Source organism: Lotus japonicus, chromosome 6, assembly GCF_012489685.1.
Source record: "Lotus japonicus ecotype B-129 chromosome 6, LjGifu_v1.2".
In the NCBI taxonomy this organism is placed as follows: Eukaryota; Viridiplantae; Streptophyta; class Magnoliopsida; order Fabales; family Fabaceae; genus Lotus; species Lotus japonicus.
The window spans coordinates 54,281,534-54,353,622 of record NC_080046.1 but is presented as its reverse complement, the minus strand read 5'-3'; the positions used below and the strand labels follow the sequence as shown (position 1 = coordinate 54,353,622).

The window sequence follows — 72,089 nt, the reverse complement described above, 5'->3', positions numbered from 1 at the left end:
AGCATACTGGGTCTGACTCATGACAAGTTTGACCATGCGGTCAAAGTAAAGAACACTTTGATCTTCAACGCATTTGTTCTCTGTCAAGTAAGTTGTTGTCTTCACCGGTTAATGGGAAACAGATGTCCCAGCTTAGTGATAGGACTGATTCATTCATAGTTTATCTGAAGAAAATGAGCTCTGAAGTAATAGGATCCTTACAAGTTATAACTACTGTTTTCTTTTCCCGATTCTCTAGTAATTGATGACAAATAAATAAATCATGCGTTCAAAACTGCAGATCTTTAACGAATTTAATGCTCGAAAGCCAGATGAGTTCAACATTTTCAAAGGAGTCACGAAAAACTACCTCTTTATGGGGATAGTGGGATTAACTGTTGTGCTTCAGGTTAGTCTTGTTAGGTCCTCTGGCTGTTTAGCTGTTTATTGGTTTTTTTTAGTGTCGTCATAAAATTGCTACTGTTTTCAGATTGTCATCGTCGAATTTCTTGGGAAATTCACTTCAACAGTCAGGCTAAATTGGAAGCAGTGGCTTATATGTGTCATCATTGGATTTATTGGGTCAGTTAATCATAAACTCATTCGTCTATTATGACTCTGGGGATTTTACATGATGAAAACTAGAAATGTCGTAATAGAGATTATAGGGCTTTCCTCTCATGCACAAGTGCTAACTGGGTTTCCTAAATTCTAACCCTCGTCTTTGCTCATACTTTCAGTTGGCCTCTTGCTGTTGTCGGGAAATTCATACCAGTTCCAGAAACTCCTGTGAATAACTATTTCTCAAGAACTTTTCAGCGAGTTAAAAGAATTTTTTGGCGAACTTCAGGAAAGAAGGAGGAACCTGAGACTGAGGCTTCACATTAGTCATATGTAGACGTTGGCTGATTCATACTCTGCTGGTTCGTTGTCTGACTGATGGCCTACAGCTGAAAATATTATATTTCAGCGGAACACTTACAGTTTTACGAGCTAACATTACTTGAACTAGTTAATGGCGAGATCTTGGACTTGTTACATACTTAGGTTCTAACAAATACGGAAGTGTTTTGGTTTTTTTGTTTTCATTGTACTTGATAGTTTGACATTGAGTACTTGAAAATATATGGTTGATAACTTCAATTTGGCTGCTTGTTCTTGATTTGTGTATGGATTTTTAATTCTCCTTTTTTAAGTAATAGTATTTTGAAACATTCCCTTGCATGGTAATTTCAAGTCTAACCAGAAACCCTTCAGTCTAGACAAATAAGAGCTTTTACTACGGTGTATATTGTATCATTTTGTTACGAAGGCTATTAATATTTAAACTTATTTAAAACTCTTCTCGTCTTAAGATCAATTATAGTGGTAATTATTTGAGTGAAGAATTTGGGGTTCATATGCCATGCACAAGGATTTCTTTGTGTTTGGTTGCTCAAACCTAATTTTATATGATATTGTAGGTTCAAGTCATTCTCTTTTTATACGTTTGGCCCATATTTGTTAAAAATTCTACTTTAATCCATATCTATTATAATTTCTATAATGCCCCATAATCATATTTCAACCAGAAATTCATCCTTTCCTCAGAAATTTATCCCCTCCCCAGAGAGATATTCATCCCTTCCCCAAAATTTTCCTGACAGAATCATTCAAAACCTTAGAATCATATTTTAACTAGAAATTATCCCTTCTACCCCTCACCCCTTCCCCTAGAAATTCATCCCAACCCAAACAATATACCCAGCAACTCCAACCCCTCTCTACCCTTCTCTGCCTCTCATAAGAAAGTGGAAGCTGTCATAGATTCGTCTCACTTTTGAAGCCAAATTAGAAACCAAACCCAACAATCATAAAAAAGAAATCCCCATCATGATCAAATACATGCGAAAATCGAAACAAAACAAAATATGCAAACTAAAAATGTGTCACCATTGTTGGAACCTCAACAAATCGCGGGCACCATTCTTTGGCCGCACCAAAACCTATAGTGAGCAGGAAAAGACAGCTATCGGCAAGCAAGCAAATATGGTGAGCAACGAGATTGATGATTTAGAAGGCGACCGAAAGAATGACAACACAGCGAGCTTGCGAGCGAGGCAAATGATCAAATCCTCAAACTCAGAGAACACCAGATTTAGTCGATTGTTGCTTGTGGTGCGAGGTGGCGTCTGATCCTGGGGATGAAGATGCAACACTTGTCCTTGCGGTTCAGGAAATTGGAGAAGCGACGAGCTCTGAGGGATCCTCAGGCTTGGGAGAAGCAGAGGGAGGATCTGAGCTTACTCTTGAGAGGGTGTGGGGATCTGAGATTGGGATTTTCTTCCAGCATGAACGCAAATGCAAGAAGGTTTTGGAGAGGGAGAGGGAGAGAGATAGTGAGGTAAATAGATGAATGTTAGAGGTAAGTAGATGAATGTGAGAGGTAATTAGATGAAGAGCCCAAATGATGTTTTAGAAAGTGAGTGTGTAAGAAGAGGGTCATATAAAAATTCAAAACTTCAGGATCAACTTCGACTTATTTGAAATATTGCTCAGGAAAAAAGTAACCTGCTGAAAACCTACACTAGCAGGTAAAATTAGATTTATGCAACCTTGCACAAGAAAGTCCTTGTGTACGGTAAATGAACCCAACAATTCACACAATATTTCCTTCATTTAGAATTATGCGTTTTAGATGGAAACATGTTTATACATACATATTATAGTCATCATTGCCATATTGAGCAGAAAGCTCTAGTTGGTTGACTGATACATACTTTCTTAGAGTTGGGATAGTTTAACAAAAGCATGCATAAGCAAAATGACTCTTCTGGGACACATAGGGAGATACATAGTCAAAGGCTGAAGCTGATGTTATTTCACCAGGAACAAGTGTCTGGTTTCTCCCTGACGCAATTCTCATCCCAACAACATTAGCATAGAAGAGGCCTGGAGTAGAAGGCACAAAGATATCACTCTTAGAACATATGTAGTAATCAATGGCCTTCTCAAATTCAGAGCTTTCTGAGCTGAGAAACTTTCCCTTCTTAGCTTCTGCCATTACATTTTCCTGTTGTAACATAAGACTTCATTCAGCAATATGTCATTGAAAAGGTGAAACTTTGAAGTGGCATTAGAATTCAGGTCATAGAAAAGTTACCTTAGTGTATGTTTTTGGGAACATAGCTTTGAGCGCATCAAGTTCAGTACTCCATTTGGTCTGTGTCACATAAACAACACTCTCTTGATTAAACCCAATCTTGTTGAGAAATTCACCTATCTCATGTCCTTGGTAACAAAGTTTCTTTCCTGTCTCATCTTTTCTCTGGCACTCCTTTTCCACCCCCTCAGTTCTCAAATCCACTGCAATGAAGGGGCCATTTGAGTCCTGGCTCCAATTTTCGAGCTTTTGGACCATGAACTCAGCTACTTCTTGTATCTCTGATTGCAACTGTAGAGTTCCAAACATTGCCTGGCATGCAACTGGGTCCCGGTTCTTCTTGTTTCCTGCCATTAATGTTGCATTAGCTGAGGGAAAGTATGATTCAATCTTGACAATCCCCTTTGATTTGTATATGGGCTTAACTTTCTTCACAATGTAATCTTCTGAAACCCTGTTAGGCACCTTCACTATTGGTGGGTTTCCATTGGATGCTTGAGGAGGCTGTGCACTTGTTACTCTTACCAACCCACCCAGCCTATTCAAAACATTCTGAACATCATAGATATCTCCAAGGCTCCTGAAATGAAATCAAATATGTAAGAACTAGATATAACACTAATTATCTATGCTGAAGAATTCTAAAAACAGTGGTCGTTTGTTGAGAGTTCTATGAAATGCTTTTACATAGTTCTATGCATAAATCGCTTCTCTTGGTTATTAAACTAACAAAAGTGGAACTGATATCTGTTATATAGAGAACACACATGGTATATCCTGATTTGCTACTCTTGATGTCAGGAAGCACAAGAGTGGCTCCCAGGTATCTGGCCACAACCACAGCATCAGCAATCTGTTCAAGTCATTCCAATAAATGGTAAAATCAGACCCCAGAAAAAGGCAAAAAAGAAAAAGAACTGAAATCTCATCAGGAATAAAGTTTCATCAGAAATTTTTGAAACATTAACCATCTGAAAATGAAAGTGATGTCAAAAATAAAACCTGTGAGATATGATACTCAGGGCCATTTGTTAAGGAGAACATGATGAAACCATTAGATTGCTCTGCCTCTTCTGCGGATCAATTATAAACATGATAAATATCAAATTGAGCCAGGAATTATAGCAAGCATTTCCTCTACTTGATCATGAAAGATGGAAGCTTACTCAGTGGAGAGGTGTTCCAGCATGGTTTTAGTTCTTCACCATTTTGCTGCCAAGGCCTTTTGCTTAAGTGCGAAACTGTGGCTAGGCTTTGGTCAATAGCTGCAGCAGAGTCTTGCTGGGAATCTGGTGTAGCTGGATGAATGTCAATCTTCACATGGTTCAATGCAAAAAGAACTTCATTAGTTTGTTCGTTCCAATTCAGGAGTTTAACTCCTTCACTACAAATGATCCAAATCCTCATTTTATAACCATACTCCAAATTCTTGTTTTTATTATTTCACTATGATACAAAACCAACCTTCTTTTAATCAACACAACCTGTATAATGTATTCACTGCAAAACCAATGCATGGACAATTTTTTTTTGGTTACAAGAGGAAAATGCATGGACATTTCAAAAGCCAAAATTGGTGTCAATTCAAATAAATAATGCTAAATTATAATTTAGCAATCTAAATTTTGAGTCTTCAACCTTCAAACCATGATAAACTTTGCAAATAAGTTGAACTTGATTTATTTTGTCCATAAATAAAATTAGACTTGTAAATAAGTTTGTTTTCCCTTTATGCTTTCAAGTAAATACGTTTCTATCCTAGCATAATTGATATTTTTTATTTATAAGAGGGACATCTAACAATATTTCAATTTTATAAAATTAATATTTTTTAATATCTGATTTGGTGGGATGACCCAACCAAATCTGCCATGGGCTCAAGTGGGTTATTCGATTGGTCCTCAAACCATCCAAAAAAAAGTGGTTCAAGCGGGCAGGTCTAGCGAGCTAAGTCCATTTTGTCACCCCTATTCCTTCGTAACAAAAGAGAAAGGTAATATTTTGACTAAATTACACTTTTAATCCTCATAGTTTTAGGAATATGTTATTTTAGTCTTTAAAGTTTCACGTGCTCAAATTAAGGGTGCCTTTGTTTCGATTTTATTAAAGAAAATCACTTTCTTAAAAAGTTAAGGTGTTTATTTCAGCTTTTTTAAAAAATGATTATTTAAAAAAAGTTGAAAATAAGTTATTTGGAAAAACTACTTTGATTAGCTTATTAGAAAAATCTATTATAATAGATGAGGAAGAAGATAAAAAAAAGTGATTTTTTTTAGTGTAACCAACACAAATCAGATTATGATTTTCTTAAAATCTCTTTAAAATAATTTCTTCTTTTTAGACAGTTAAACGTCATTATTTTTTAATCTGAAATAAACCCACCCCAAGTCCTTCTTCTACTTTCAAAGTTGAACAAATCTATTCCAAATATTAACTTTTCATCCAATTTATTTAAGTGAATGAAAATTTAAGACGATTTGTTCCACTTTCAACCTTAAAAAACTTTGATATATGTCATTTTTTCTATTAGTTATTAGATGACAACATTTGCATGGGGTAAAATCTCTTACATTTACTCTGATAATCAACACAAAAATGGAAGATAATATTTCAAGTATCACATCACAGATCAAATGGACAAGGAAGTGATGACAACTCAAAAAATATTGTGAAAGGCATATATGAGTGATGATGTGAATGACGACTTACATCATTAATTGAATCAAAATGGTCCTTCTTGATCATGTTTCCCAGCATGATGAACATTGAGAGAGTGAGAAGGCCACCTAAGGCTTGCCTCAAGTCCATTGGAGACATTTTTAATTCTTTTACTCACGAAATCTTTCTTTCAACAATCTTCTCTCTAGAAATTAAATGAGCATATTAATGATATGGGATCACAAACTGGTCTCTATATAAAGCCCCGGTGTTGCCGACTCGAGGAAGAAAACAGCAGAAAAGGCTTGGTGATGATGACAAAGCGACAAAGCTGATCGAATCACGCATAAGGAAGCGATGGAAGAGGAAAAAGCCATAGCTTTTGCATCAAGAATCTCTTAAATTCATTCATTTTTGTAGAAAAAAGTAGTGTATATTGCTCTATATACAGCTAGCTCATTGTTGCTTGCTTGAGCTCCATTTAGAAGCCGGTTTGTTTGCACTTTCGTAGAAGTGACACGTCGAAACAAGGTGCTAGCTCTCGCGTTTTCCATGAAAGAGAAGCATTTCAGTTTCATGTACTACAAGATGAGCTTCATCATCTTTTGTTCACACATGCATGTTTAATTGGTTTCATTTGCATCCTTACTCTAACCTATTAAGATGCAAATGAAATCTTATTAAGGGAAAATTATAAGAACTTTACTCGGAATCATTGAGCTAATTTGGATGCTGAATAAATAGTACTTATAGGTAGTTTTATTGGAGCTTATCAAATATTTTTACTGGTTGGTAAATTTAAATAAGTGTTTTTGTAGTTCATATTATGTCAAAAATTCCTTTTACAGCGGTTCGAGTAGACCTTTTACAGTGGTTCATAATCATACAGGATAATCCGTGTAATTAGATGACAGTAACAGCGGTGGCCAAGGAAACCGCTGAAACAGGTCTGTTATCCGCTCCGTGTTTTACAGTGCTTGGGACTTAAACCGCTGTAATAGGGGCGATGTACCCTTTTCTGGTGTAGTGACAATTTTGAGAAAATAACCATATTATTCTGTAGTCACAATTGCTACAATCAATTTTCTCTGCTAAGCTGTCTATAAATATTACTCAGAGTATCATAACCAAATTTGTTGCATATAATGATTTATCAATGAGATAACTTTTCCTCTTTAAAAGTATTCATTACTCTAAATTAAATATATAACAAATATTTATGTACCAAAAAATATTTTTACAAATTGATTAATAATGCTCTTTTGTCCCATATTATACAGTTTTTTTTGTCGTATTCTTATACGTGTTCGGTCCAATGAAAATGCGACAAATTTTATTTTTTATTATATTCACATTTATTAAAATAATTTTGTGTTCATAGTTAAAATCACTAAGATTTTGCTTGATGGGAGCTTTTGGGGGGGGGGGGACAAGGGACTCTTCCCTTAAAGTCATAGTTATAAAACTCGGCTCGAACCGGCCGGTTCGACCGGTTGAACCGGGAACCGGACCCTAGACCGGTTCGAACCGAGCATTGGATCGACCATGCAAGCCGCCCGGTGTGAACCGGTCAACTCGGCCGGTTATATGATTAAACCGGAGACTCGGCCGGTCTCGGTTGAACCGACCTTTTTTTTTTAACAGAGCACCTTTTTTTTTCTTAGAACGGGCCTTTTTTTTCCCTGTATTAACGGGCCTTTTTTTTCCCCTGTATTTTTTTTTGAACAGAGCCCTTTTTTTTCTTAGCATTTATTAGTTGCGAAAAAAATTTGAAAAAGAGTCTAGCTTGGATTCGAACCCATTCCCTCAAGATTCAATGCTGTGAACCTTACCACTAGGCTAGACAAGTGTTTTGATATAATGGTTACAATTAATTATATTTATATAAATAAAAATAATACTATACAAATCTTTGACAAGTAAACATTAGTTTTTTTTTTGAACGAAATTAGTGTTACACAAAATAACTAAAACACAACCCAACCATTATAATAATTACTTATATATATATATATTTAAGTAATTTAACAATAACTATTTCTTAACGTTATTTAACAATTGTTTCAAAAACGTTATTTAACAATAAGTTAAAATAATTATTTGTGTGTTTTTATTATGAAGTTATTAATTAATGTTAGTTAGTATTATTAATTCTTTTAATTTTTTAATATAGAATGAGTCAAGTTGTTCTATATAATTTCTTTGCAAAGTCTTCTTGTCGTTTCTTTGAGGACAAATTAAAGAATATGAATAACAAGCTTTGGTGTTGTAAAAAATTGAAAAATTGATAATCCTTTTAGCTAGCATGAATCAGAAACTGGATTATATACAAGTTGTTTCATGTGTATATATCATTTGTTAGCTTATGATGTACAAGATCTTAGTTGTTGATTCTGTTTTAAACTTGTTTATACGCTTTTTGTTGTGATTAAAGCATAAAATCGATGTTGTTTGATGATGTTTAAAACTTATTTTAGTTATTTGTGAGTTGTGACATTTTGTTGTGGTAAAAAATTCCTTATTGCTTTTGTGTGTATGGTATTTTGTGACATTTTATTATGGTATTATGAATTTTTTTTAATTTTTTTTAGTATCGACCGAGTTAAACGGTTCAACCAGTGACCCAGTGGTTGAACCATTGACTCATTGACCCAGTACCTCGACCGAGTCGATCACCGGTCCGAGTCTGATAACACTGCTTAAAGTAACTTTAAATAAATGGGAGTTTTGGAGTAGTTTTAGAAGGTTTCTAAAATTGTCCAAATCACCCCCTCTAATTAAAATCTCTCAAAATGGCTCCTCCTTCTCTTCTCTACCTTGCAAAACCTTAGTACTTTATTTAATACTTTTCTAGTAGGTAAACTCAAATAAGACTTTTTAGTTCATATCAAAACATGATCTTAATATGAAATTATACAAATTTCCTATCACAACTTAAGAAAATAACCATTTTTTTTTATATCGGAAAGATAAATTGCACCTAGAGATTGATCTCTGGACCTCCCCCACCCAACCTACATGTCTCCTAGCTCTTATCACTTGAACTATCATTCGGGGACAAAAAAATAAGAACCATTGTTCATGTATTCACATTGCTACACTCAATTTTCTTTAGTAAGCTGTCTATAAGCATTACTCAAAGTATCATAAGCAAATTTATAGCATATAATGATTTGAAAATGAGATAACTTTTCATCTTTAAAAGTATATTCATTACTCTAAATGAAATATATAACAAATTGATTAATGATGCTCTTTTATCCCATATTATACAAAAATCCAGTTTCTTTTATTTTTGTCGTTTTCTTATTCGCGTTCGGTCCAATAAAAGAATAGTAGATTTTTTTTATATAGCATTACTTTTAATGATACTGGACGGTTAGGGTTTTATTGGCTAGCCGGGTTTCACGTTGTTACATGCATCTCACGCAATTGATCTAAACAAGAAAGCGTCGGTCCAACTAGGTACGCCCACGTCAGCCGGGATGTCTGGGAAGATATTCCAATTCTTTGACCTTGCAAATTTAATTAATGAAACTCCTTATCTGCCTCTCTCCCCTGTTAATTTATTTAACGAGATTGTGTCATTTCTGCCCCTCCTTATATGTAGGTGTAATGCAATTAGGCACTTGATACCCTTCTTGAAACTTATTGTAATTACAAGGGCCTCGATTAGAATAGGATTCACGCATGTGAAAGTTCTCTCATGTTTCCTCTCCCGTTGAAATTTTGTGTTTCTCTCTAGTCTCTATCTTCACATCTATGCATTAAATATGTATATATGATATACCCTTTAAATGTTTATAAAAAGAAAGATAAACACAACATTTCAACATGAGGAAACATGACAAAAACTTCAAATGAGCGGATCGCAACCCGACCTAACCTAATATATAAGGAACACCTTGCTACTTCTGAAAGACATTTTCATTCTAGAATTCTTGAGGCAAAGCATATTGAGTCCCCGAGGGTTAGCTCAAGTGGAAAGAGCTAGGGGACATAAGGGTTGGGGAGGGGAAGGTCCAGGGTTCGAATTTTGAAGAGGTTTTCTAGCTTACTAACAACTAACCACTAATATTTGCCTATCAAAAAAAAATATTGAGTCTTTTTTTTTTCTTCTTTTTGTGATGTGTTTTTATTATTATCATGATATATGTAAAAGCCAATAAGCCATGGTTGGTTCGGACCATCATTGGTGGGCCAAGGATATATAGGTGAACCCAAAATACAAAACCGGTTGCAATGGAGAAAGGTTAATGTGAAAGGATATATAGGTGAGCCCAAAATACAAAACCGGTTGCAATGGAGAAAGGTTAATTTTCATACAAATGTGTACAGTTAAATATTGGATGAAAAAAAAAACCATAAAATTGTTAATCAGAAAATATAAAACAGTACTTTAAGTCTTATTTTTAATTAATTTTTTAATTAAAACAGTTAGATATTGGATGAAAGTTGACGAAAAACCAAAACTGCAACAGCTAGTAAACGTGAGGGATGTTATAGGCTAATAAATTTCTTGAGGGACCAAAATGGTCAAATCATGATAAGTGAGGGACCAAAAATACTATTAAGCCAAATTTAAATTGAGAGATAATTTTCATAAAGGTTATAAAAAAATCCTTAACAGTTTTTTTTTTGTACATTGGAAATATAAATTACACCCGCCAGAAATGATACCTAGATCTTTCCTACTCAACTCATATGTCCCCGCTTCTACCACTTGAGTTATCCTAACCGTTTGAATAAAACTGAGATACTCATTTGATATTTTAGATTAAAACAAACAATTACTGAAGAAGGTAAGTACAACTTGGCCTTCGTTTCTATTACTAGTGACTATAGTCACAATCTTATAGCCACAATTACTATAGGGTGCCAATATTAATGGTCAAAGTGTATATACATCATCATCATCCTGGTAAGTGGTAACAATTTCCAACTTGTTTCTTGTTTCGACTTTTTCTTATTGAGGGTTGGAAACGGCGTTTCGTTTCATTAAATAATGGTCAACCACCGCGCCCACAGGATTAATTTGGTGGTGACAGGATGATGCTTCAAATTTAAGAGGTAAAGATGCTGCGCTAGGACATGATACTACTACTATTCTATCCATGGTTATATAGGTAGCGTTTGGTGACGGAACGGAACGGGACAGAATAGAACGGAACATGACAATAATGTTCTGTGTATTGTGTTTGGTAACTCCAAGTCAATAGAACAGAGTTATGATTTTAATTAGGCTAAAAAGCACTTTTGGCCCCTGATGTTTCAAGTTTGTGCAAATTCTGCCCCTACTCTATTTTTGTCGATGTTTCTACCCCTCATGTTTTCAAACAGTGCATCGTCTACCCCTCATGTTTTCAAACAGTGCACCATCTACCCCTCACGGAGGGGTAGACGGTGCACTGTTTGAAAACATGAGGGGTAGAAACATCGACAAAATAGATAGGGGCAGAATTTGCACAAACTTAAAACATCAGGGGCCAAAAATGCTTTTTAGCCTTTTAATTACATATATAACCCTGCATGTCTAATATTTGATTGAGGAAAACAAATTGAACTCAATTGAACATTTTGCTACAAACCGTTTGTTATTGCTTACTTCATGAAATAATCACTTATTTCTTTAAAATAATCACTTATATATAGTTTAAGTTATTTCAGTATGCTATTGAAAAAAGCAGAAACTTAATTATCTATTTAAGCAATTTTAAGTGCGTTTGTTTAGATTAAAAAATATTTATTTTTAACTATAATTTTTTTAAAGAGATTTTGAGAAAAGCATAAATTGATTCGTGTTTGACTACTCTAATTAAAATCAATTTTTTTTTTATCTCCTCTCATCTATCATCATAGATTTTCATTATAAGTTAAAGTAACTGTTTCAAATAATCTGCTTCAACTGAAACAAACACAAATTGTGATTTTTTGATTTAAAAGTGATTTTTTTGATTAAAAAGTTATTTTCCAAAATAAGTTGAATCAAACGCACTTTAATTGGCTCGTTTAACATTGCTTACAAAAACATATATTTGACTTTTGAAAAAATAATTGATTTTATTTTAATTAAGTTGATTCGTATTTTACTACTCTAATTAAAATCACTTTTTTATCTCCTCTCATCTATCATCGTAGATTTTCATGATAAGCTAAAGTAACTGTTTCAAATAATCTGTTTTCAACTTCACCACAAAAAGTGATTTTTTGATTAAAAAGTGATTTTTTCGAATTAAGTTGAATCAAACGCACTCTAATTGGATCTTTTATCATTGCTTACAAAAAGTGATTTTACTTTTGAAAAAATAATTGATTTTATTTTAAGTGATTTTTTTTAAAAAAATAGATTTTCATTTAACTTTGTTTACAAATATAATAAGTGCTTTTAATTTTAGAAGTGAGGTTTTAAACTGTTTAGATACATAAAATTTCAAATATAAATTAGGGATATTTTTGAATTTACCAAAGTTTTAAGAGAGTGTTCCGTTCCGTTCCACCATTTTTCAGGGAACCAAAGTGTCCCGTTCCTAGAGTCTTTTGTCCCGTTCCGTTCCATCTTAAAAACATGACAAACACAGAACGGAACCCATGTGTCTTGTTTCGTTCCCTTCCCACCTGTCTACCAAACGCTACCATAGGGTTCTCCCTAATATGCACCACTTTTAAAGTGGTGTAATTTTACACCACTTACTTTGACCGGTTATAACATGTCAACAAATTATTATTTTTTAAAAAAATATCATTAAAAATTTATTATATATTAATTTTCTTTAAAAAAAGATGTGTTGACCTGTTATAGCATGTTAGAAAAAATGGTGTAAAATTGCACCACTCTAAAAGTTGTGCACGTTAGGGTATCTAGTACTAATTGTTTTTAAGTGTTTGCTTATTTTAGTACTAGTGAAATTTTATATTTATAAATCTTGTTTTTATATGTAGAGACAGTTACCCAGTGGCATGGATTCTTTCTTTTAGTCAATGCACATTAATAGTAATGTCTATTCGCGGTTATATTAATTATTTGGCTTAATTCCAGTTTGGGCCCCTGATGTTTCAAGAATGGGCGATCCGCACCCCCCGTGTATAAAAGTTGCGGTCAAGCTCCCCTTTGTTACAAAACTGTGCTAACGAAGCCCTTCCGTTAGCTTCCGTCTGTTGACCAAACGGAAGTGGCTTACATGTATTTTTAATTTCTTTAAACCTTTATTTTTTTTCAAAAACATTCCCTCTAAATTGACCAAACCCGATTCCCCCCAAATTTTTCCCAAATTGAACCCTAAATTCACCATTAGAACAAAGAGAAAGTGTGCGCCTTCAATCCCTCAAGTTCCTGGGTTTCTATCTCTGAATCGAACGGTTGCAGACCAAGATTCGTGCATGGCAAGGAGAGGGAGAGGTCGTGGACGGCGTGGATCGGCTGGAGCAAGGAATCCGAGGCAAACCCCTTCGCTGTCGAACAGTGAAGCTCCGCATGTGGTCCACACTGCTGGCCATTCGAGGTACCTTTTCCCTTCCTCTCTGTCGTTTCCTGTATATTTTATGGTTCAGGGTGTTTAATTTATTGCAATTTACTGTGGTTGTTGGAATCTAGATTGGCAACTGTACATATTTGGCATGGGGGAAAGTTTGTGACTCACCCTACGTATGACTATATTGATGGGGTCTGTGAAAGTGTTGAGAAGTGTGATGTTGATACCATAAACTCAATTGAGTTGGTAAAATTAGCCAGAGGTCTAGGTTACAGGTCCTTCAAAGTGTGGTACCTTCAACCTGGGTTTTCCCTTCAACATGGGTGCAGGAACTTTTCAAATAATAGTGATGTGGTGAGGTTCTTGGATGAGCACATTGGGGCTGATGAAATTACATTCTACATTGAGACATTGACAGATGTTCCTGGATCTCTATCAGGCTTGGTAATTGATGATGATGATGAGGTTCAGATAGTCCCTGGACCTGAGGTTACTCAACCTGAGCTTCTCACTGGAACTGAAACTGAGGTTGTCACTCCACCAGAGGTCACTGAAGTTGAGCTTCTCACTGGACCTGAACTTGAGGTTGTCACTCCACCTGAGGTTACTCAAGAGGAGTTTGTCACTCCACCTGAAAGTGTTGCTGCTAAGGTTACTCAACCTGAAAGTGTTGAGGTTTCTCAACCTGACACTGCTGAGGTTACTCAACCTGAAACTAAGAAGGTTAGTCAACCTGAAACTGCTGAAGTTGTTATTGATGCTAGTTTTGTGAGAAGGTCTGAACCTGAGGTTTCAAGCGAAGATGAAGATTATGATGGCGGTTCTGAAGAAGTTGAAGATGACAGTGACGTGAGCCTTGATGACAGTGACTATGATGAAGCCTTTGACTGGAGTCAAGTTCTTCCAGTAGATTACAAAGTCCCTAATGCTGTTTGCAAAAGCCCAATTGTTGCCTATTTTGAAGATTTTGTGGATGAGAATGGGAGTTCTGAAGACCTAGAAAGTCCAGCCGAGGATAGTGATGAAGAAATTGACAATGTAAAGAGGAAGTTTCCAAAGTTCAAGGCTGGAGATGATGATTCTGTGATCAAATTTGAGGTTGGCCAGATATTCACAAATGCTGATCTGTTTAGAAATGCTGTGAGGAACTATGCTTTGCAGAATAAGAAGGATCTTGTGTTTGATAAGAATGATACAAAGAGGATTGTGATAAAATGCACTGAAAAGTGTCCATTTTACTTGAGGGCTTCCAAGTATAAACAAAATAATTATTTTCAGATTGTCACATTTAAGGATGAGCACACATGCTATTTGAGTAATAGAAACCGACAAGCAAGGCCCAGTTTTCTTGCTAAGAAGTTTGTGCACCTTCTAAGGCACACCCCTCATATGAAACTGAAAGCTTTAGCTGAGGAAGCTAGACATAGGTGGAGTGTGAGGTTGAGCAGATATCAAGTATCTAGAGCTAGAGTGAAGGCTTTAGCTATGATTGAAGGGGCAACCTTGGAGCAATATAAGCATCTCAGGAGTTATGGTGAAGAGCTTAGAAGAAGCAATCCAGGAACCACTGTCAAAATCAAAACCATGGCAGGTGCTGGTGTAGCAGTATTTGAGAGGATATATGTATGCCTAGCTGCATGCAAAAAAGCCTTTGCCACCACATGTAGACCTCTCATTGGTTTAGATGGGTGCTTCCTCAAAGGAGTTTATGGGGGGCAACTCTTGACTGCTGTTGGAAAGGATGGTAATAATCAGATGTACCCTATAGCATATGCAGTTGTAGAGGCTGAAACAAAAGATTCTTGGGAGTGGTTTGTGGACTTGTTACTGGCAGATTTAGACAGTATAGAGAGCAAGAGATGGTGCTTTATATCTGACCAGCAGAAGGTATATATTACTGCATTTTAATTACATTCTTACATGTTGGTTGAGCTGTTGTTTTAATTTTAAGACTAATTTTAATTACATTCTTACTTGTTGGTACTTGAATGTCTTGAATTACAGGGGCTTGTTCCTACACTGGCAGCAATGGATGAGAATGTTGATCACAGATTCTGTGTTAAACATCTCTATGGAAATTGGAGGAAGAAATACCCTGGACAGGAAATGAAAGGAGCACTTTGGTCTGCTGCAAGAGCAAATACTATGTCACATTGGGAGAAGACAATGGATAAGTTGAAAGAATTGAATGAGGAGGCTTGGAATGACATGAAGCAGATACCTATCAAACAATGGAGCAGAGCTGGCTATAGCACATACCCAAAATGTGACTTGCAAGTTAATAACATGTGTGAGGCCTTCAACAGAGCAATCCTAGAGTATAGGGATAAACCTATAATCAACATGCTTGAAGGATTGAAGTTCTATCTTACCAACAGGATTGTGAAGCAAAGGGATATGGTTATTAGGTACCAGGGTGATCTATGTCCAACCATTCAGAAGAAATTAGAGGTGTCTAAGAGAGACGCTGCTGCATGGCTTCCTTTATCTGCTGGAGACCCTAGGAATTCACTTTTTGAAGTAACTAATGGGACTTGGAAGTATGCAGTGAACTTGGATGCTAAATCTTGTGCATGCAGAAGGTGGGACCTAACTGGTATCCCTTGCTGCCATGTTGTAGCTTGCATATGGTACAACAACACCAGGCCTGAGGATTTTGTAGACCCTTATTACTGGTAATTGTGTTAATGTTGTATCTTGTATTACTGAAATTGTATGTTGCATATCTTGTATTACTGATATCATCTCATTTATGTGTTTAGGAAAAGTACGTTTTTGAGGACATATGAAAATATCATACTACCATCAAATGGTCCTGACTTGTGGCCTAATCCTGGGAATAATGTATTGCCAATCATCCCACCAGCAATGAGGAGGGCTCCTGGAAGACCAAAGAAAAAAAGGGTGAGGGCTGCTGATGAGCCCAGAGATCCACATAAGCTGCAAAGGTTTCAATCAACTGTCTTTTGTGGCAACTGTAGAAGGGCAGGCCACAACATCAGATCATGCAAGGCAAAAACAGCTTCTGATATTGTTATTCCACCAGGAGGGAATAAGGTAATGATTTGCAACAACTAACTTATTAATTTGTTTTAAATTTATTTTCCTTTCCAACTTTTTTTTATTTCAGCTCTGGTTATTTCATGTTTGGAACTAACAGAAACAGAAGAAGAAGACTAAAGAGGCAAGTGGCAGTGGAACAACTGAGGGAGCAACAACTCAGCAACCACCCCTAAACCCAACTAATGGAGCATCTCAGCAACAACCACAGGGAGCATCTCAGCAACCACCTCAAGGAGCACAATTCAATGTTGGTGTCTTGACTCAAGAAGTTCCATCACAGGGAGGAAGCTCAAGAAATGAAGTGGGAACTACATCAAGGACCAAAAAGAGGTCAAGAGCATCATTGAGTGTTGTGGAAACTTAAGACAGTCTCACTTGAAGAAGGCTGCAACATTATGTGTTTTGATTAAGTGGGAACTAGTTAGGCATATTTTGATGTTTTGGTCCCTTTAATTATGATGTTTTGTGAACCTTAGTTATGATGTTGTGGGAACCTTAATTATGTAATTTGTTATGTTCCTAACTTACCTTTGAAGTTTATGAACCTAAATTATGTATTTTGTGGTGTTTTAATTAAGCATGATACCTTTGGAGCTTCAAAGGTTGTGTTAATTAAGTATGATTTGGTTTCTGTGGACATGATTTGGTTTCTGTGAACATGATTTGGTTTCTGTGTTAATTAAGGATGATGTGGTTTCCTTGTTTTGTAACATGCATCAGGATAGATAGCAAGCCATAGCAAAATTAAGGTAATATAGCAACATAGAAACATAGACTTTAGACTAAACTGTGAGAATTCTCATTGCATTAGAATATCAAGTAGCAATTAGGCTACCAATTACATTCCACCATAACCAAGTAGGCTTAATTCCTAACCAGTACATGACATGAGCCCTATTTCCTAAGGTAAATTTTCAGCAACAACATTACAATCACAAGCAGAAAAACTGCACTAAGTCCCCACCCAATGACACAACACCTAGTCAAATAGATCTCCTTCTTCTTATGCACTTCAAGCTTGCGGATTAGCCCAGAAATAACCTTCCTATCACGTACATTGCCTTCCCCATCATACCAATGAAAATATGAGCACAACCTCCTCCCATAAACCTGAAAAGGAAACCCAGAAATATTACAAACATTGTCAATGATATTTTCCAAACTAAGATGAAAAGGAAACCCAGTTTCGATTGTCAAAACTTACTTGATATTTTCCACATCCATAGAATCGCCGGCCAGCATTTTCACCCACCCAACATGTAACTAGTTTCGACTCAGCCCCACAATCGCAAACCCTTGTCGTTCCTCGAACAGACCCATGGGTCATGGAGCTTCCACTTGACATTTGGCTTCCTCTTTCCATCTATCGCAGCAGCGACTTCCTGGGGGGAATCGGTTCTTCAAGCTACTGCTATCGTCTTCTCCCTCGCACCTGTTCTTCAAACTACTGCTATCTTCTTCAAGCTACTGCTTTCTTTTCTCTTCAACAATGGTGAAATTAGGGTTCAAGTTGGGTTCAATTTGGGGGATCGGGTCTTATGAATTGGGGGGGGGGTGATTTTCATGAAAAAATAATTGCTTAAAGAAAATATAATAACACGTGGCCGCCACGTCAATTAATGAAGCCACTTCCGTTTGGTCAACAGACGGAAGCTAACGGAAGGGCTTCGTTAGCACAGTTTTGTAACAAAGGGGAGCTTGACCGCAACTTTTATACACGGGGGGTGCGGATCGCCCATTCTTGAAACATCAGGGGCCCAAACTGGAATTAAGCCTAATTATTTTAAGCTTTTAATCTTAATTTGTATAAATAATTTTCTTTTAAGTAAATTAAAAAGATACTTTCAAAAAAAATTAAAAAGATAAATATCGATAGGTAAAATTGAAAATAAATTACTGATTACAAATATTATAATTTAGTAAAAAAAGATCAATTTTTTTTGTGCTTACAGATATTTTCAGCCCACGAGACTAGTCAAACCCAAGACATTAAATAAAGAATATCAAACATGTACCAAAACCAACCTTTTTCTGTTAATTTTTATTTTTAACTAATGTTTTTTAGTGATTAGCAATGCCCTAATTAAAATACGAATAAGTTATATATATATATGGACATAAAATGTCCATAGATTTTTTTCTAGAAACAAAAAATTGTGTGTGGAAGTCATATCTTGCGCTCGATTGCAAAAGAAGACATTCAACTTTACTTTATTATAGACTTCATTTCAAAAAAAACTTTATTATAGACTCCACGAGAGCAACAACTTGAATTGATTTATAGTCGGTAATTGTGGCTTTAATCATAATCAAATGCTCTCTCTAACCTCTCTATCAAGCTTAGTTGTACATTCAGTGTGAATAATTATAAATAGCTACTCTAGAGTTTCCTTCATTGGGTCGTATCCCTCTCAATATGTGTTGCGAATATCATAGGACGATTTCAGAATTTTTCAAAGGAGAGTTATGGTGACCATTCGATCAATGGTTATACCATAACTCACTTTTGGGGAAATTCTTAGAGAGGTTAGAGGGGTTAGATTTACCTTAGGCTCTTATATCTTTCTGTGTACATTTTATAGTATAAGTTTGTTAAGTTGAATATGAAAATGAAACAAGTCATGAAAACAGATTAAATGACTTGTTAGAAGTCCCACATTGGCTAGAGATAGAGCATAGATAGCCTTTATAAGGGTAGTGCAAACCTCAACTCTTGAGCTAGCTTTTGTGGTTGAGTATAGGCCTCCCAATTTCTAATATGGTATCAGAGCCTATCCTAGATCCATTTGTTGTGGAGACTTCCCATATTCGGGGCACCTGTTGTTGTTGATCCCACGTTCCAGGTTGTTCAGTCCTGGACGTGAGGGGGTGTGTTAGAAGTCCCACATTGGCTAGAGATAGAGCATAGATAGCCTTTATAAGGGTAGTGCAAACCCCAACTCTTGAGCTAGCTTTTGTGGTTGAGTATAGGCCTCCCAATTTCTAATATAGTATCAGAGCCTATCCTAGATCCATTTGTTGTGGAGACTTCCCATATTCGGGGCACCTGTTGTTGTTGATCCCACGTTCCAGGTTGTTCAGTCCTAGACGTGAGGGGGTGTGTTAGAAGTCCCACATTGGCTAGACATAGAGCATAGATAGCCTTTATAAGGGTAGTGCAAACCTCAACTCTTGAGCTAGCTTTTGTGGTTGAGTATAGGCCTCCCAATTTCTAATATGAGTAACATCTTATTCCAAATTCCATAGTGTTGACTTTTGTCGCATTGTATGAAGTCTTGTAATTAATTTGTTGATTTTTTTTTACTGAAAGGGTTTGCATGAGTTGTGTCACACTTAACAAATTGTATCAATTGAATAAAATAAAAGAATATATTAGACTTTTTAACCTTTATGTATGGAGATGACAAAACACCCTCAAATTAGTGTGTGCTGAAACGAAAAGGAGGTAAGAAAAATCATAAGTCTTCTTCATGCTTTTCTTTTCATAGCAAAAAGTCTTCACACTTGATTCCAAGAAAAAAGATTATTTAGTCAATGAGGACGGAATAGTACGGCAATAGTTTATCCCACAATTTGCAGTTTATTATGTTTGCAATATGAAATCACATGGCTCATCAACCGAGAAATCAATGATTATCCAAAACATTATTTATATCAGATATATATCACTAGTAATACATTATACGCATATATTTTTATTCATACAGTTTTTAGTAATTGATTGAACTTCTTTTATATTTTAAACACCAAATTTGTCGATATTCAACATACTCACATATAATATGAAATAAACCCAGGTTGTTCTTTTCAGCTGCTTAGATAGCATTACTATATCATTTTCCACCTTTATTAAAAAGGCCAAGAATGAAAGAATAAAAAAATGTTTGAAATTTTAATGATGGCTGCAGCGGCCAGCAGATAGAGACGCCATGGTACATGATCCGTACCTAGCTGCCTCTCATAGTCTCATATCAAATCGGAGGTGCACTGTCATTTTTTTTATGAGAATTAATTTAAATTTTATGATGCATTAATTAATTTTTCATAAGAATACTCATTTATTTAAATTCTATTTTTCTCCTAATAAGAAGAAGTCGAAAAGAAACAACAATTACTTTGCATTGTCCATGCATATTGAGACTAAATGATGAACGAAGGTGGAATCCTTCAAATACGATGAGGTGTGCCTTCTCCGGATACTAAGCAAGCATGTTAACTAATCAATCGCATTAGTTCTCGATCTCGCGAGGGATATGAGCCACTGATGTCTGTCAATTCCGAGTGAGAAGTCCTAATCTGCAAGATGACTTCCTTATCCTAAAAATTAGAGACATCCACATTCCCCTAGAGAAATTTCACTACTTGTAAGCAATCAGATGCACACGTGATATCTCCATGGCCATGCTCGAAAGCAAGCTTTAAACCCATCTCTACGGCTGGTAGCTCGGTGAGGAAAGCACTAATGTAATAGTTACAAGCACCACAAATCCACGACCCAAAATGATCGGGAGAAACCGACCAAGACAATCCGGGAATGGGTAGGGAGAGAGGGGAGCGACGAAGCTCTGGTGAAGGCGGGGGGTGGGGGTGGCGAGATGATGGTCTTGACGGTGTTCCGTTGTTCGTCGTGCCTGGGAGGGGTCCCTACGGTGACACTTCGATGCTCAAGTTAGAACGCGGGTTAAGGGAATGAGAAATGAGATAGATTAATGTGTGTACCTTAAGTTCTCCATGCCTTGACTTTTATAGAGTTTGAGAGTGCGCGGTTTCAAGGCGGTCATGAATGCGTAGTACATCCTCGAGCTTCGTGCCTTTGTCTCGGTTGCTGGCCCATAATGACTTGTTGATCGGTCGGGGTTGATCGTCCCTGTAATTATTTGGATGAGGAGACAACATGATCGACCCGGAGATGATCGGCTGGAGCGTATCCCATAACTGTAGTCCCTTAGCTCTGATCCACAAGAATTGTGGAGCTTGAACTAATAGAGTTGGAGTTCCGAGTCGGAAACTATGTTTTGTCGGGTGAGGAGACGACTATTGGGGTTGATTGCAATGTAAGTCTCACATTGCTAATTAATGAAGGAGAAAAAAGATCAAGAAAAGCTATCGGAGAAGTCCCACATTGCTTAGATTAGTAAGGGGTGGGAGAGTCCAATGCTATATATAGGGATCTTAAGCTCCTTGTTTCAACACACCAAAGATGTAGCACTTGAAAACACTTTAAGTTTATATTTGTGTTTTCTTTTTTCTCTTATGCTATTGTTTTATAGATGGCTTTAGAGTCGTGCTGTTGAGCCTCCAGCTCCTACTTCCTGGGCTTGGAATTGGTCGGTGGTGGTGCCTGAGAAGATGCGTGTGTTTGAGTGGCAAGCGTTGCATGAGTCTCTCCCGGTGGCGACGGTGCTTAGTCATCGTGGGGTTTCTCTCTCTGTTATGTGTAGATTGTGCAATAGCTTCCCGGAAACACAACTTCATTGTCTGCGTGATTGTGACGGTGCCCGTCAAGTTTGGGATAATTTGGCGATGTTCCTCGCGCCTGGCTTCTTCTCGTCTTCTTCCATGGAGGGTTGGCTTTCCTCGGTTCCTCATGCGGAGGTGGTGGCCCTTCTGGTTCATGCTTGGTTCTTGTGGTGTCGGCGCTGTAAGCTGGTTTTTACCCAGCTTTGTGAGCCCTGGCAAGTGGTGCTCCAGCACGCGGCAGGTGTCTTGAAGGTTCTGCGAGCGAAGAATGCCAGTTCCTCCTCCACTGCTGTGCCCCGATGGGTGGCTTGGCGTGCTCCACCAGACGGGTGGGTGGCGCTGATCGTTGATGGTTCTTCTCTCGGGAATCCTGGGAGGGCGGGTGCAGGTGGGGTGGTGCGCGATTCAGCTGGGGTTTGGAACTTTGGTTTCTCAGCGTTTGTGGGGGTCGCGGAAATCCTCAAGGCTGAGCTTTTGGCTATCCTCTACGGGCTCCGGCTTTGTTGGGGGCGTGGGTTCCGGCGCATCGTTGTTTTTTCCGATTCTCAGCTAGCATTGTCCTTGCTGGAGCATGAGTGTGGCCGTTACCAGGCTTATGCTGCTTTGTGTGCTTTAATTCAGAGTCTGCGTGAGCGTAGTTGGGTGGTGCGCTTCGAGCATATTCTTCGTGAAGGCAACGCGATCGCAGATTTGCTAGCCAAGGATGGTGCTCGTGGGGATAGTCGTTTGACGTGCTTGGAAGCTAACTCTATGGAAGCTGCTTCTCTCCTGACGGAAGACTACCGTGGCACTCTCTTCTTGAGGCGCTAGTGGTGTAGTCCTTTTGTTTTTCTTTTAGCAGTTGTATACCAAAAAAAGAGTATTGTGAGATGTAGTTCAAATATTTACTTTGAAGAGTGTGGGTGTACTGGGGTTATGGGGTGGTGGAGAGTGAATTCTATGTGTTGTAACAATTTTCACATGGTGTTTATTCTCTAGTTGTTGGTTTTGACAACGGTTGTGGTTTTTTGAATTTTTTTTAATATTGTAAAAAAAAAATATTTGTCAAAATATGGTCGACAAATATGGTCTTTCAAAAAATATTTGCCAAAGTATAGTAGTTTTGGCCAAGTAGGAGGGTGGGACGCGTGCTGCAGACCAACGTGGGGAACATGATTTGACCAATCTCTGAAAACTCTTGGAATTAAGCGTTTAAAGAAGAAGAGAGACTTCTAGGTTCAGGCGTCTTTGACCACCTGTGTTCCCTATGCCTCGGCTGCTGGGTTCGACAAGACAAGGGCTAAAAGCTCCTGAAACGAGGCGCTGACACTGTAAGAAAGACGCCTGAAATGAGGCGGCTTTCTAATAAAGGAGACTTCTAGGTTCAGGCGTCTTTGACCACGTGTGTTCCCTATGCCTCAGCTGCTGGGTTCGACAAGACAAGGGCTAAAAGCTCCTGAAACGAGGCTCTGACACTGTAAGGAAGACGCCTGAAATGAGGCGGCTTTCTCAGAAGGAATCTCACAGGGAATCTCGCGTGGGAATCTCGCCTGTTCCCCATGTGCTGACATCATGACCGCTTGGCAGTAGGAGTCTTCCTTGAAACTTAAACGCTTCACAGTAGGAGTCTTTGGGCCATTAAATTCTACCCACAACCCACACGCAAATAACCCTCTCTTTCGTCTCTACCCACCTTCATACTATATTTACAATCAGATTTTTGCCAAGTACCAAATCCTTCTCTTTTCCTCCAGTTTTTTTCAAGCACCTGATCATACTATATTATTTTGTTGGTTCTATTTTGGTTCCCCTCTGTAAGTTCTCTTTTCTTAATGTCCTCCTTTTTTTTTCCCTAAAGCTCTTAATGCCCTCTTAAGTTTCATAATATACTACTTCTCAATGCCCACATTGAATAATAAATTGTTTAGCTTACATGATGTTTACTACCCTTGCACTATTATATTTTGAAGTAAAAAATATAATACTTTCATGTGTGCATCATGGTGATATTCAAACTTTAATTCAAGTTGATAAACTTCAATAAAGAATAACGAAGATTAATATTTTGTTACATTACATTGTTGTTATTTTTTAATTTTTAATTTTAATGACTAATTAAAAATTCTCTTATTTGTCTATCCTTCAAATTTTTCGTGTAGGCATTGCAAAAAATGGCTGAAGAATCAATTATTCATCCTGGACCATATAATCTTTCACTATTGAATAAGCAACATGTACATGTTTCTGAATTTGTTTGGAGTGGGGAAAATAGACTGTTACGAGCGAGACGTGCACGAGACTCTCGGTCGGACAAGTTGATAAGCACTGTGCCGAATCCAATTATACCACTCCTCCAAACTGCCGGACTTTACTATGTTGCTTGTGTTAAGGATGTAAGCCTAAATCATGGGTTGATATCTGCTTTGGTCGAGAGATGGAGACCGGAAACCCACACGTTTCACCTTCCGGTGGGGGAGTGCACCATAACATTGCAAGATGTTGCACTCCAACTTGGGTTGAGGATTGACGGTCGGTCAGTGACCGGGGTGACAACTCATGATGATTGGAGGGCTCTTGCTTACGAGCTACTTGGAAAGACTCCTAATGAAAGTGATATGAAAGGGAGTCGACTAAAAATGTCTTGGTTGAATGAAAATTTTAGTAATGTGGGGGATTTTGTTCAGGATATGACATCCTTGACGCGCTACACACGCGCGTACATATTACGTTTGTTTGGGGGTCTTATGTTTCCTGACAGCTCCGGTTCGCTTGTATCTTTGAGATATTTGCCGTTGCTACGAAACTTTAGCTACAGTTGGGGGTCTGCAGTGTTGGCCCATTTGTACAAATCTCTTTGTAGTGCGACAGATGTTGAGAAAAAGGAACTTACTGGGTGCAATTTGCTAGTTCAGCTTTGGGCTTATGACCGAATTCGTGGAATCGGTATGGAAGAGGATGCCCTTGTAATTGTTCCGAACCAACCTCTTGGAGCTAGGTATGGTTGATCTTACAATAAAAAATTTAAACACTTTAATTTTAAATGGTTACATTGTATTTGTTACATTTTCAACAGGTGGAAGAAAGAGATAACTTGTCCAAGTTATCCACTCCAGTGGTACCGCAGGAAACTGGATACACTGCGCGAATCAGAAGTAAGTTACTATTTTTCAATATAGCGATGTGTGCATAGTATTACTTATGAATAATTGTGCATAGTATCACTTACATTGTATTTGTTACATTTTTGTGTAGTTTGTTTGGCAACTATATCCAGAGCATGTCCTCGGTCTTCTCCCTCCTCAGTGTGTCCAGGATAGAGCTTTGTGGAAAGTTGTGGTGCCTTTACTAAACATGGAAGTTTAAATCAATAACAATAAACTCAACAAAAAAAACACATGAAGAGAGATAAGTATTTTAAACACACCTTGTGGAATTGGGGGTGCAGGTGCCATCGGTTGAATTGGGTGTGCAGGTGCCATCGGTGGAATTGGGGATGCGTGTGTCATCGGTGAAATTGGGGATGCATGTGCTATCGGTGGTTGGTCATTAGAATCAAAGTCACCTTCTATGTCTGTGTCTGATGACTCTCCATTTGGAATTTGACCTTCCGCTCGTTCATCTTCATCTTCTGAATAATAAGCGTCTGGATGCACTTCATAATCGTTGTGGTAATCATCACCATCGTCACCCAAGTTAACATTGGTATCAACATTGTCATGTGTTGATCCATCCCCTGTCTCGCCCATTTGTCTAACACCTTCATTAGTCAATGTTTGCGGTGTAAGCATGGGATATGTGTGGATAGGGGCTGATGAACTTCCAACCTCATCAATATCAACGTACAACTCCAAGATATTCATCGAAGCTTGTTGACTGAAGGCGTTGATCATGCATGCTACATCTTCATCGTCGGATACTTGAGCACCTAAAAAATACTTTGGATTTTGTGACATCAAAATTCTACAAGTTACACCAGAAATTACCTTATTGCATTCAAGCTTCAACTTGCTATGAATTCTTTGCTTCAGGTTATCCATACTCATTTTCCGTTTGAGGTGCATGGTTCTCTTCTGACCTTCGAACGTCAGACCTTCATTGCCTTCAAATTTTCTACCATTGTAGTAGACAAAAGCAACAATATGATTCATAGTGTTGGACATGAAGAATCACAACGACTTGAAAAAAAAAATGAAGAAGGAAGTAGAAAATCGTAGAAGGGAGAAGAAAATGGTTAGTGAAGTGTGAAATTTTCGAATATGGAGGTCTGGTATTTATACAGTGCAAAACGTGTAGCTGTAGGCGTTCTACGTAAGACTCCTGAGCTAAGGAGTTTATGGTACACATGAGACTCCTGGAATGAGGAGACTGATTTGACAAGAGGACTCCTCACATGGGGAGTCTTTATTCCATTCCTAACCACCCAACGTCATTAACGCTATTGACGAGTTTAAACTGAACTCCTCATGTGAGGAGTCTTTCCTGCAGTGATGACTCCTAGGTCTAGGAGTCTCTTTCATACTAGAGACGCCTCAAAATAAGAGCTTGACTTGAAAGCTAAACTTCTCATATGAGGAGTCTTCATCAGAACCCCAACTACCCCACCAACCGGAGTCAAGGTAATAATGATGATATTATTGACTGTGAAAGCTCCTAGTTTTGAGCGTTTTTATGATGAATTGGACGCCCCAAATCAGGAGTCTTCACAAAAGCTGACCCCACTTGGCCAAAAGTACTATACTTTGACAAATATTTTTCGAAAAACAATATTTTGACAAATATTTTTTTTTTACAATATTAAAAAAAAAAATTCTGGTTTTTTTCTCCGATTTTGGAGTTTCCACGTTATATTCTTGTGTTGTTGATTGCGCTCCTGATTTATTTTACTTCTTCAGCGCTGTTATTTCCTAACAGCGGCGCGATCGACCCGGGGGTGATCGACTAAAGCATCTCCCAGAACAGTAGTCTTCTAGCTCTGGTCCACAAGAATTGTGGAGCTTGAGCTAATAGAGTTGGAGTTCTAAGTTGGAAGCTGTGTTTTGTCGGATGAGGAGACGGCGCGATCAACTTAGGGATGATCGACTTGACTTGAGCGTCTCACAAAACACAAAACAATCTCACAAAACCGTACCCCAACCCATTCGGCAATGCACCGCATTGTAAGTTGTAACAGTCGTCGACGAACAACAAAACTATAACCGAAGGGACCCAAAGCACCTGCCCCAGGATCAACCCGCATTGTGGCTGCTAACGATGCAGTTAAAAAAAATGAATCATGAGTAATTTTGAAAAGCTTATATAAATTAAAAAATAAATATAATATTACTAACTATACTAATTTATGTGTACAATCATAAGGTCCATGTAACGGCATAAACTACCCGGTATTCGCGGTTAGTTGAGGACAGATCAGGAGTATTCTTTTGTTTGGTTAAACAAATCAGAAGTATATATGTTCTTACAAATTATGTGTAAGTATATAGACACTATGTTGGGTGCAATTCAGATATAACTAGTGTTTTTTTACCCGTGCGTTGCACGGGGAATTTGTCTGTCATATTTGATACGTCAATCAATACCTTGTTTTTTTAAAATATAATATACAGCAAATGAAATAAAAGAGACGTGGACAAAAAGTCTTAAATTGAAACTCTTATTGCATAGATTGAAATTTGTACAATTGCTTAACCAAATATCTAATTATGCAAAATATATCAAGAGCTGGTTTACTGATGCTAATAAATAATAGCTGATTTAATCTACCGTGAAAAAAAAAGAGAAAAGATTGTTCATGAGCGTGATTATGCGTGTTCATTTTCACACATTAAAATAAACTAATCTTAATTCAAATCAACAGAAACTCGTTTCACATTCTTCATGAACATGAAGACAATAACACAAATCATGGATATAAGGAATCACCAATAAATCATTCAAAACACATATTAATCTTTAAAAAAATGTGATAGTAGCACAAATCAGAATTATTAAAGATAAATCATAAAGTATGACATTATTGTGTTTATACCAAGTCATCCAATCCAAGTTTGAGTCAATATTGCAGGGTCCCTTCAGTTTGTACTATTCTTTTATGTCATGTTTTTACATTAATATTTACTCCTTAATTATTATAAAACTAAGAAAATTACTAAAATTAAGTTCACACTATTGCAGGGTCCCTTCAGTTTGTACTATTCTTTTACTATTAAGATCACACTAAAATACTTTTCATTTAAAATTTTCATCCCGCGTGTGAGAGTTTTCTTACCTATAATTTTAACATAAGTAAATATAAACTATATATTATAATCCTTGTACAAAATATTCCCATAATCAAATTCTAATCCTTCCAATAATATATTTGTTGTCGAAAAAGTAAATGATCCTGAAATGTTTACAAAAGAAAAATGATATTTAATTGTACGCATTAGTTAAATATTTTTTGCATTTCCTTTAAGTGCGTAGACAACAATATAAAAGTAAATATATTAATAAATTCCACTAAAATTAATTTAAGAACACCAATAAAAAACACTTCAATATTCAAAATCATTAAAATAGAAACAGAAATACAGTTTGATATCAGAGCCTAAAAAAGCTTGAAGTCTTATACGACCAATCCTAAAACCACTTGAAACACATTAAATATTCTCCTTGTTATACTTATACTACCAATCATGTAAGTACCTATAACTTGAAACGCATCAAATATTCTCCTCGTTATACATGCCTCATTTTCCTTCCCATATTTGTCATATAGCTTACTGTACCTGGCAAAGGAGAGAGCATGATAGCTTTAACAAATCCCAGACATGAAACAGATCTGGTTCAACAGATCTGGTGACAACCCAATCAACATCATGTTTTCACACTTGAGTAATATATTGCTGATGTAAGCTCACAACTCCAATTATAATCTGCAATAAAAGTCCTATGGGTCAGAGTTCAATGTAAAGCAACTTAAAACTAAAACCTAGCAAAAAGATCAATTGCTTTATAGTTGACAATATGGTGTGGGGGAATTTCCGACTATACTTGGATTGAGTTTTTTGGTGTTGATGGGAAAGGAAGGCATGGGAATCCCCTGCGAGATTAGCTTCAAGGTTATCCCTGAGGAGGATCTGTGCAATAAAATCATAGAGCAGAGCAGTATATAATGTCAGTTCGACAGCATGAGAGAACTACTTCTTGAATGTATGATTAACTTCTCAGTTCCCTTTGGTATCCATGACAAAATCCAGATTTCAAGATGCAATGTAGAGGTGCGTGGAGAATGAAAAGAGAGAAACATTAGAATGTGTAATTGTAGCAAGCGCATTTGATGCATTAGGATGATCTCATCCAACCAAACCAAAAACATTTCTTCTAGTATGCAAAGCAAGAGTATTTGGCCTAAAAAGAAATCAAAATCAATAGAGGTGATTATTTCTTCTAATATTTCTTCAGATTTCAATATGCTTTCCTTAAACTTAATGTGAATAAATAAATCGATAAGGCTCCCTCTCCTTCCTCCTATCTTTTATTTGGTTTTTATTGTAGAACAAAACTCAACCAAGCCACTCAAGAAAAACAAAAAAAATTAGGTGCAAAATATATCAGAAAGTATGAAAAGGGCAGAAAACCTTACATGTTATTTTCACACTTGAAAAATGACCCTCTCCAATCTGTTTACCAACAAAAAAGTGGAAAGAATGTCTCACCATCTCAAACAGTTTGTCACATCTCCTCTGAATCCAGTTATCCTATCCTCAACATCTGTAGTGTATTTACATAATGACGCTAAAAGCAACTTTCATCAACTCCAAAATATTGATGGAGAAGGTTTGACCAAACATTGTCTAATGTAATTCTTTGCTCTATTCTTTACATATATGCATCAAATGTATAAAAGGATTTACATGTTATGCAATATTCTAATTTATCTAGCAAACACTACCTCAATTATAGATCAGTTCTGTGCATGCTTAAACAGGTAGCAAGCATCATGAATCAGAAGTTATCATCTCACAATAAACCCAAAAAACATGAACAATCTAACTACAAAGTTTGATGAAGGCTTATCTCTCTGAGCAGACAATGTCAGGCTTTGTTAACAATGTCAAAGCAGAGGTAGATATGTTGCTCTACTACTCAAAAAAATTAAGAGAAGAGCCAGTGCTACCATGTCCTTACCTGCTCCATAATAACAAAGAGCTATAGCATGCTACCTTTCTCTTTTACTGATACTCCCAGGGAGCAACGATCCATTGATGAAGGAGTACTCACCATTGAGATAAAGTAGCTTCACGTGGAGCAGTATTTTACTTTTTGTATCTAATCTAAAACCTAAAGCAAACAGATTACTATAGATTTGCTGGAAACTAAATAAAAAGTAGATTACTAACTGATAAAATCTAATATATTACAACAACAACAACTTATAGATTTTAGATTAGATTTGCTTAAGACTTTAGATATTAGAATAGATTTAATATTCTAAACTTTTAAATCTGAATATATGAAACCAACATAAAAGACCAAAACCAGATACGGTGTTTGAGAAGAGAAAAAGAAACCTCTTCTATTGCAGCTCGTGCAGCTTCTCCTTCCTTTTCTCTTTGTTGCCTCAATTCTTCCTCAGCCCTCATTCTTGCAGCAGCTTTAACAGTTTTGATTTGACCTTCAATTCTACCTCGCTTTGTTATGCAGCATGCCATGAACTATTGTAATCAAAACTAAGTTACAGTTCACATTACCCAACAAATCACTTCAAAGTATAATAAACCATAAAAGTCCATGCAATATGGGCCCAAATCAAATTAGCTAAGTACTTGAAAATGAGAAGCTAAGTCTATTAGGGAGAAAACTGCGGTCAATATACCACCAGTTCTCATCTCAATTCCTACCAATCCACAATCATATAATACTTCAAATATTCCAAATAAATAGTATGAGTTTAATCAGGTGCTCCAAGAGAGTCTTTGGTACACATTGCATGGCACATTTTATTAAAGATTAAACAAAAAAATTACATAGATGATTGCGTATTGCATATAGATAGTATGTGCAGTTAATGTGATGTTCATCACTACAAAACTGATCTTTTGAGTTTCAAGTAGTAGTTGTAAAGTGCAGTGCTAAGTGCTAACCCTAAAAACCTATATATAAAAAATGGGGTGAAAAGATTTACATTTTTTGTTGCAGCACTGAAAGCTTCTCGATGTGGGATCTGAGGATTTGCTGCTTTGATCCGCTGTATCTCCCCTCTGACAATCACATCAAATCAACCATATATGTTATACGTGTCATAGTACTAAGAAAGTAAATAGAGTAAGAGAAATAGAGAATGTAATAGTGCAATCTGTGTTGTTGTAGTGAAAAAAAACAAAGTCAAAAAATCCACATCTCTCCAGAAATCTAAACTCACTTCATGAAACGATATTAAGCAGATGGGAGACAGTGCTTCTTCTCAGGTGCTGCAAAAAGAATAATCAATTTACAAATAAGGACACACATGAATATTGTTGGGAACTGAGAAAGAAAATCATTTGTAGAGGGAGTTCTGAGTAATCAATAATACAAAGTTGTAAGGTAAAAAACTCATCTCAGAGCATTTGGTGAACTCACCACATCTCTTGCAATGAAAGAAGTTATCCTTGCCTCCAATTCTGAAAAAGCAATTATATAGAGAAGATGATGATCAAATTCTGTTAAAGCAATGTGGAGTAGGAAATATAACAATTAGAAAACTGATTGAGGATCTTTACCTGCAGATGCCATATTCATCACAGTGGTATTGGTTTTTTGAAATCTGAAAGATTGAACAACTTCTTAATACAATATTCCAAAATATGCCACTCTCATAAATCATAATTGATTTTGACTTCGAAATCAATTGTAAGAGAATTTTCAAACATCCACGAAGAAGGAAACATAACTCAATTTCTATCTCGCGAGAGAACTTACATCATCATCAAAGAATTTGCATGTAGCACAAAAGTACTTGCCCATGCATACTCCACAGTTTATGCAGTACTGCTGAACCTGCAGGTAGCATGATAAACAATCAACACATCAGAAAATGCAAGTAATATATTACCATTTTTATTAATCAGCAATAAAATGTCACATAATGATTATATGGTTAAGTTTTAAGAAAGCAGAAACACATGACATAATCGCTGTCTCTGCTGCTGCTACTGTCATGGTCATGGCCATGCTCGTGCTTCTTCTTCTTCTTGTCGTGCAACCTGCATATAGCAAAGGAAGCTTGTTAGTATTTCCTGTAGTCAGCTCAAAGAATTAGAAAGAAAGGAAGAGAGAATCATGAAAAAACTAACAAAACACAGTGCATTGAGCTATGCAATAAATAAAAAAGAAACAAAAGAAGCATTTAAGAATTAAGATCATAACAATAACATAATAAACACCTAAAACTATGAAAGGAACAGAGCTGTCACTCACAATTTTCAAGGAGGTTCTGAGTTCCCAAGCACGGGCAGAGGCTGAACCAACTCCTCCCATGTCAGGGTATTGAACCCCTACCGCCACAGTGTTCTCGGGATTCTCTATTGGTCCCATTCCTCTTGAACTTGAACCTGGTCCAGATCTTGATGATTGCTTGGAAGAGTCAGAAAACTTCAGCACCATGTCCTTCAATTGCATATGCAGAAAGAAAGAAATAAAAAAATGAAACTAACACCATTTGCATGGATCTATCTAGGGTACATTACAATGAAGATGTTCTTTACTAATGCATACAGGGATGATATGAAGTACGATTTACATCAATCAATCAATTAAACAGATTGTATTTGCATCTCATGACAATGTAAAAATGTGTAGGAAAACTCATAGAACCAAACAGATGTGCCTGAAGTTTATGTGTATGTAGAACAGAAAATGCACTCAGTTAAGCAAATTCGTTCAGGAACTTCATCGAACATGTAGTATGCACCGAAGATATGATAAAAGTGTGGAGAAAATTCATTCACTTATGTCATCGATCATGTTATATGCTTGCAATGAAGCAGCATGAAGTAAAAAGGAGAGAGGGATAGAGTGACTCAGAGAAAGAGAGAACGCGAGTGGTCTGATGCGCTTATCAGAATCAGTTCTGGTTCTCTCCTTGACGTTGAGCTTCCTGACGGTGTGACCTGCTAAAGCGGACCAGAAACGTGCGAGCTCGTATCGCCATTTCCTCACCCGACGCCAAAACACGCAGCCACTCCCGCTCCTTTCCTGTCTTCATCTCCTCTTCCCTTGTGGTGTCTTCACTCCTTTCATCCTTACTCTCTCAAGTCGAAGAAAAGTGAACCTTGACATCAAGAATGGCCGAAACAGAGTGAGTGAATGAGTTTCAGACTAACAGTGGAAGCAGAAAAGGCAATAACATGATAAGAGGAGTACCTGGAGTTAGGGTTTGGGCGCAGATGAGCGATGAATTGCAGAAACAAAGTCAGAGGAAGAAGAAGAAGATTTCAGATTAGAATCCGAAAGCATCATCTCTGCTTCTCGGTTTTCTCCACCGTGCACAACCTTAAGTCAGGTTCACCGATGAGCAGTCAATGAGAAGAGGTGAGAGGAGCCGCGCAATTGAAAGAGGAGGAGGAAGAGCTTGGAGAAATCAGGGCACATGTGGAAAAAATTTAACCGTGCAAGAAAGAGTGTTGAAGAAGAACGGTGAACGTATGAATTAAGCTTGGTGGCGTTAGGGTTTGGGCGTAGAGAGAAACAAAGTCACAGGAGGAAGAAGAAGATTTCAGATTAGATTATTAGAATAATACGTTGATGGTGAGCGGCGCAAATTGAAAGAGGAGGAGGAAGAGTTTAGGTTTAGCACGTGTAAAATATCAGGAGAAATAAGGTAAGGGCAAATAGGGCCAAGGTGGAAAAGCTGACGTGTAAATTATTAAATGAGAATTAATAGGTGGAAAAGCTGACGTGTAAATAATTAAGTTAGAATTAATCTCGGAGCGACACGTCACTAACTTGGCCTGTGAGAGCGACACGTCATGCTAGAAGTTGTTCTTTTATAATATATATAGATATAGTCAGTATTTTAACCCACCCATAATGCATAGAGTACATAGTTTTTTTTTTGGTACATAGTTATTTCCACGGGATTAATACCAACAATGTAAAATGAAATTACACAATCATCCATTATAATTCGTCAATTTACATATAAATTAAACTCATGACCCAAACTAATGTTTTCAAATAGAGAAAAAGTTCGATGCATCGATGGTGTAAAGTTTTTTTACACCGTCAACCAATCAGATTTTAAGGATTTGAGAATATCTCTCTTTTCATTTAATTTCTTTAATTGACATGTCACATCCTTGAAATCTAATTGGTTGACGGTGTAAAAAATCTTTACACCGTCGGTGCATCAAAATTAAACTCTTTCAAATATAACTTATATTTTACACCTCAAATAAAAAAGTAAATTAATATGTAATCTTAGAGTATAAAATATTAAAGGGCCGGGTTAAAAATATTTTTGGTCTTTAACTTGTGCACTCTAATCTAAAATGATATTTGTAAAAGAATTCACAATTTTAGTGCACCGAATTTTTTTTTTCTTCATCGGAAAATAGACAGAAATAACAACTAAGGAACTGAAACTGGAATCACTAAGGATTCCCTAAGGATAATAGTTTCCAAGTCAGGGAAGGGTTTATCCAACGTGGTGAACCTCTGCTCATCCTCACTAGATGCGTGGCGAGCCATACAATCTGCTGCTGTATTACACTCTCTTGGAATTATCTCCACCTGTAACACCCCGATTTCGGTGGCGTCACTTTAGTAACCAAAAATAAACTTAATGCGGAAAAACGTGAATATATTTTTTTTTTCGATAGTAATAATAACTAAGACAAGAATGAATTAAATAAAACTCTAATGCGAAGGAAAATCAGAAACTAATATACAATAATAATTACAGTCCCCGCTGTAAGTAGCTAACCACATCACGAGTAAACCTTCAGTGACGGGAAGTAAGAAAGTAGCGTCCGTAGGCAAAATATACAAACCAAAAGAAAGGTCAAGTGTTCGCAGCACTATCCCTAAAAAATGAGAATAAGCTGGCCCATCGGCCTAAAACAAGACCTTCTAAGTCCAACCAACTCTCTGTGATCCCCGTAAAGAAACCACACAAAAAGTTATAGGTGGGAAACTACCCTGTTCCCAAAGAAAAACAAATGATGTTCAGAGCTAAGACTCTACTCCTAAACTAATGCCATCTCGAGGAGCTCACACTAACACTCAATCCTACATGCTAACATGATCGTCGTCCGAATTCAAAATCCAGAACGACCAAGTCTATGTACACCATCCGTCCTCCTCTTGCTACCGCGATGCGCTCCGGTTCCAGCATCTCAACTCTAGTTCCCCCCGAAGGGTGAACCATCATGATCTAGTCCGCCATGGACATCTGACAAAGGGCGTTTGTCCGCCAAAGCACACACAGAAGACGCGAGGGTCAACTCCAAAGAATTACTTAAATAATAAGCCCAATAGGTACAGATAATAAATAGCCACTTAGGCTTATAGCTAGAGATGACATCCTAGGGTTGCATATTTCACAATAACATAAACGACATTAAAAACACTTAACATGTTCCAAATAGGATTAACAAGTATCAAAACACACTCATCAACTAAGTCAGTATGCATGTTGCATGAAATGATATGCAGGTTAACCCAGTCAACCAATATGCAATCCGGAACGGATGGACATCAACGGATCAGCCCTAACACCAGCCACGGTGGGACCATTTCGGCCCGCGTGCCTCTTACTCCAACATCAGCGGTAGTCAGATCAGCATAAAGCCCGAAGGCCTGCCATTTCGGTCTGCTACTAAGAGTCACCTAGCAGCGCTCTTACGCGGAAATCCTGGTCTTATAACCAATTTTGGAATCCGCCGTGGTCCGGTATCTCGCCGTGTTTAAACCACTTAATGAGTGCATGCAATGCAGTGATTAGCCAAACAACGTCTCCGACCTCACTCGACACGTCGCCACGTGTTCTAGCTAAATTAATGTCTCTAAAAACTTACCCTAAGGTAAAGTCGATTCTGCGACAAAAGACACTTCTTCACATCAACATAGTAACTCATGATGATTCTCCAAATCATCCGACTCATCTCAATCCGATGGTCACAACTGCTCAACGGGCACAGAGTATCACACTCTCGGAAACTAACGGTTTCCCGGACTTATCCCCAGGATAGCCCAACAACACATAGTTGCTCTAACAGCACAAGAGCATCAACATACTCAACACTTCTCAACTTCCTCAACGATTGGATCCGACGACACTTCTCATTTTCCGAAAACTAAGATTTGCATCTGAAGCTTCCTTTCGAGTTTATTATCTTTATTTAAAGATTTAGAGGTTGTTTAATGTCTTATGAGTTTTCTTTTCAAAATAATATCCTTTTTAGTCTTATCGCAAATCCTATAAGTTCTCGGGATCTCCTAATCCCCAAATGACACCAGAGAATGTCTCGATCCATACAACACCATAACAAGGCCCGAATCTCATTCGTCCTATCAAACTTTCTCAAAACTCTCAAATAAAAATCGGCATGACCTGCCCGCTATTCTCACTATACAGAATCTCAGATTTCATTGCAATAGCATAATTACATCATCACAGTCAATCAACATGTCATATATCAACATATTAAGCAATAACCACATAGCACTTAGCATATAAGGCATGCACCACACATCCTAGATTACCCACATAGCTAGGACTGTTCATGGTTCGGTTCTTTGCTTGAACCGAACCGAACCGAACCTGAACCAAAATTTTGGTTTGAGAGAACCGAACCGAACCGATATAGTATGGTTCGAACCGAACCGAACCGGTTTCAAATTTTGGTTAACCAGTTCGGTAAAATATGCATATTTATAGATGGTTCGAACCGAACCGAACCGATATACTATGGTTCGAACCGAACCGAACCTGAATTGGTAGTTGATATTTTGGTTCGGTTACCGAACCGGTTTTTCAATTTAGGTTCGAGTTCGGTTCGGTTCTTAAAGGTTCGGTTCTTGAATGGTTCGGTTTTCGGTTCGGTTCTTGGTTAGCTTCGGTTCTCAGAGAACCATGAACAGTCCTACACATAGCACATAGCATGTAAGTCAATCTCAAAAACATTCAGTAGATGAATCATCTACATTGTTAGCCGAAGCTTCAGAAAACATTTTCCAATCACACACAATCCAGTGCATAAACAGTAAACAATGTCGAAAGCATCGACCCTAAGCATTAACTAGAGATTCAGTGAGATGCCCTCACCTGTAGGTTCTCCAGAATGATCGTCAAACGCTTCCTCACACTCAAAGTGTTGTTCCTCAGGAAACTCTTCAAAAGCACCTTTAGAACAAAATCACAGAAATCAATCAAAATCTATCGGAAACTAAGCTATCAATACTTACTAAGGTTACACGAAGTAATCTATACTCTAAGGTACGATAATCTAGCGCGAAAGACAAGTTTTCGGAAAAGGAAATTTTCCTCCTCCCCCCTAATAGGTTCGGCCACTTTACACAATTAGGAGACTCGATTTTTCTTCGATCAAACTTGGTTCCTATGCTTTCATTAGCCGTAACTAAGGGTATTCTGAACTCGGAAAAATTATCGGATCAAAAACTGTCGCAGGGGTATTTTGGTCATGATTTTTAACTTAGGATTTTAAAAACTGAAATCCCAAAAACTAAATTTTGCAGGGACGTCACCAACGACGTTTATGACAACTAATCCTACTAGCACTAAGCTAAGGCGATAGTTTTCAGCCTAAAGGTTGAAGCTTTACTCCAAAAACTCCAAAAATGGGTATTTTAGGCTAAAATTGATTCCGGCGGAATTCCGGCGACATAACGGAAAATCTAACCCGGCAGAAGTGATCTTGGGCATGTAAGGAAGAGGTTTAGAATCAGAAATGAAAGATTCAGGATAGTTTTGCAAAAACCCATAAACTATCAGCTCAGAAAAGCCTACAGAAAAGCTATGGAAAAAGCGATCAGAGGTAAGGATTAGCGACTATACCTCGAAGCCTTGAAGCAGCAACTGATTGATCGACGATCAAGCAAGTAATGAAGAAAATTCTTCTTCCTTCTTCCTTGGTGAAGCTCGCGGCCTTGAGGAGAGAAAATGGAGGAGTTTTGTGTTTTTTTCTCACTTGTTTGCTATATATAGAAGATGGAAATTCGCGGGAAAATGAAAGTTTCGCGAATCTGATTTTTCCGGCGTCATTCTCCGTGAATCCTAAGATATGTTTTGGCAAAAGAATTCCAAAACTAAAAAGATGTCTCCTTGTATTTTTGGCAACTAATGCATAATCGGTGTAAAACTATTTTACCCGATAAGTTGCTTTTTGCATCGAATGTCGGAATGGAAAACTTCCTTCTGAAGAAAGATTGAAATCATCAAGAGAAATGGGTGTACGCGTGTAGAATCTTCATTTGAAGCTCTGAAAAGAAAAAGTCTTCATTGTCGAGAAATTCTAGGGTTTTGAAATACCAGGGTTTCGGTTTCGGCAAACTTCCGATGATTGGAATCGGACGTTCGTAGATCCTAGAGTTTCGCCTCGAAATGATTTTGATAAATGGAAAAAAGAGAAGTTCTAACATTTCTCTGAAGATTTTTGGAATTAACTTCCATCGTGCCTATAAGTGAAAATTAGCTATATTCTAGAGTTTCTGACCTAGGTTTAAGCGTGTAACGATCGTGCTATAACTTTTATCGATCATGATGCAATCCTTTGACTTTTCCTGAACTTTCTCCTTCATAAATTTATTTCATTTGGTAAACTCTAGTTCAGGTTTCCCTTCACAATACATCAACCCTAATCGTAAATGGAAATCTCTTCCACTTATCCTAAGCTTAAAATCTTGGGTCTTACACCACCTTAACCTCCCAAGCCCGAGCTATCAATCTCACCACCTCCTCAGCCAGTGGCAAAACTGCAAAGTTGCTGGCATCCTGGATGAGGCTAAGCACGTTAGCACAATCCGTTTCGCAGAGGATCTTTCTGTAGCCCAAATTCAAAGCCCATTCGCATGGCTAGAAGCTCAGCATGAATTGCAGAACCTCCTGCCCCTGACCATAAGAAACCTGTCCGCCAACCACCATTCTCATCCCTGATCAAACCGCCGGCACCCATGCGAACCTTCTCCTCCAAGAAGCTGCCATCCACGTTCACTTTGAGCCACCCACTCTCTGGAGGTCGCCATCTGGTACACAGTAAACCCTCAAACCCCCCGGTGTCCAGTCCTGGGAAGTCTGCAAAATCTCATCATGAGCGTGACAAAGACGCCCCCAAGCCTCCTGCAGCGTCCACGGTTTCTCTTCCAGGCACATGTTATTCCGCCATCGCCAGACACTCCAAAGCCCTGCGAGGAACGCTGTGGCATGTCTGCTCCGGGCCAAGGACGAAAGCCACACCTCCACCTCGATGCTAGCAAAAGCTCTCCAAGCCATCGCCCCTAACCGCAACCATAGCTCCCGCGAATGAGGACAGTCCCGCAGGCAATGGAGCAATGTTTCCTCAGGAGCTGAGCACCGGGAGCAAGCTGGGGATTGAGCTATGTGGCAGCGATACCTGTTCTCATTTGTTTGAATTGCATTATTTAAGATCAACCACACAAACAGACGTAACTTCTCCGGAACCTTAAGCTTCCACACCCACTGCCAGTGTTTACCGTCGTGGTTATCATGAATGAGCCCGTTTAGCCACATGTGGCCCTCCCGAGCAGAGTAGCACCCCGTAGGGCTAGGATCCCAAATCCACGCATCAACCTGATTGGGTGCCCGAGACGGATGTACTTGTGAAAAAAGCTCCCTAATCTCAGTTGGCAAGACTGTATACAATCGGTCTAAATTCCAGCTATCATGCTCGATTACATCGATCAACTTCATTTCAGTGTCATCTATGTTCACTAAAGGTATGAGATTTGCAATCCTACCCTTCCCACTCCAGTTTCCATACCAGATAGACGTCTGACCATTCCCCACTCTAAACCTGAATCCCGGCTTCAAAATCTCCTTAGCCTTAAGCATACCTTTCCAAACTGGTGAAGCTGTTTGACGGGTAGTCGCTTGAAGAACATTGGACCCTGGTGTTCCGGACAAATATTTTTGTTGCATCACACGCACCCATAATTTACCTGGTTTATGAATCATACCCCAAATATTTTCCCCAGCAGCGCCGTATTCGTTGCTACCATATCACGGATTCCCAATCCACCATATTCTTTGTCTTGGGTTAGCCCGTTCCAGCTTACTCTATGCCAGCCTCGCTGGTTGCTTCCCTTTGCCCAAATAAAGCTTCTCATAGATTGATTCATTTTAGCTAGCAAACCCCTTGGAAGCCAATATACTTGCATAACAAAAGTCGGAATTGCCGCCATCACCGACTTGACTAGGCACACCCTCCCCGCCATATTTAGCATGCTAGTTTTCCAGGAAGCCAATTTCTTCTGAATGTTATCCAACAAGAAATTAAAAGCTCCTCCTCTCATACTTCCCCCACGCAGAGGGAACCCCAGATACTTCCCCAAATCCCTGACAAACGGAATTGGAGCAATGCTCGAAATTTCATCACGAACTTCTGATCTAACCCCCTTCGAAGTTATAGCTTTTGACTTTTGCATGTTAACCTTCAGCCCTGAACTATCACAAAATGTCTTCAAGGCCAGAGCAACCAGATTGACTTGAGGAATGGTGGCTTGACAGAAAAGGAGCACGTCATCTGCAAAGAAAAGATGAGAGATGGGCGGACCGTTTGGCGACACTCTCACTGGTCTCCAATCTCCACAGTCTACTAACTTCTGAATATGAACAGAAAGCCGTTCCATGCAAAGCACAAAGAGGTAAGGAGACAACGGATCCCCTTGTCTCAAACCACGACCTGGTTTAAAGGGGGGCAATCGGGTTCCATTCCACAAAATAGAGATCTCAGAGGACGTGACACAACACATGATGAGCTCAACCAAGCTACCTGGGAAGCCAAACAAAACGAGAGTCTCCCTTAAAAAGCTCCAAGATACACTGTCATATGCCTTTTCCAAATCTATCTTAAAAGCTAAAGTCCCCTGACGAGCGGAAGAGACATGCATATGATGAATCACCTCCTGCGCCACTAAAGCATTATCCATGGTGCCCCTTCCTGGAAGAAAACTGCTTTGCATATGGCCAATGAGATTATCAAGGAAAGGCCTAATGCGATGGACCAACACATTGGTGATTAGTTTATATGTCACGTTACACAAACTAATAGGCCTGAATTCCTTGACCGTCACTGGGTGATCCACCTTGGGAATTAACACAAGGAGAATCTCCATCAATTTCCTGTCCACCTGTCCGGTAGCAAAAGCTTCTCTAACCACTTTCCACAAGGAATCACCCACCTTCTCCCAGTGCACCGAAAATTTTGTTTGATTGAAAATATCTTTTATGATGTCATAAGTCATTTTAAAAATATTTTTCATTCTTTCACCTGCCCACCTGACAATTCTAGTTAGATATATGTTTCCAAGTGTAACTTTTACATTAGTGTTAGTCTTGGTAATTCTCTTTTATCAAATTTAGTCGAATTATAATATATACATACATCTCGACTTCTTTTTCACCTTCATTTTTATTTATTTCTCTTTTTTTTATCAATTAAATCATATGTCACATCTTTACTTTTTTTCTCATTTTTTTCTATCTCTCTTCATCCACCTCTCCACACCTCATTTTTAAGGTGTGAAGATATGATTATTCAATTAAATCATTTCTCTTTCCTTCTTCTTCTCCTCCTCCTCCTAACTCAACACCCTCTTCCCACACCATGTTTCTTTTTTATGAATTGTGAAATATGTATTCATCCATACAACTCATATACTTGAATGGTTGCATTTTAACAAATATATAATAAGCTCTGATATAATATTAAAATTTAAAAGACATAATTCGAAACCAAAACTTAAAATTAAATTTTTTAAAAAATTAGTTGAAGATGACACATATATATCTCAATTTCATAAAAATGTAGAAGAATCAAATCATATAATAATGAATAGGGGGCTGACATTGAAATTGTTTCACAAGACAAGAGAATATTAACAGTTTTCTGACTTTGTATTAGTTTAAATTAAACTGGAAAACAGTAGGTGGTAGGAGGATCAAGTGGTAACGTGGCTATGTAAGCAGCAGCAGCAAACCCTGACTCTATACGGTACTTACTTTCCTTCCTGTACTTTCATCCACACGTCATTACTCTCTCTTCTTCGTCCTCATCCGTACGTTCATCCTCTACTACACACTATTCTTATTTTACTCTCTTTATTTATTTTTTATTTTTTTTCTCTTCCTTCATCCATCACCACTTTGAAAATTAAACCATTAATTTGTCACCTCCCTCTATATAAATAAATATCTAACTCCTTCTCTTCTCTCATTCTTCACAACCCTTCCTATCTCTCTCTCTTTCTCTCTTTCTTATCAGGTATATTGTTTACAACTCCTTATCAATTATCTATGATGGTGCAACAGTTTCATCATCAACATCAACTAACGGTGAAGATGGATACCATGTTGATGAGGAAGAAGGAGAAGGAGAAATCAGAGAAGAACAAAACCACCAACATGGAGAAAGAGAAGCTTCAATTTCAAATACTGGACTTGAGTTGCTTGTCCTTGAGCTCTCTTCCTAAACCTTCACTTGATTTAGCTACCATTAGCAAATTGGACCTGTCTAATAACAATCTTCAGGTATGTTCGTACGTTCACATATGTAACTATCGTTTTATCGAAAAATATCTGATTTATAAATTAAAAGAGTTTCTCTATAAATTAATATATAAAAAATCATTTGACTCTTAATTTCAGGAAATACCGGAGTCGTTAACAGCGAGATTGCTGAACTTGGAGGAGTTGGACGTGCGCTCCAATCAACTCACATCTCTTCCCAACTCCATTGGCTGCCTCTCAAAGCTCAAGCTCTTGAATGTTTCTGGCAACTTCATTGAATCCCTCCCCAAAACCATTGAGAATTGCAGGTTCAATTTCTTTACTTCTTGTCCTTTTCTATTTCTCATGACAAAATATTGCACCCATGTTTTTCAATTCCACACCTCTTTTCTATTATATCATCCTAGATCCCTAATTTCGCTCTCGTCCATTTTTCCTTTCGATCTCTATATATTCTCCTTTCTACATCTCTTTTTGGGTTGTGGAGAACTTTTCACATCATCAATAATAACTCTTCTTGAAGATGCTAAGATTCTTAGATCAGTGGATAGCTGCTTTGGACTTCCTTTTATTTTCTTTTGGCATGTGATGACTTCAAACCAAGTTGATGATTAGTGTGTTATCTTATTTAACCAATAAAGCCATATTAGTTGACATTGATTAGGAGAACCACTTCACTAGAGATGAAATTAACAGTTATAAGAAAGATGATTCATCTCTATGTTGCAAACCAAAGTTTAATTGTCTACCTATTTTGTGTATATATCTTAGATGTTGACTTGTTTTATTACCCCTTTTTTTATAAAAAAAATCATTAAAAAAAATGAAAGGTGCTTTGTTTAATTATTATGAAAAATGATTAGATACAAAGTGATCATAAAAATATTCACAATGAGTTGGTATTTACCTATCAAATGAGTAAGTCCTTTCCCAACAAATATTCCTCATATCAATTTGGGTAGGTGTATATATTTATTATATTTTATAATTAAAATTTTTGAATAATTTGTAATACTTTTTTTTTATTTGTACTGTGTTTTTAAATATATTTTAATTGAATAATATGTTATATTTTTAATTAATATTTATGTTATTTTTTCCTAATACTATTAAGTTATAACATCATGTTTTATATTTGAAAAAAATCATGTTTTAACATTTTATCTATATAATAAATCTATTATGGGATTAGCATATTCATATTATTAGAAATTCAGGTAATGTAACTGTTTAAATGTCTCATAAAAATTTGGGTTAAATAACTCATCGTTTAATCATATTGAAGATAAATTAGTTAAAATTTCTATATTTTATTTATTAATTTTTATTTATTAACAATCATATTGTTTCATTGAATTTTGGATTAGTAATTCACACGAGTTTAAACGACCTTATCTAAAAGTACAAAGGAAAAATACTATATTACCATATATCTAAATCTAATTCATTGTCATCTTTGATTTGATGCCAAAGAATTCTTATTATAATTTATTTTCTTTATACTAACTCTGTAATCTGTTTTCATTTTCTTTTTAGCAAAAATAAGTATGGGTAAAAAAATATGGATTTAGTTGTAGTCTATTAGTATGATGATGAAATTTGTGAAGTGACATTTCTGTTATTGATTTTTCTCTTGCCATGGAATTACGGCATCAAATCCCGTGTACGATAGTCAACAATCCAACATCATATGTACTTTTAATATGTACTTTTAACTTTAGCATGGAAAGCTTGACAATTACAAGAAGGGAATTGACATTTTTATATAAAAATCCTTATTACATTAAATATTATATATGTTTTTAATTAAAGTATTAAATAAGCATACTTTTAGTGAAAATAATAAATATTTACGATAGGAATAAAATGTTTACATGACAAACTATATATTAATTACAGTATAATACGAATATACATAAACAGTTGGGGATGACAATTTTGCCCAAACTCATGGGTACTCGCCCGAACCCGATTCGATTTGACGGACAAAATCCGATTTGATTGGATTTGGGTTTGGGTTTGGGTTTGAGTTTTGCCCGTTACAGTAGCCATTTATGGGTTTGAGTTTGGTATTAGTTAAATCCGTGTCCATACCCGCCCAAACTCAAACCCAAAGATACTCGAAACATAAAATTACAAAAAAACTCACATACATATATATATTTATAAACTTTGTTCTTAGTGTTTGATGATTAATTGTACTTTTGTATGTTTGAGAAAGTAAACTCTAAACTATTGTTGTCTCACTTTAGTGATGGATGAGGATGATAAATAGTATTTGTTTTTTTTTTTTCTTTCTATGAATTTTACTTTTTTTTATATGAAAGTAAGTTCTGGATTGAGTTGCTACGTAACTAATGAGTTTGAGTTTCGGGTAAATCTGAAACCCAATGGATTTGGGCATGAATTTCATTTTATCGCCCATAAGGTTTGTGTTTGGGTTTGGGTTTGGGTTCTAAGATTTGGGTTTGGTAATTGTAAAACCCGTGCCTGATCCTACCCGTTGTCATCCCTATAAACAGTTGGTAATTTTTTTAATTTGTTTGTCAAGAGAAAGGTTACACGTGCTTAATACTACCTCCGGTCCTATTTATAAGCAACAAAAAAAAATTCACATAGCTTAAGAAATGTAGTTAAACTAGATAAATGCATTAAATTTGTCTTAAATCAAAATAAGCTTCCAAAATTACCCTTTGTTATTAGTGTTGGAAAGTGGGAAAGTGGGAAACTCCCTCCGTGTCCAAAATGAGGCATGGTTTCCTTAATCTGTCTCCTTGGAGGTGGTGGGTGGTGGGCTCTAGTAGTAGGATCTTTGTTGTTACCTTGTAATTTTTTTAATTTTCTTTCGTCTTATTTTCTACTACTTGTATTGGGTTTAAGTACTCCTTGTGCTTCATTTCAATATAACATATTACTTATAAAAAAAATAAGAAGGGAGGGAGTAGTATCAAATATCAAGTTGTGTCAATCCGTAATCATTAAATTGTTCTTCCTTTTTTTCCTATAAGAATGAAGAATCAGCTCAGCTTAATCAATACGATAAGAGGAAATTAAACTGAGATACCACAAATTAAATTGAGATAACAGTTTGAACAGTTCCTCCCTGCTCTATTTGTCATTAAAGTTTGCTTGTATATCAAACAAAATTGAAGGTGCATGGATGTAAATGCGTATTAAAGTCCTTGATATTTTAGTTGAAAATTCAGAGACTTAAACAAAGACTCTGACTCTAGGAGGCTAGATGGTCCCAATTTCAATTTTTTACCGACGAATGATTTAGTTGATTTAAGTGGTACATACTTTATTTTTTTAAGTAGTGTATCGTGTCTAAGTCTTATGAATTGCAAAATAAATAAATAAAACTTTATTGAAAAAGTTAACCCACTAAAATGTGAATGTGTCTAATTTCAACATGAATGTTTTATCTCATAAAAATGAAAAATCCAACAATCGATATTTATCTTTAATTTAATTTCATGTATATTGTACGCTTAACTCATAAAAATCCAACTATAGATACATACAGTCCTAATAGTTAATACTTCCTCATCTTGTTCATATTGATTAGACGGTTCATTCTTTTTAACATGAATGAGTGCTAACTATGAATTTTGACCCACCAGTGCCTTAGAAGAACTGAATGCCAATTTCAACAAGTTGAGCAAGCTGCCAGACACAATTGGGTTTGAGCTCATAAACCTCAAGAAGCTCGCAGTCAATTCCAACAAGTTGGTGCTCCTTCCAAGCTCTACCTCTCACCTAACAGCTCTAACGGTTCTCGACGCACGCCTGAACTGTCTCAGAGCTCTCCCCGAAAACCTTGAGAATCTCATCAACCTAGAGACCCTCAATGTGAGTCAGAACTTCCGGTACCTGGACACACTCCCCTACTCCATAGGGCTCCTCCTGTCCCTGGTTGAACTGGATGTTAGCTACAACAATATCAAGACCTTGCCTGACTCCATTGGGTGCCTCATGAAGCTCCAAAAGCTAAGTGTGGAAGGAAACCCACTTGTTTCACCTCCAATGGAAGTGGTGGAGCAGGGGCTACATGTGGTTAAGGAATTCATGTGCCATAAGATGAACTCAGAACATAAAATCCCAACCAAGAGGTCATGGATAAGGAAACTGGTTAAATTGGGGACCTTCAATGGATACGAGAGAAGAGGGAAACGATCAGAACACAAAGGTATCGACATGCTTCAGTATCAACCCATCAATGGTCTTGCTACACCAGGCTTCTTGGGGAAGTTTTCACCTCTTCGCCTATTCTCACCCCGCCGTTCCTTCAGTCGAGAAGCAACTGAATACTTCTGAAAATCCCTGTCTGTTGAAGAGTTTTACTCAGTGTGTTGAATTCTACAATCAAGCGTGTGATATATAGGAATGGGGACGATAGCTGGTTAGGTTGTATGTATCAGAATAGGAGAGTGCATGTATATGATTTGAAAATGGTTGAGTGGTTTGTGAAACTTTGTATGCCTATTTATATAAAGTATATTCAGATGTTAAATTAATAGCTGAAAACAAAATAAAATGGGCGAGTCTAGTTTTTTCTTTCCCCGGTTTCTTGATCAACAAGACTACAAAGTGGGTGCCTCATGAAACTTTGATGCGTTCATGCTCCTTTTTGGGACGCAGTGCTAATCTATAATCTATAATAGTATAATTGCAGCTTCAAGGTAATTGCTTTGAAACAGATCATCATTGGCAATCGAACGAGAAAAACTCGAAGGTAACTGATTTGCGAGACTTCAAAGTGGTTAAATTCAATCGATACAAAACAGCTCTTGCAAATATAATTTCTAAGGAGACGGGGGGATTTGGGTTGAGGGATTAATACCTAAATAGCAGTAAGATGATTGGAAAGCAGTCACCATATGCAAGTAAAAGCAAGCACATCAGAGCAAAAAAGTGAAAAACTAATCCCATCAGTTCTGGTATCCATTTCCATCTTTTGACTAGATTAAGCACAAACGCTGAGCACAGTGCATCCAGCCTCAACATAAGAAGGATCAGTGAAAAAAAAAACTCGAACACAGAAATATCTTGCCATGGCGCAAACCAACCATTAGCAGTGAAAAAATAATGCACCAAATTTCATGAGTTTTGATCCTTGAGTAACATATCTCAAGCATTAAAGAAATAAGTATATAATACATGGATATATGTATAGAAAATTCAACAGCTTGTAAAGTTACAAAAACACAACCTAACATTATGCTGAGAGAGAATAAAAAAAGTTCAAAGCTACATATTTAGCACACCTATCATTGTGAAGAACAAGGGTCAAAATTGAGAAGTAATGGCCACAAGTCCACAAGAACTCAATACCCTTAATGTTAAGCCCTATACTGGACCATGTTGGAAGTAAGGTGGTGAGACGAAATTCAGTTGAGTGATTAAGGGGATTCCACAACCAAGTGCCATGGGAGAGGGAGAAGAAGAATGATGGAATACAGTATTAATTGGGAATTTGGATACGAGGGAAGGCAAGGGGAGAAGAGAGGCAGGTTGGGGAAGTGTGGGAGAAAACGAAGCCCTGCTCTTACATGGGCTACTTGTATTTTCTTTACATCCTCAAGACTTTCGTACATTGCCCTTGTACATAGTCATAACAGCTTCTTATCTATCTATCCGTGGCTTCCAATTCTATCACCCACTCATCCCAAACACTAAATCCAAATGTGACCTTAAATCCTTTTCCCCCTGCCCCCCCTAGGCCTAAGACTTAGTATGGGGAGTGGGATACTAGGGTAAGGTAGGGGCAAAGCAGCGACAGTGGTAATCAACCCTAATCTGCATCTAGGCTATCAAAGCCTTAATTTATTTCAACCGTAAAAAAAATGATAACATGATAACGAAAATCCATATTCAACAAAAAGGGGTGCAATTATCAAGTATATTTGATGTCTATGACAACAACCCTAAACCAAATATAGGGAAGGAATGATTATCATAGTCCATGAACAATGAAAAGGAATGTGCTTCAGATAAACTACTATGTCCAGGTACGTAAATTTTGGCATTATGTTAATTCAAAGAAATGACTAGAGAAACTTTTTCTTGGTACAAAGGAGGCCAACGACCAGGTGCACATAGGGGGAAGTAAGCTAAATAAAAGGCAATGTGACTGAGTCAGAATCCAATCCCAGGACCAAGCAATACCCAGAGGGACTTGATTACAATTTGAGCCAATGGTCTGACTCTAGAGGAAAACTTTTTAATTGAACCAAAAGGTGCCAGACTTGAAAAACGTTTATCATGTTCTGTACCTCTGAGTACTAAGTATTGACTATGGGGCACAATAGATAGCAAATGTATGACTAAAAAAAAAAAGCCAGCATTATCTTAAGAAGTATTTGCAATTTGAAGAGAGCAGGACTACACAGCAGGAAATGGAACATACACAATCAGAGGTATACCACCTTACGAGCAAGAGCAAGAGGAAAAGCAAGATCATCTCACAGTAAACAAGAAAAGCATCGATACAAAATCAATTAGCCACAATACAAACAGCCAATCCATAGACAAATCTGCACTCCCAATTTGCCTGCTTAATGTTGCATTTTTCTGCCAGAATGGCCTCTGATCCTACTCAGACAGCGGAGTGACATAGGAATATGTCTCTCCATTCCAAGACACACATTTGCACATCAAACTAATATATTAACAAAGAAAACATCGTATCTATCGACATATACACACATAAAAGGACGATGATGCCACAGTTCATGAAGCAACAAGCAACATTGCCCCCCTAGGCAAACATGTTTCAGCCACAAGTAACACAACCCATAATTCAACAATGCATATATGCGCGAAAAATGTTACCACAATTTCAAGGATTACCAATCCAACTAAATCACTTAGAACATAAATAACATCACCAAATTCAGATCCATTTACTATCAGCATTTCAATCCAGTAACCCTATAGAGCAAATTATGAGTCTAGAAAATTCGAAAATCTCAGGTACAATCAAACTACGAATCGAATGCGAAACGAAAGCGAATTCATCTAAGATAAGCAGGGATCTTGATACGGATGAAGAGCATACTCATTACATAAGCAAGAAGAACGGAGGTGATACCGGCGGAGGCATATGAAACCTTGACGGATCTAGCGCGGTTGCGATCCAGAGCGAGATCGAGGAGTATGATGCCAACACCGCCGAGAACGAACATGAATCCAGAGGACAAGCCTTCGATGATGTACTGACCGTTGACACGGCCGGACATGAAGACGACGGGCTTCACGGCGCCGGTGTAAGGGTCCTGGGTGGAGCCGATGCCTGGAGGCTCGACGATGATGTCGTAGACGATGCCGGAGACGACCATGAAGTAGGTGAGGAGGACGAAAGCGAAGACGAGGTTGGCGGAGGGGAGGGTCAGTGACGGCAGCTTCAGGCGGAGGCGAGGCAGGCGGAGGAAGCTGAATGGGAGGATCCGAAGTAGATGGAAGATCGGATCTATCGATGCGGCGGAGGAGGAGTCGGTGTTGCCGGAGTTGGAGCTCTGCTGAGCCGGGTTCTCCGATTTGGGTCGCATTTTTTGCGGGTCGGGTTTCGCGGTGTCGATTGGAAGAGAGGAGGAAATTTATGTCAGTGTGGGAGTGGCATTCACTTGTTTAAGATGGATTTTTTCTTCTTCTTATGTAGTCGATTTAATTTTAAAATGTTTATTAAGCTTATTATATAAAAACTAAGAAATTTATTAAATAATTTCAATCATTTAGCTTTTCTCTGTTAAAAAAAAATGTTTTTGACTATCAAATTGTTTTTTATCTCTAAGTTTTTTTTTAAGGCAAATGTTAGTTGTTAGAAATGTTAGTAAATTAATCATATATGCTCGAGTCTAAAATGATCCCTTAAAAAAATCTTTCTTTTTGTTTACTCATATTCATAATGGTGGATCAAGTTCAATACTTCATTGAATCTTAGACACATAAACAACACTCTCTTAATTAATCTTTGTGCGAAATTCACCAAAGTCTTGATTAAAAATAAGTGGATTGTACCAAGCATATAATTTCTTTTTGATTTGGAAATTTGGAAGATATGTATTACATGTATAGTGCAAAGCCAACAAAATTAGTATATATTGAGTTGTTTGGATGACAATTTACACGTTATGATTATATTGTGAGGCTGTCTATACCTCCATTGTATTATAATCTCATTTAAGGCTTTGCTAGTTTTTTGGTCCTTTTGAGGTGGACTGTATATCTTTCACATTTTTCTCATCAATATATATATTTTTCTTCAAAATTTTTTTTTAACCCTAGGAGATGAGCTAGATAAATTTTAAAGGCTTACAATTGACATTTTTCAGAAAAGCGATTGAAGACATGGGTGGAGACCTATTGTGGAGCCTGCACCAGTGAAGGCGAAGCTTCTACTTCATCCCCTTTCTATGGAAAACTTAAGTTCGCGCAAGTGACATGTGAGACGCTAATATGCTTTTCTGAAATGAAAATGAGTGTCAAATTAACACCTTAATTTAATGAGTGTCAAATTAACACCTTAATTTAATGAGTGTTAAATTAACACGTGACCTTCACGTGCAACCTCTGATAGCACATTATGTTGAACGTTGCTAAGGTGAACTCTTATAAAACAAGGAACTAAACTTGAAATACAAGAGGCTAGGTTCTCATTATCATTGAGAAATCCATCTTGCTTCTGGAATCCTCTGTTGCCCTCGGTGTGCACCAGAGTCTTCCGTTGCTCGGTTCTTGACAAGCAGCTCGACCGTTGTGCCCTTCTCCTTCTTCCTAGTAAGCGATTGAAGTAGGTACGTTTCTATTCTGCTTGTTTCTTGAAGACTATTTCCAATTTCTTTATTTCTTTGTTTCTTTCTTTAAGATGTTATCATCGACATTATGTTAGTTTTTTGAACCTGCTTTGAATAGCATTGAATTGAATATTTAGGTCATTATAAACGAGGTGTTCGACAAAATGTGTATATGAATTGATTGAATTCTTTCAACGCTTTCCCCCTTATGTATTTAACCCACCCAGCTCGGCTACCTGGCCATGTCGACCAATCCACCACCACCACTAGCAAAGAGACCGAGGGAGGAGGGTCCATCGTCCTCCAACCCCAACCCCGAAAAGTTCTGACGAGTTGGAACTTAAAATTGAAGCGGCTTTTTATCCAAAAACATACCCATTATGTTTAAGGTACAAGGGTGATGTCATTTAATTCAAGGTTCTCTGTTTGGCAATGAAGATGAAATTTGAGAATCATCTTTGTGTAGAAACTGTGAAGAACATTACTACAAACTTTATCCAATTTATTGTGTTTTCCCACCCAAGTGATCTACATTTGGTATTAACTTTCCTCAAGAACCGAGTTCTCATTTATGCAGTTTACATCAAAAAGATGTGGTTGATTTGGGAATGACCACAACTGAATTTTCTAACTCAATTTATGAGTCAATGGGTCATCCTAACATGGAGTAATTACTCCAGGTAATTCTTGTTTGAAATATTTTATTTATATTAGGTCAAAATTGATACTAATTTTTAATTAATTCATTTGTGTGAGATGTATCTTTTTCGTAATCAGCATTATATATTATTGTTTACTAGTCCTAAATAATATGAGAATAGAAATGATTATGGAAAGACTTGCAAAATTAGCGCGTACAAGGAATCCACCAACATTCCCGCAAACTTTGATTGTTTCAAAGGTCTTTGAAACTTTTCTTCTTATCCAAGATGTAAGTTTGTGCACTCAATCCTCTCCTATGTATTGTATGGTGTTTTATTGGTATAAGCATTGAGAATGTATTTTTTCTAATCTAAGAAACCTCCTCAGTTGGATACAAAAAGTGAAACAGATGATATCGCGTATGCGTAACACAACTGCTGTGTACGCCTTTTATTTCGTATGTTACTTTTATCAAACTATACTTAATTAATTGTGGGTTGTAATTTTAGTTAATTGATTAATGATTAACTTACATCTTTGTTTTAATTTTTTTTCCTAGTCTGATGCCCTTGCTAGACTGACCAAGTTGATTTTATGGGTTGCATTTGGCCGTGCGGCAGTTCATTCTGGCTCGTCTCCAGCTGGTGTAAGCATTTTCTATTTTTCCAACATCTATCAGGAATCTTTGTCAAGAAACTATCAGGAACATCACGACGAACATTATACAATGTAATTTGTGGTTCGTTTGATTTGGTTCATGTTTTCTGCTTCATACATCATCAATGGCAAGACTAATTTATATCTTTGTGTGCACCAGAGTCCTCCATTGCTCAGTTCTTGACATGCTGCTTGACCGTTGTGTCCTTCTCTTCCTTGCTAGAAAGCAATTGAAGTAGGTATGTTTCTATTCTGCTTGTTTCTTGAGGACTAATTTTAATTTCTTTCTTTGTTTCTTTCTTTAAGATATTATCATTAGCATTATGTTAGTTTTTTGTTCCCTGCTCTGAATAGCATTGAATTGAATATTTTGAATCCACACCTATGTCATTGAAAATGAGTTGTCTGACAAAATGTGTCCATGAATTGATTGAATTCATTACCTTGTTCTATCTAATTTTAGGTTGGAGACAATGACCGGTAGATCTCCGAAATTGGTTGAATCCCCGACGGATGGAAACGAGGATCCTCATGAAATTTTGCTTCCTAGTGGAAGCTTGACTCTTAGAACTTTTTTTGTATCCGACCACAATGTTGACAAATATGGGCTGGCTATCTACTTGGCTTGCAAGACTATCATTGAGTTAACTTGCTCAAGAGAGATTTGTGCCATGTGGTGCTCAATGGTGGCTAATCTCATCTTTATTTTTGCTTTTTTTTGTGTGATTTATTTGGATTTCTAATTTTATGATGTTTGGTTGAACCCACTCGAATAAACCCTAGCCCGGTCAACCTGAAACCCGCGAAAACTAAGACCATCGACGGACGATGGCGGATCTAGACTTTTTCGTAATTTCAATCGTTTGAAACCAACATACAGGCCCGAATACGTCCGAACTCATCTGATGGACAATCCTTAATAGGGGAACCTAGTCCTACGTTTCAAAAATTCTTGCAACGTTACCCGTTATGTATTCAACCCACCCAACTCCGGCTACCCAACCATGTCGACCAATCCACCACCACCAACACCATCACCAAAGAGGCCGAGGGATGAGGGTTCATCGTCCTCCAACCCTAACCCACCGAAAAAGTTCTGACGAGTTGGATCTTGAAATTGAAGTGGTTTTTCATCCTGAAACATATCGATTATGTTTAAGGTTTGAGGGTGAAACCATTCAATTCATGGTTCTCTGCCTAACAATGGAGATACTGTTTTGAGCAAAATTATCAACATGGTAAAAGTTGATGTCAGATTGACGATGACACTAAACGTTTCCAACGCAGCTTTTTTATATCAAGAAGCCCTCAATGAGAGAGATGGTAGAGGTGAAGTTGTTGTAATAGCCTTATCAGGAGAAGACAACAACACATATGATGGGTTGTTCTATAAAGCTATATGATGGGTTGTTCTATAAAGCTATTTTGTTAGGAGAGGGAACTAAGGCGTCATTTGGAAACTACAACGAAGAAGCTGTCGCAGCTGCATTTGAGAGTTGGAAAAAAGCGACGAAAGAATATTTTGAAGCATGGAAGGTTAAAATAATCCGCAAAGATCCATTGAATGCTGCCGTTTTGGATGAAATCATTGCTCCAGAAACATTTTCTCTAAGGAAGCCGACCTTTAATATATATATATATTTAAAGGAATTTTGAATTGCTATACCACCAATGTTGGTTCTATTGATGTAAAGATTTTCTTTGACAGTTCTAATCCAACCAGGAATTAGATGTTACACTGACATACTAGGAAATCAACCCATGAGGCTTTGTACAAATTGTTGGATAATCCAAAACTATGTCAATTTTACACATTGTAAATATCTTTCTAAAAAAACAATGGAGATGATATTGAGAATTATCTTCGTGTAGAAATTGTGAAAAACATTACTGTAAACTTCATTTGACTTGTTGTGTTTGCCCACCCAAGTAATCTACATTTGGTATTGACTTTCCTCAAAAAACAGAGTTTTTATTCATGATAGTTTAAATAAAAAAGATATGGCGGATTTGAGAATGACCACAACTGAATTTTCTAACTCAATTTATGAGTCAATAAGTCATCCTAACATGGGGCAATTACTCTAGAAAATTCTTGTTTTAATTATTTTATTTCTATCAGGTCAAAATTGATCCTAATTTTTAATTAATTCTTTTGTGTAAGATGTGTCTTCTTCCTAAACATTGTAAGGTTGCAAAGTCAGCCCGTATCAGAAACCCACCAACATTCCCACAAACATTGACCGTTTTAAAGGTCGTTGAAACATTTCTTTTTATCCAACAAGTAAGTTTGTGCAATCAATCCTCTCATATGTATTGTATGGTGGTTTATTGGTCTAAGAATTAACATGATATTGTTTATAATCCTAGAAACCTTCACCTTATGAAAGTAAAACTAATGATATTGCTTATGCGTAACGCAACTGCTCAAGAAGCCTTTTACTCGGCTCAGTTCGTATATCAATTTTATTAAACTAATGATATCGCTTTTGTGTGTTGCATTTGGTCGCACGCAGTTCATTCTGCCTCGTCTCTCGCTTGGGTAAGCATTTTCTATTTTTCCTACATCTATTAAGAATCTTGATCAAGAAACTATCAAGAACATCACGACAAATATCATACAATTTGATTTCTGGTTCGTTTAATTTAGTTCACATTTTCTGTTTCATTAATCATCAATGAGAAGAATAGTACATATTTCCTGCATCCTTCGGGCCTTCCTCCTAAAATATTATTGTTTATTTGTTCTAAATAGGATATGATAATAGTAACGATTATAACAAGACTTCAAAATCATCTTATCGCAAACAAACACCTATATGCAAATCGTTGACAGTTGCAATATTTAAAAAAGAAAAAATTACACCACAAATCCTGCCTCTAAAATGTGTTATGTGTTCTTAATTCATTATGAATTGTAATTTCAGTTGATTGATTAACTTACATCTCTGTTTTAATTTTTTTTCTAGTCCGACCCCCTTGCTAGATTGACAAAGGTGATTTTGAGGGTTGCTTTCGGATCTTCATGAAATTTCGCTTCCTAGTGGAAGCTTGACTCTCCAGAGTTTTTATGTCTCCAACCACAATGTTGATAAATATGGAATGTCTATCTTGTTGGCTTGCAAGACTATCAGTGAGTCAATTTGCTCAGGAGATATTTGTGCCATGTGAGGCTAAATGGTTGGCGGTCATGGACCCGACACTTACTGATGAAGTGAAAAAGGCATTGGAGAAAATAGGTTTGGACCCTAATAAAGACGAGTTTTTACTTGATCATGCCCAATACAACAAAGTTCCTGACATGACTTTGTCGTCGCTTCTTGCCACTTACGGGGGTTGTGTTCTTGTGCTTTTGACTTTTAAAATTACTTAGTTTCTCTAATTTGCTTCATTTGGTCTGGTCGACTGAACCAGGTCTGAGTGAAAAAAAAATCAGCCCAATACCAAATATAAAACCCACTATAAAACTAGAAATCCAAATAAGTCACTCAAAAAATTGAGGCTGGGCTGGTAAAAACCATCATAAAAAATTCTATCTCGTTCAACCTGAAACCTGCGAAATTTGAGACCATCGGCGGATGGTGGCAGATATAGACTTTTTGGTAATTTTAACCGTTTGAAACCGACATATAGGCCCGAATCCTAGAAATTTCACATTTTTCGTTTGATATATAAAACTTACATTTTTATGTCAAGAGTACCATTTGTTCAAGTAAAAGCAAAGGCTTTTTGAAAAAAAAAAACAGGTTTAATTTGAAATTTAGAAAAAGTGTTTTTAAGCTGCAAATTAGAAAAGAAACATGGTCGTTCAAGTTTCAAGTAAGGACTTCCTTTTTCTAATTAGAGGAGAAGCAAGGGATTGCAGGACTCCAAATTACTTTCATCATTTATGGCATATTCTACTAGGCAGGCTACACCACCCTTCTATTGATTAAACCAAATGAAAATTCAGATATAGTAACGATGACAAATATTCATTTATGCTGGAAACTATAACTAGGAGGAGCCTAGCAGCTAGCAAAATCTACTGAAAGCAAATGGAGCTTAATCTAGCTAGACTAGTAATTGGCAATTTCTGCTATTGGTAGGCGCTTTGGTGTCTGATATTTATCCTGGAACGACTGTTGGAGCATGGGAGCTGGCTTTTAGTTCTTTTATTCTGTCTGTACTGTCTCTCTTGAAAAACATTGATTAAATCAAATGAAAATCTAGATATAGTACTAGTAACGATAACAATTATTCATTTATGATGGAAACTATAGCTAGGAGGAGCCTAGCAGCTGGCACTATCTACTGAAAGCAAATGGAAACATTGAATGTGGATGGTGATCCCAAATCTGATTAGACTTTTAAAGAATCAAATTTCAAAAACATCAATAACTCAAGAACCCTCTTAATCACAAGTAGATAGGTCAAAACTTGAGCTATGAACTTGTGAGATATGCTAATTGATCCATTCAGATTTATTCATCATATGAAACATGCCTAGGCCTTGAAAATCAACGCTAAAGCACATTTTGTCAAAGATTCACAATCCTAAGCTTATAAAGACAAGTTTTATGCATTTTCACAACTCAATATGCGAAATTTTGATCAACATTCTTCTAACACATGCCAATTGGTTCAAACACATTTATATGCCCTATGAAACTTGTGCATACCTTAAGATTAGAAATTGAAGCACATTTAGCACATAAGGCATTTGAAGCTCAAATTAGGGTCAAATTTCACTTATTTCACAAGGTACTACCTCATATTTTGACAATTTCACATTTCATTCATGCCAGGCCTCAAAACCATCTATTAATATCACTTAAGAGTTGTTGAGAGCTTTAAGATACACAATTGAAAGCACATGGCATCATAAATCACTCCATGGACTTGACAAGCATAAACTGACCTTCATTTTTGCAAATCATTCACATCATCAAGGAGTTCACTAAAAACCTATACTAAAACTTGAAAAGCGACATATAAATCACAGAGAATACTTTCAAGGAGTTCACAAGAAATTGGAGGTATCACAATTTATGCAGAGAATGCCATAAAGGGACTTGTTTTTTAATTGGAAACACACAACCTCATGCCTCAAAACTTTCAATGTATACAAACCTCACTTTCCATCAAAACATGTGCATTACAAACACTAAATTAGACATGTAGCAACTCTTAAATTCAGGTTTTGCACAAAAGTTTCACGAGATCCAAATTTCACTCAAATCTCATGCATTTTAACAAGTCACCTCCTCAAATTCAAAGTTCATCATATTTATTGCTTCCAAAACTTATGGATACACTCAATATATCAAACAAAACTTGTGAAACACCTTAAAGCACACAACTAATCAAAGCTTCACAAAATCACACTACCACTTACTAAAAATACATAAAACACATAAACACAACAAAAGCAATAAAAACACTGGGTTGCCTCCCAGGAAGCGCTTGTTTAACGTCATTAGCTTGACGCAAGCACTATCATGGTGAGCACAAACTAGGGTTGTAATATAACCCCTTCCCCTTCTTAGGTCATTTGACTTGGATTTCATCCAATTCTCTTTCAAATCCTTTCCAAGTCAACATAAAGGCATTCTTTTTCTTGTTTTTCACAATCCAACTCAATTCACCTACAGTCAACTCACATGCCAAGATATTTACATGCATATGAATGAATGCGAATTTACAATTCTGTGAAGAATTTTGTGCAATACGCTCATCAAACCTATCACCAAACACAAGTTTTATATGCTTAACGTTAAGGATTTGATCATTGCATTGGTGATGTGATACACTATTAAAATCTTCAAAGTTTACCTCATCCTCTTCATATTTTACCTTTGGAGGGCTTGAAGGAATTGGTAAGTGGTGAAGGGTTGGATCCCTTTCTTTTTTTTTGATTTTTTTTCTTCCTCACCACTTTCTTCTACTTCCCATTGTGCTTCAACCATACCTCTTCCATGTTCAGCTACCAAGCTAGCTAGCTTCCCGATTTGATCATCTAAGTTCTTGATTGAGGCATCGGTATTCCTTTGATTAATCATACACAATTTCATGAATTGCACCAATGTATCCCCAATCTTAGAAATCCTATCCTCTTCAAAGGGATAGTAAGTCTGAGATGGTTGATACATTTTGAGAAGGTATTGATTCGGAAGCTTCTTGTTGCTTCTCCTCTTGAACTAGCTAACTAACACAAGAGATTAGTAACAACAAGGAAAGTTAAACTGAAAACAAGAACTATACACTATAATCACAATCATTCAAGAATGAAAACTATATTCACAATCATTCACGCTAGTATTGACACACCCCCAGCAACGACGCCAATTTGTTGAAAGATTGTTTTACCATTCTACGTTCGAATCTCTCAAGAGTCAATTGTAGTATAGTAAAGGGTTTTGTCGTATCCACAAGGAGGCGTAATACTTATGTCGTTCAATAGTTGACAAACTTAAATGATGGTTTCACAAGAGATTGTTGGGATTAGATTTCATTGTTTGACCTTTTTTCCATTCTATTGATTCAAATACAAACCAAGCCTAAGAATATGATTCGTCTACACCAGCTCAACCCTACTTCATCGATGTCTTGCATGAGTGAATAAAAATTACTCTGTAATCCTAAACATTGATGTTTCACGTGATTAAGAAAGATAATTATCATGAAGTTTAGGTGTTTAAGTGACTAACAAACCTAACTCTATGTCTATCAATTAGGATTATTAGATGATTAACTCTAGTTCGGACTGAAACGTTGTAGCTTTCGCTCACAAGTCGAATCAAGCAAAATACCATAGGTGATCAATCTAAAATATAACATGAATATCAAGAGAAAACCACTAAATCATAGACAAAGAGCATGATTTATATTGAAGAGAATGAATGACATAGAATACATAAGTATCAAAATAACTACATCTAACCCTAATAAAGAGAGGTTAGCTATCCATTTTCATGGATAGCTTTAAGATCATGAAGGAGAAGAAAGAAGAACCGAAGACTCCGCGATGTCTCGCCGTCGAATCCGGCACCCAAACTTGCTCTCCAGTCTCCTAAGCTTTCTCTCTCTAAAAGTGGTCTCTTTTCCCTTCTAAATTTGTTGGATCATGAAGAAGATCTGAAAAATTCCTTTAAAAGGGGTGCTGACCACCCTACTGTGGCTTAGCATCAGGTGTAATGCTAAGCCAGAGTACATTTCTTCATAAGTGGTTTTCTTCCTTTGTCTTAGCATCATCACTCGTGCTAAGCAAAAAAGGAAAAATCACTCAAAATGCACTGCTCTGTTTTAGCTTAGCATCTGGTGCAATGCTAAGCCAAAATCTTCTTTTATCAATCAACATGCACTGCCTCATTTTGGCTTAGCATCAGGTGTAATGCTAAGGCAAAATCTTCATTTTCTAAATTCTTTCCTTTTAGTCTGTTGCTTCTTTCCTACATCAACAAACATAAAATTAAGCACATATTATTGGTCGAATTCAACATATTACAACTAAAGCTATATATTACAAATTCTAACCAAGGAGAGTAACTTTGATGGCGAATCTACATGATTAACAAAGATAAGTGCCTAAATTACTCATTGAAACTAGGTAAAATTGATACTTATCAATCAGGCCGTTTGCAAAAAAAAAAAACTTCTCTCTTATTTAACTCTATCATATTAATCACACTCCTACTCCTACCAAACACAACACAATGGAGAAGTTTTGAGTGAATCACCTATTTGGCCTCTGAAGTTGTAGGCATCAAACATTTTCACTTATTTAGTCCCTAAAATGATCTCTTAAAATAAATCACTCATATTTATAATGGTTGATCAATTTCAGTGCTCAATTGGATCTGAGTCACATTGGATCTGAGTCACCTAAACAATACTTTCTTGATTAAACTCAATCTTCTTGAGAAATTCATTATGTCCTAATTAAAAATTGGTGGATTCTATAATACTACTATATAATTTCTTTTAATTAGGAAATTTTGAAAGTTATGTGCATTACATGTATAGTGTAAAACCAAAATATATATATTAAGCTGTTTGGATGACGATTTTGAATTTTCACATAATGGTTATATTTTGCGGCTGTATATACCATAGTCCCACCACCCATGGCGGACTTATCTCAATTCACTTATCTTAAACATTATAAGTTCATTTATGATGGGGTAATTTAACTTTACGGGGTAAGTTAGACAACCCTTTGCACCAGCGAACACAGAGATAGTCTAAACAACGGTGGAGATCAATTGTGTCACCTACATCAGCGAAGGCGGAGTCTACACTGAAAATGCCTCCCTGCAGATATTTCCGGTGCTGCAAGTAATCTACTTGAAGCCGACGGCGTCCCAGATATTCAATTGAAATATTAACACAAAAAATATTAATATTTCTAATGATAGACATATATTCATATTAATTAATAATCGAGACAATGTTCTTTTACAAGACTGGACTTCCATTGAATCCAATCTGCAACTTACATGAAAAACTCGTTTCGGGGGCTTTTATTACAAGTTTCATAAAATGATGCTCAAGATTCTTATTCCTATGAATATTATGATGGAAATATTACTTCAGGCATCTTTGGAAAAAGTGTTTGGTTACTTATAAATTCAATTCTCATGTATGTTCTTAAAATTTATTTAATTAAAATATTTAAAAATATAAAATTTGAAATAAAAAGAAAATTGAGCGGGAAATAACTTGTATTCCCATGAGAATGTACCTATGATGTAAGATACTCATCCTTAAACATGAGAATAAATTTTGGAAAAAACAATGTAAATTGCATGCCTGAAAATCCATAATACCTAAGAATGATTTTTCCAACTTCACTCACTTGAAAATGTTTAAAGATCTCTCTTCTGCCAAACGCAATGCACTACTTTTATACGAGCCAATTTATTTTTTTCTTAAACAAAGGATTATAGCCCTGAGATTAGGTAATACATCTTAATCTTATTTAACCTTACAAGTTTGTAAGTTTAGCACACATAAGACTATTTAGAAAGCCCGAGCCCAAAATTGAATTTAATATTTTTTTTGAACAGAAATTTAATTTAATATGGAAGGAACTGTTATGGATAATTGAGCTTCCAATCTTTGGATTTAATTCATGGCAGTCGGCGGGGGATACTTTGGGAAAAAAAATTAGGTTTCTTTATTAAACATTTTTAGCATAACTTAAATTAGGTAAATCAATTATATTTCTAATAAATAAATTTAATTGTGACATGTTAGCAATAATTCAAGACATTGAAATCAGATGCACTAAGGGTGTTGTGGGGTTAATTCTCCACCTTTCTTTTTGGTTGCGTATAACTTTTTTTAAGCGGGTTATCCAATATTTTTACGAACTAAATAATATTGTCCACAAGTGCTAACGCAACACCAGCAGAAGCGCTTTACTTGACTCCAACCTAATTGGTCTTTTATTGAACTACTTATATAACTAGTGTTTTTTTACCCGCGCGTTGCACGGGGAATATGTCTATTATATTTGATACATCGATTCATATTTTAAATTATAAATATTTAAGATGCTAAGAATGTAAGAATAATCATAATAAAGATGTAGATATTTAAAGAGCACAAATTTTGAAAAACACAGAAGTTAATAAACCAAAAACTTAAATTTTTGCATATGTGAGATATAACTGAATTTTGTTTGTGAAGATGTATACTCGTGTTGCATAAAGGGAAATGTTTTTGTGTTTTAGATATATAACAATACATAAATATATAATTATTTTTTAAATTATTAAAAATACACTTAAGTTATAGAAAATGATTTTTTTTAACTCGTACAAATTTTCATTTTCATGTAAAATGTTTCTCCCCGTGAGATCTCGTAACTCTAATTTGTTAGCACTAATAAATTCAGGTCATAATTTTATAGTACATATGTATTAATATTTTGTATTCCTCTTACTTTTCTTATTATCAAATTATTATAGTTATATACTTATATAAATATACACTCTTAAAATTTTGAAAATAATACTAAAGTTAATTATATTAAATTTATTCTATTAAAATAATATCAATTAATTAGTTTAGAATATAATGATTGTATAAAAAAAGTATAATGATATTTTTTATATAAAACAAAATCTCACGTAGATAGCATTATAGTACTTTAAAATTAAAACATACAATTGAAAATTATACGCAAATACAAACAACAACCGCTTTTAGGTTTCAGAGCAGACTTAAATGCAAATCATCTTACTCAATGGATTCTCATTTATCAGAGAAACAAAATCTTATAAATTTCATAAATTAATATAGAAGGGGAAATTCTAGTGTTTTTTTACCCGCGCGTTGCACGGGGAATATGTCTATCGTATTTGATACATCAATCAATTATTTGATTATTTAAAATATATTAAACAACATATGAAATAGAAGGGTCTCAAATGCTAAGCAAAGTGGAGCAAAAGACTTGTCATCTAAGCCTAATTGAGATCAAGATGAAATCGTTTCACATTCTTCATGAACATGAAAACAATGACACAAATAATAGATATAAGGAATCACCAATAAAGCAAACGATAAACACATATTATGGAAAAAAAAGGATGTGATAGTAACACTAATCATGATTGTAAAAGATAAATCATAAAGTATGACATCATTTTGTGTTTATACCAAGTCATCCAAGTTTGAGTCAATATTGCAAGGTACCTACAAAATTTATGAAATATATAGGAATTTTTTTTTTGGTTTGTTTGCTCTGTCCTGTTTTCTTTCTAGCACTTTCTAGGTTTTCCTATCTTTCTGTCTTTGGGTTTCTTCTGTTTGGTTTTTGTCTGGCTCGATCTTTGGGTGTACTTTCGGGTTTTTTCCGCCGGTGTTGGTTGGTTTGTATTTCCTGCTTAAAAGTTTGCTCCCAAGCCTTTTGATATTATATATATATATATATATATCTTTCAAAAAAAAGTTTGACTTTTTTATTAGTAGTTTGTCAACACTACTTTAGTTGCATATAATAATAAAATGTGTAAGAAATATATATTGATTCGTCTACTTGAAATTTGTCTTCTAAAGGAGAAGAGCCGAAATATATAGGGAGTTTATGATCTTTTATAGTATATCAAGTAACAATTTTGTGTCTAAGGGTGATGACTGTCCTATTACCACAACGTGATTCCACCCTTAGTACATTCATTAAAAAATTATTCTTTTTTTGAAAATGGAAGAAATAGCACGTGATTCTTTTTCTAAAAATTCAACGTGTCAATACATTAGATAACAACTGTGATTCTGTTACATATTTAATTAAAAATAAAGTGATTATTAAACAATAGATGAAATAGAAGAGTCTGAAATGCTAAGGAAAGTGGACAAAAAAGAATCACCAATAAAGTAGATGATAAATACATATTAATCATGAAAAAAAAAGAACGTGATAGTAGCACAAATCTGAATTGTGAAAGATAAATCATAAAGCATGACCTCATTTTTTTTATTTCAAGTCATCCATGTTTGAGCCAATATTGCAGGGTGCCTACAAAATTTAAGATATATATCAGACTTTGTACATACTTGTTTTAATCAATAAAGAATTATTTCATTGTAAGGGAAAATAGAACGAACCTTAAACCGACAATAATATTTTTGCATCAGATGTTCATCAACTTATAAGATGTCATAGACATCATGTTAACAATGAAATAAAGTTAGGTCACTTAGAAGTCAGTTTGTATTAAAAAAACTATTAAGATAAAAAATTAAACTAACCACTCATATGTTCTCAAAAACTTCTTGGTAGACAACATTGCGCTTGGAGTTTGAAACTACCCCTTGTTTATCCCCTAGTGTTTTTTACCCGTGCTTTGCACGGCAAATTGATTGTTGGAGTTGACATTAATAAAAAAATATAACAAAATGTGATGAGTATAGAGAAATACGTGTGGTATAGAGTAAATTATATAAGTTGTTTGTATGAGAGCTGTGATAGTAGAGAAAGAATGACGTAGATTCTCTCCCATCGTTGGGTTAAATAGAGAATAAGAGAGGGAATTAGTTTGCCATGAATCGACATTTAAATAAAAATAAAAATATCAAAATATAAAAACAATGATAGGCTTAATAAATTAATAAGATTACTCCCTCCCAATAACCAAAAAAATTAATAAGATTACAATTGGAAAGCTAAAAAAATTGATCAAACTTTGTTCTATGTCTACTCAAAATGAGAAGATTGAAAAAATACATTGGACCCACAAAATCTGCCCCCTTTATCTCTCATCCCTTGCCGATCAAACACACTAACTCTTATCTCTCTCTCCTCTATTTCTCTCTTCTCTTTCACTACCATATCAAACAAAGCATTAGAGAACCTAGTTGAATAGTTTAGCAAGGCTATAACAAAATGGCATAGGAGTTCTTGGAAAATAATTTTAAAATTTCTTTAAATTATTTTTCAAATCTTATCCAATATAGCTTTGGTTTGAAAGTAACATATCCACTTAATTAGCATTCTTTGTGTGCAATCACCCTCCTCTCTCTCTCTGTCTCTCTATTCTCCTGCCTACAACTCATTTCCTTCTTCTAGCTTCTCATACCTTATTTCAAGTAGTGCCTTGATTTCTTTAAGGCATTTGATTCAAATTAGCCTAATTGAACCAACCAAAACACATAAAGAATAAAATTAAAAACAGACACATAAGTAGCTTCAAACCAATACATTAATCTTATGAATCAAATGCTAGACATAAAGAACTTTTAACTAAAAGGATTCATTCTCCTACCTCAGAAATTAAAAGCATTAAGCCACATGTTTTTCCTTCCCAAACCATATCTCGAGCCTTTAATGTACTTGAACAATTCTTCTCTAATTTTTTTTTTGAAATCTCCTGCATTCTTCATTCCTTAGCATAGTCTGAGAAAACAAATCATAATATGTCTTAGATCAAGAAAATCATTTCAACCTACAATATTATATCAAGAAACTAATTTTGGAGCAACACGCGTAGGTAGATTGGCGGAACCATCACCTATAACCCGAGTCAAAATAAGATTAGACATAAACAAAACTATGCAAAGAAGGAATTTAAAGAGGAAAAGGGAGAATGCTCACCACTTTTTCCGGCCAACTCTCCAATTGAGTCATGGAACGTGACAAAGAGGGGAGTCGAAGCCATCATTATAAATTTAGTAAGGAGTAGTAGTAAATCTTCTTTCAAAATATAATTTATTTAAATCTTAGATAATTAGGGAAAATCTTTTAAAATTCAGGTTTCAAGATAAAATAGCACAACATAAGAGAGGCTATCTAACAAATTGACAATAAAAACAAAACAAAATCTTTAAAAAATATTTAATAAAAATACCATAAAAATTCGGATTTTTTTAGAGTATTAATTAATTTAAGATAAAAATATACAACCTAAATCCTAATTGATTTATACTCTAAAAATAACTCTAAAATAGAATAAAATATTTCCTGTAGAATCACATACAAAGGAGAATCAGAAAACATAAAAACCAAATCAAAATATTGCAAAATTCCATATAGAATATAAAATGGACTCACCATCCATGGCTTCCAAAGAATCTCTTTTGGTGGAATATCTATAAAAAAAAACCTGAAGAAAAGAATTTGAAATTAGCATGGCAAGTGATGAACGAAATTGACCTTGAAGTCAAACATGAGTGAATGAAAGTTAAAGGTAAAGTAAAATAAAATTGAAAAAAACCATAACATATTATGCAAGCAAAGGAAGAAAATAATTTGAAACCTCCATCTGCAACCTTCCCAATCAGTCCAAGGCAGCAAATCGGAGGGATGCGATTGCAAGTCGATGACAAAGTGGTTCCGTTGAGAGATGAGACGATTTTGTGGGGGTGGTTCCGTTCAGTGGAGAGATGAGATGAAAATTGCATGGAGGAGATGAATTCCATGGAGGAGATAGTGGAGGTAGGCAGGGTTTTAAGAGGGTTTTTGCTGATGGGATGTATTATTGATTTAAATCACTTATCACAGATTTTATATTAAGATAAAATCATGAAATAAATAACATAAATCCTAATCAAATCTAAAATTAAAAAATGTACCAAATAAATATAGATAAAAACTATCAAAATTTAGCAAATCACAATAAAAACTCATAAAATCATGAATTAAATAAAAATCCGAAAATTCAATAAAAATACCATAAAAAATAAATAATAATATAAATTAAGATAAAATACAGAAATAAACAACATAAATCCTAATCATATCTAAAATTTAAAAATGTACTAAATAAAAATAGATAAAAACTATCAAAATCTAACAAATCACAATAAAAACTCATAAAATTCGGAATTAATTAAAAATCCGAAAATTCAATAAAAATACCATAAAAATTAATTAATACTCTAAAAATAAATCAAAAATAAATTAAGATAAAATCAAGAAATAAAAAACCTAAATCCTAATCAAATAAAAAATTTAAAAATGTATTTTTTTATTAAGGAGAAATAAGGTAAGGAAAAATCAGGGCACATGTGGCAAGTGTGGCCAAGGAGAAAGAGCTTACATGTAAAATATTAGGTGAGAATTAATCTGGAAGCGACACGTCACTAACTTGGCATGTGAGAGCGACACGTCATGCTAGAAGTTGTTCTTTTCTAATATATATATAAAATTTAAAAATGTTCTAAATAAATATAGATAAAAACTATCAAAATCTTGCAAATCACAATAAAAACTCATAAAATCCGAAATTAATTAAAAATCCGAAAATTCAATAAAAATACCATAAATAATAATTAATACTCTAAAAATAAATAATAATATAAATTAAGATAAAATACAAAAATAAACAGCATAAACCCTAATCAAATCTAAAATTTAAAAATGTACTAAATAAAAATAGATAAAAACTATCAAAATCTAGCAAATCACAATAAAAACTCATAAAATCCGGAATTAATTAAAAATCCGAAAATTCAATAAAAATACCATAAAAATTAATTAATACTCTAAAAATAAATTAAGATAAAATCAGGAAATAAAAAACCTAAATCCTAATCAAATCTAAAATTTAAAAATGTATTTTTTTATTAAGGAGAAATAAGGTAAGTAAAAATCAGGGCACATGTGGCAAGTGGGGCCAAGGAGAAAGAGCTTACATATAAAATATTATGTGAGAATTAATCTGGGAGCGACACGTCACTAACTTGGCCTGTGAGAGCGACACGTCATGCTAGAAGTTGTTCTTTTCTAATATATATAGATTATGATTTTAATTCTTATTTAGTTAATTTACATCTTAATTTTTTTAGACTGAACTACCTACTAAACTGTTAGAGTCGATTTTTGGGCTGCATCACGCCGTGCAGCAGTTTATTTTACCCCATCTCTAAATTGTGTAACCCTAGCGACCACTCCTAAACCTTTATATATACAAAACAAATAAAGTCATCCTCAATTTATTATAGGATCAACAAAATACTCTTGAAAAACATTTTAGTGGTTATGAGAATTGTTACATATGCATAGGAAAGTTCACTAGTCCACGCTTAAAACATGCAGGATACCAAATCACTTGTAGTCCAGCCAGGAAGGTCTTGTTGTGATCCTTAAGATGTACTATCAAAGAACCTCTTAAATTGTGGTTCAGTACTGAAATGTGTGTTTTGATAACCGAGTATACCTCCATCAGCAGCTCGAGGAACTTCTCAGAAAAGTATTTATAAAATTCATCGTTCGACCTCCAACTCTATACGATAGTGTTGATAAGAGCCTCTCACAAATCTTAATAATTATTTTAAACTTCTAGGCTCACCTCCATACGTTTTTAAGTCGACTAGCATGTTTTTATCCTGAATCCGTTTACTCCATTCTCCGTTGAAAACCTTACTGGTAGATTGTCGCAGAAGGTCATGAGCTTCATTCCGCAGTCTGTTACTAGCTTCAGTAAAAAACAAAATCTTTTTTTGTGCTCTCCAAAATATTGGATGGTGATGACATCCACTGCTTTAAGCCCTAGTTTAACCAGAGAGTTGAGTTCAGGAGTTTATTTATGTAAAGAGAAGGGTGGAGAATGAACCCCACAGTCCCACTAGTGCATCCATCTTAAAACGGGTAAATGTGCAAGTTTTAATAATTTTGAAAGGATTAATTTTACCCCCAGAGAGAAGATTTTATGCTTTTATATTTTTATGATTTAATATTTATAAAAGAAAAAAAATTAATTACAAGAGAACCTTAAAAGTTTTATTTTAGAGTAAAAATTGATTTTTAGTTTGTTGGTAGTTTTTATGTTTAAGATAAACTAAACCCAAACATTTTTTTTAAAGGAAACTAAACCTAAATATAAACATTAAATAAATGCATATTAACAAGTTAAAACTACTAAAGTACTAAAAAATACTAACCCTAACACACACAGACAAATTTACTCAACATATTTTTCTTCTAGGCCCATCAAAACCACACCCACACACCAACTAGGAAGTGGCTCAAGGTGGTTACCCACACACCAACTAGGAAGTGGCTCAAGGTGGTTCTTGAGGTTGAAGAAGTGCTTTTTTTTATGGTCGAAGGGAGGGGGAGTGCCAGTGGTGTTGGAAAGGTTGCGGTTTGGTGGTGGCTGGTTGGGTTGCTGGAAAGTGGTGGTGAGGATGGGTGAAGAGGAGAGGTCTTCTTTGGAGGAGGAAGATGATTATCATTTGTGCTCTGTTACGTTCCCCCCTACTTCTTTTTAGTTTTTATAGCTGAGGGGCATCGGATTCCCTTGCCCAGTGTGAGGTCTTGTTCATCTGATTTTGTCCAGCATGATTTTCATGATTTTAGTTCATCTGATTTTGATTTTCTTCTCTCATTTGATGCATCTGCCCATTTCTTCTTAAGTTGATACCACATGATTGTTTTTTTGTCATGTTGTATGTATGTGTTTGAAAGCTTGCAAAGGACACACACCAACTGCGTGTGTCTTTCTTTTTCATTTTCTTGTTTTTGTAATGTCCTTTTTGTTTGGGTATGTACATTTGATACAAGCTTAAATCTGTTTTGATTATTGTAATTGACACTTTACATGGTGTGCATGCTCTGCATGAAGATGAGCAACAACAATAGAGATTCATATATGCAATTCCCAGTAGTCTGCGACATAGGAATTCATTTGTATAGTCAACTAGTTTGCTTTTGCATAACTCATTTTAATAGTACAAAAGTTTAGGTTGTGTTTGCATACACTGCAATTCAGTAGTATGCGGCATAGGAATTTATTTGTGCTTTCAAGGGGATAGCCAACTAGTTTGCTTTTGCATAACTCAGTTTGATAGTAGTATGAGGAGTGGGATACTAGGGTAAGGTGGGGGCAAAGCAGCCTATGTGGTATCAATCATGTGATCAAGTTGTCTCCAAAAGACGGGGTTCTACTTGGGCTTACACAAACTAGTTTTTTTATATATGAACTAGCGTTTTTACCTCGTGCGTTGCACGGCGATTAAGTTTATTGTGTAAGTATATATGTAGAATAGTTGTATAACAGAGAATAAGTTCAAATATGTATGTGAATAGACCAACTTAAAAATGTTAAATAGTAAACGTTGTATAACCCACCAATGTCAACACATGAAAAGTAAAATAAATCCAAGTTTTTACGGAATGCCTTGCAAAAATAAAATGTTAAATATTGTTTATTTTGGAGAATTAACACAGATCTCATCAAAATAAATTAAATCAATTCCTTTGAATAATTCCGGTTTTGTAATTTGTAAGAACCATGTCAGAAGTCAAATTTAAGGAAGACTTTTTGCTGATTTTCATTCCTTCAATTTTATGATTCTTAGTTTAAATTTAAATGATTAAAAAGTCAAGCATTAAAAACAATAATATGGGGAATTAAAACGGCTTTATTTAGTACCACAAAAATCAAATCCCTATAATTAATATAGGTACATAGTTTTAAAAAAATTGGTACATACAACCGTTTTTTTTTAAATGGAAATAAATTAAAAATCGCATGATATTTTGCTAAAAATTCTCTTTATACATAAAATAGGTTAAATGCATTAACCACCATCATTTTGATTTATTTATTGTAATTGGACAAAAGAGTTTAAAGGTAATGTCACCAACATTTAATGTAATTTTATTTCCTACGAAATTTAATAAATTAATTACGTTGAGTGAATTTTTAAAAATCATGATACAAATTAACATTATGTGAAAAACGGTTTTCTTAAATGCATTAATTACAAATTATATTAAATGAATTAGTTACATTCATATTTAAATATAAGTGAAAATGATTTTTTACGCAGATTTTGACTATATACAACACTTAAAAATAATGCTGCCGCCCAATGATGTATATTCATTTCATTAATGCGTTAAAGTAATTTTGGCAAAATTATGATATGAATTAATTTTTATAAATTAATTGTATAAAAAAAGTCAAGTATTAAAATCAAGTGATTCGTACTTTTTTATGCATTATACGATTTCGGTTTATAATGCCTTATTATGGTTATTACACTTAAGTAATGCAAAAATAAGCAATACTTAAAAAATTAAATGATTGTAATTAATGCAGCAAATGTAATTTGTATCATGATTTTTAACAAATCAGTCAACGATATTAATGCATATAATTGTCGTTTATATTTTAAAAATCTATATCCATTGAATATAGTAAATGATTAAGTTAATATTGAATGTTCAAACATTTTTGATTGAAGAGAACATATTGAAAATAAATATTTTTTCCTTGATCTATGAGTTCCACCCATTTTTAATTTAGGCATTTTCTCTCAATTTATGAAAACATATACTGAACACATTATAGGCAGATTTTTTGTATATACACAGTAAAGAAAGGTTAATTGAAAACATCCAAAGTAATATCAAATAATAAATAAAAATTTATAAGTAAAAATCACAAATTTATAATTATTTACTGTATTTAATTTAAATTCCTTATTAAGAAAAGTAAATTTAATTTAATTTAATTTCCGTTTTTAATTTAATTTCCTTATTTAATTTAATTTAATTTAATTTCCTCATTTAATTTAATTTCCTTATTTAATTTAATTTTTCCTCATTTAATTTAATTTCCTTATTTAATTTAATTTCCTTATTTAAATCAATAATCAATATTTAAAAAATAAATTAACCAATTAATGTTAAATGATAATTAAGGTGATTATGTTTATTGAATGAACAATGATTGATTACGTTAAAAATACTACCATTTTTTAAAAACATTCCAAATTTGATTATCAAAATTTGGTGAGTCTGATTTGTTGGAAAAAATTAAAGTTAAGTAAATGCATTTAATTTCTCAAAATGAAAAAGAAAAACTCAATATTTCTCATTTAATTTAATTTCCTTATTTAATATAATTTTCTAATTTATGTTAATAATGTATATTTTAACCCAACACTCAATATGTTGTTAAAAAAAATTAAGTAAAATATTGAGTGTATATTTTTAACGTCATACTCAGGTATAAAAACTTTTTTTAACTTGACACATTGATTTTCCTTAGTGAAGCTCTGATATAGAATTTTTCCGATTT

At 35.7% G+C, this 72,089-nt stretch overlaps 6 protein-coding genes and 1 long non-coding RNA gene across 10 annotated transcripts in view; 3 read left to right on the top strand and 4 right to left on the bottom strand.

Annotated features, from left to right (window-relative positions):
- Window positions 1-1,193, top strand: part of LOC130726312 (calcium-transporting ATPase 8, plasma membrane-type-like) — a 19,415-nt gene extending 18,222 nt beyond the window's left edge. For all 4 annotated transcript variants that reach the window (XM_057577554.1, XM_057577556.1, XM_057577557.1 and 1 more), the window contains 4 exons: window positions 1-87; window positions 281-388; window positions 470-561; window positions 720-1,193. The exon at window positions 1-87 is cut by the window's left edge and continues 48 nt beyond it. In XM_057577554.1, coding sequence (XP_057433537.1) covers window positions 1-87; window positions 281-388; window positions 470-561; window positions 720-867 — 435 coding nt within the window. In that variant the 3' untranslated portion in view covers window positions 868-1,193. The remainder of the gene's footprint in view (window positions 88-280; window positions 389-469; window positions 562-719) is intronic.
- Window positions 1,194-2,758: 1,565 nt separating this feature from the next.
- On the bottom strand, window positions 2,759-5,938 carry LOC130726314 (protein MANNAN SYNTHESIS-RELATED-like). The gene is made up of 6 exons (XM_057577558.1): window positions 5,831-5,938; window positions 4,288-4,435; window positions 4,124-4,194; window positions 3,889-3,974; window positions 3,122-3,701; window positions 2,759-3,031 (listed from the first exon to the last, which is right to left on the bottom strand). Exons 1-6 carry the CDS (start codon window positions 5,936-5,938, stop codon window positions 2,759-2,761), a joined length of 1,266 nt encoding a protein of 421 aa, XP_057433541.1.
- An 11,208-nt stretch (window positions 5,939-17,146) lies between these two features.
- On the bottom strand, window positions 17,147-17,746 carry LOC130724107 (uncharacterized). Its single transcript, XM_057575280.1, has 2 exons — window positions 17,516-17,746; window positions 17,147-17,421 (listed from the first exon to the last, which is right to left on the bottom strand). The coding sequence occupies exons 1-2, from the start codon at window positions 17,672-17,674 to the stop codon at window positions 17,206-17,208; spliced, it is 375 nt and encodes a 124-aa protein (XP_057431263.1). The 5' UTR covers window positions 17,675-17,746; the 3' UTR covers window positions 17,147-17,205.
- Window positions 17,747-23,921: 6,175 nt separating this feature from the next.
- On the top strand, window positions 23,922-25,113 carry LOC130725582 (serine/threonine-protein phosphatase 7 long form homolog). The gene is made up of 3 exons (XM_057576800.1): window positions 23,922-24,745; window positions 24,824-24,902; window positions 25,003-25,113. The coding sequence occupies exons 1-3, from the start codon at window positions 23,922-23,924 to the stop codon at window positions 25,111-25,113; spliced, it is 1,014 nt and encodes a 337-aa protein (XP_057432783.1).
- A 6,571-nt stretch (window positions 25,114-31,684) lies between these two features.
- LOC130722628 (uncharacterized) lies at window positions 31,685-32,225 on the bottom strand. Its single transcript, XR_009014034.1, has 2 exons — window positions 32,191-32,225; window positions 31,685-31,976 (listed from the first exon to the last, which is right to left on the bottom strand). It is a non-coding gene; the product is annotated as an uncharacterized LOC130722628 (long non-coding RNA).
- A 9,956-nt stretch (window positions 32,226-42,181) lies between these two features.
- Window positions 42,182-47,039, top strand: LOC130723062 (plant intracellular Ras-group-related LRR protein 6-like). The gene is made up of 3 exons (XM_057573983.1): window positions 42,182-42,499; window positions 42,617-42,786; window positions 46,102-47,039. The coding sequence occupies exons 1-3, from the start codon at window positions 42,266-42,268 to the stop codon at window positions 46,793-46,795; spliced, it is 1,098 nt and encodes a 365-aa protein (XP_057429966.1). The 5' UTR covers window positions 42,182-42,265; the 3' UTR covers window positions 46,796-47,039.
- Window positions 47,040-49,326: 2,287 nt separating this feature from the next.
- LOC130723063 (uncharacterized) lies at window positions 49,327-50,120 on the bottom strand. Its single transcript, XM_057573984.1, has one exon. The coding sequence runs from the start codon at window positions 50,026-50,028 to the stop codon at window positions 49,495-49,497; it is 534 nt and encodes a 177-aa protein (XP_057429967.1). The 5' UTR covers window positions 50,029-50,120; the 3' UTR covers window positions 49,327-49,494.
- Window positions 50,121-72,089: the final 21,969 nt, after the last annotated feature.

Coding starts and splice junctions, on each gene's coding strand:
- LOC130726314 (XM_057577558.1), bottom strand. CDS start 5,938: ATGTCTCCAATGGACTTGAGGCAAGCCTTAGGTGGCCTTCTCACTCTC. Junction 3,975..4,123: donor CTGAGTATCATATCTCACAG/GTTTTATTTTTG, acceptor TGACTTGAACAG/ATTGCTGATGCTGTGGTTGT. Junction 3,702..3,888: donor AGCAAATCAGGATATACCAT/GTGTGTTCTCTA, acceptor ATTTCATTTCAG/GAGCCTTGGAGATATCTATG.
- LOC130724107 (XM_057575280.1), bottom strand. CDS start 17,674: ATGGAAAGAGGAAGCCAAATGTCAAGTGGAAGCTCCATGACCCATGGG. Junction 17,422..17,515: donor ATGGATGTGGAAAATATCAA/GTAAGTTTTGAC, acceptor TTTCCTTTTCAG/GTTTATGGGAGGAGGTTGTG.
- LOC130725582 (XM_057576800.1), top strand. CDS start 23,922: ATGGCTGAAGAATCAATTATTCATCCTGGACCATATAATCTTTCACTA. Junction 24,746..24,823: donor AACCAACCTCTTGGAGCTAG/GTATGGTTGATC, acceptor CATTTTCAACAG/GTGGAAGAAAGAGATAACTT. Junction 24,903..25,002: donor ATACACTGCGCGAATCAGAA/GTAAGTTACTAT, acceptor ATTTTTGTGTAG/TTTGTTTGGCAACTATATCC.
- LOC130723062 (XM_057573983.1), top strand. CDS start 42,266: ATGATGGTGCAACAGTTTCATCATCAACATCAACTAACGGTGAAGATG. Junction 42,500..42,616: donor TGTCTAATAACAATCTTCAG/GTATGTTCGTAC, acceptor TCTTAATTTCAG/GAAATACCGGAGTCGTTAAC. Junction 42,787..46,101: donor AAAACCATTGAGAATTGCAG/GTTCAATTTCTT, acceptor TTGACCCACCAG/TGCCTTAGAAGAACTGAATG.
- LOC130723063 (XM_057573984.1), bottom strand. CDS start 50,028: ATGCGACCCAAATCGGAGAACCCGGCTCAGCAGAGCTCCAACTCCGGC.